This window comes from Aedes albopictus, chromosome 1, assembly GCF_035046485.1.
Source record: "Aedes albopictus strain Foshan chromosome 1, AalbF5, whole genome shotgun sequence".
Lineage (NCBI taxonomy): Eukaryota > Metazoa > Arthropoda > Insecta > Diptera > Culicidae > Aedes > Aedes albopictus.
The window spans coordinates 218,103,649-218,171,288 of NC_085136.1; the positions used below are offsets into that span (position 1 = coordinate 218,103,649).

Below are 67,640 nucleotides of genomic sequence, written 5' to 3' on the forward strand. Positions count from 1 at the left end.
GGAGACTCCTCATCTGACACATGCCAATCAGTCAGCTCATGACAAATTTTGCTCATGCAGAGTTGGGTTAGGTGCAATTCTATGTTAAGTTATCCTTGAACTGTACTACCTAAGTAATCCATCCAACTGAAGCATCTCAAATTAATGTTTGAGCTACTTCAGATGATGTAATCATCGTAGCAATACTGCCAAATGCCAGCGAAAAGATGCTGAATACAAGAGCTTGCTTGAAGGCATCCATATGGATATGTTGACTGTTAACGTTATTCTAAGATATAGCATGCTCGAGGCAAGATACTTCATTTATAATGAAAAAAAAAGCAAACTGGGTTCACAAGGTAACCTATGCAGACGGTACCCTACGAAAATGAACTTTTCGAAGTAGAGTCACTTGGGCTACGTACGCTTTTTACGCTGAAAATTGATCTGAGGTTTCCTAGCCGTAGCCACTACCCAAACTAGACAGGATTACACTCTTCACAATCACAGCACAAAAAGAAAACATCAACGACAAACCAAATCGGTGTCAATTGAAAAACGCCAATGGCGAAAACGCATTAAGCAAAACCACATAGGTAGTAATGTAAGCTAATTTACAACATTTGAATAATCCCGCCCTTATTTAGCCTCAAATTTGAGACTCAAGAAGGGCAACTGATTATCTCGGAGAGACGCAAGGTCCACTGCACTATTGCTCCGGTTAGTGCAGTAAGGGCATAATACTGTGGAGGACGCCCTAATTCACCACAGGCTCCGTTTGTGGTTAGGTTTTTATTAGACCCCCCTAACCATTCATTCCTTGGCACGGTAAGCATAAAGCCGCATAACACCATGAATTAGGGGTCACCTGTTTAGTGGACTCTTACCACTGGATCAGGCGGTCCGTAGTGTTATTCTTAGCCAATTGAGACAACCGCTACCGACACTACACAGCTATCTAGGCTGATCAGGAAAAGAAGTTAACATTGATGGTTAACTTCCAAACGAGCCCGAACAGCCCGGAACCCGCTTTAATTACTTCCACTCTTATGATAGCTGTTGCGTTTGCCAGGTCTTACCAATCAGCCTTTGTAGACAAATGACCAACGTTTTCCAGCTGCAATACCAGTCTTACCAGCTGCCTTATTGTTCTTGAGCTGTAGACTCATCGAAGTGGTGCTTCATTTCCCGAGCAAAGTCCAACAATTACAGCAAATCGAAAACATAATTTGTATTCAGCAACAAATTGATATCACATTTTTATATCATCCTATCTTAACTTAATTTGATTTCAAATTTTGCTGTCGGTTTGCTGTCATTTTAAATTAATGTAGATATTCAGTGTTACAATAATTATTAAATCTTTTAGTAAACTATGTAAAGTAATTCTAGGGATATATCATTAGTGCAATTATATTATTGCATTCATGATTTGATATCAGCCGAAAAACTCACATTTAACGATTTTTCAATTTTCTTGCGCTGATAACAAAAATAGTTATCAATTTGCTATCATCGATAGCAGAAATTGTTTTCAATTTGCTGTAACAGGAACATTTTTCTACTCTCATTTTTGATGTTTTAACCATTAAAACGACCAAAACGATAACAACCTGAGTTTTCAAAATATGCAATATCATAACATCAAAATTAGTTTTCAATTTCTATCAGACTTTGCTCGGGTTTCCAATCACCTCACACGCTAAGGTCAGTTTACCTTTTTTCCAAAAAGTGCACAACCGCAAATATGCGTAATGCGTAATACTCAAATATAGGTAAACAAGACTCAAATATGGGTAATGTGTACCTAATTGTAACCCAAATATGGGTAAATATTACCCATAAATGCGAATGTGCACTTTTGAGGAATTCCACAGAGTCATGTCAGTCGATCCTGAGCGACCATTTCAAAAATATCTGAAACTTTACCCAGTTTTTCAACTTCATCTAAATCACCATTTTTTTATATTAAACCTTCATATTCACTCACGACTAACTTTTCAAAAGGGTGTATGCGAAAATAGTTCAAAAATATTCTAAAAGCTGTACAGCAAAAACGGATTGTTCGATTGTTATGAATTTTTCAGCAAAGTTAGATAACTAAATGATGATTCCTTAGAAAATATACACTGTAAAAAATTTCTTATTTTACTTTAAAAAAATATGATCTTTGTCACTAAAACTCAAATATCTCAAAACCCTATCTTTTTACCAACGTCAATTTTTTAGGGAAAATAGCCCATTATATCAGCTATCTACCATAAAATTTTGGTGATGGTAAACTGATAAACAAAAAAGTTATGACATTTCAAATATTTCACAATTTTTACATTTACTAACAAAAAAAATTTTTTTTTCTGTGTAAATTATTTCGTGAATTATATTTTGATGCTGATTTTATTGTAAAGGCTACCGCCTGAATTAAACAAGTTGTTTTCATGATATTTTTGTTTGTTTATTCATAATTACTATAGTATCTATTTGAAAGTTAGACGCGATCCAGTGTTGTGATAAAAAATATTGAGAGTGTCATACTTTTTATTGTACGTGACTGATGAAAAAATCCCTTGATAAGCCTAGTTTGGTGTTTGAAAGGAATCGCTCAAGAAATTTCTTGACCGATTCCTGGCAGAAACTTTCCACTGTGACTGCCATTTGAACTGTCATTTCTTCGCAACTGCGTACTGTGATCGAAGAAAAACGGTTTCTTGGGCGATTCAGGCAAGGAATTTCCCATGCATCAAGATAGGCCGAAAAATTCCTTCCGAACTGCAAACAGCGCTATAGTTGTGAAAAGCTGTTGATTATAAGAAAAATGGAATTAAACTTATTTTAAGACAAAAGCTGTATAATAAAAGTTTTATATACGCGTATACGTCTAGTTTATCTGCAAAAAAAATACCTCTTAGAGAACAGACTTTATGATCGGAAGAATGCTAGTAACTTCAACAACAACAAATGCATGAGAGGTACATACCACAGACAAACAGACGAAACGCTTAGAACAATGTTCGTGAAAATCCATCGCCCAGTTCACACTACCACCACCTGGTGGAAATGTTTCACGAAACATTGCGTTGTGCAATATCGTCATCAGAAGACGCTAGTGTGAAACGTCAAACGCAAAGAAAAGCGATGGGCGCTCTTCTGGTTATGAAAGCCACAAGCAAGATTCAAAATGATCGTTAAAGGCGTGGTCAATGAAAATTTCGTCAGTGTTACGTTTGTTTGTCTGTATACATACCATGACAATGCTCACGAAAAAGCAAAAAAATACTACCGCTATGGATATTAAAAATTTTATAGTAATTTTTTTCTTCAGCCAAGCAAACAACAAACAAACTAGTCAGTTAAAACTAATAAGTGATTTTGTTTATTATAATCTAACGAACAACATGAACAGTCGCTTTCTCAAAGGTCTTCAACTCAACGCTCTCTTGTAGACCGTTTGATGAAAAAAAAAATGTTCAAAAGAGTTACGAAATCTCACCGAAAGCACCATAGATAAACTGAAAGAGACTGGTTATGCCCAAATTGAATACAAATTTACGCATTTGCACGTCCTGCCGTCTGGACTTTGACAAACGAGCCATCTGTATATCATCGGTAAAGCAGGGCGCAGGAAGTTCGTAAACGACAACAACTGAAAAATTGCCAGAAGTGCTAAGTGCAGAGAGTCATGCCACCGTATCATCAGTGATATCTGTTTAAACAATTTAATCACGCCTCTTTTCATAAATGCTTTGAAATATTCTTCAACATCTATACCCATTTCAATGATTTTAACGTTGCAAAACACGCTTTCAACATTCATCTTGAAGAAGAGAGAAAACACGTGTCCTCAAATGTAACAGCAAATTATAATGAATAAACGACTAATGCGCGGAGGGCGTGATAAAATCGGAACATTACTGTACATATAGTATACATAATACATAATAAAAACAGCTTGTTATACTCACGCAATGCCATTAACAATAAAATCAGTATCCAACTGCGATTTCCGGTCGAAATAATTTACACTAAAAAAAACATTACTAAATGTAAAAATTGTGAAATGTTTGAATTGTCATAACTTTTTTGTGTATTAGTTTATCATCACCAAATTTTTATGGTAGATTGCTAATACAATGGACCGTTTTCCCTAAAAAAATTACGTTGGTAAAAAGATAAGCTTTTGAGATATTTGAGTTTTTGTGATAAAAATTATATTTTTTAATGTTAAAAAATATTTTTTTTTTCACGGTGTATATTTTCTTAGGAATCACTATTTAGTTATCTAACTTTGCTGAACAATAAAATCAGCATCAAACTGCGATTTTTGACCGAAATAATTTACACAGAAAAAAATATTTACCAAATGTAAAAATTGTGAAATGTTTGAAATGTTATAACTTTTTTGTTTATTAGTTTACCATCACCAAATTTTTATGGCAGATTGCTAATACAATGGACCGCCTTCTCTTAAAAAATACGTTGGTAAAAAGATAGGGTTTTGAGATATTTGAGTTTTTGTAACAAAAATGTTATTTTTTAATGTTAAAAAAGATTTTTTTTCACAGTGTATATTTTCTTAGGAATCACCATTTAGTTATCTAACTTTGCTGAAAAATTCATAGCAATCGAACAAACCATTTTGGCTGTGCAGATTTTTGAATATTTTTGAACCATTTTCACATACACCCTTTTGAAAAGTTAGTCGTGATTCAAAATAAAAATTTGATATCGAAAAATGGCAATTTAGATGGAACTGAAAAACTGTGCAAAGTTTCAGTTCAATAGAAAATCATGATTTTAAAAATTTCCTTAATTTTGATGCTGTTGCTTGGAATCGCTCTTTTGCAAAATATAAGTTTTATTTACCCATATTTGCGTAAACTTTACGCAAATTTGAGTAAAATTTACCCATATTTTAGAAAAATAGGTAAACTGACCTTAGCCTGCAGTCCCGTCCATCAAGAGGGCCCCGTCCTCATCTCTGCGTTTTTCGGCTCGCAGTGACGTGGCAAGGGGATTGCGGAGAGTGCGCTCCGCACCGGATCAGGGAAATCAGGGAAGGTTTATAGCACTATTTTGAATAAAGTCCTTTTGATAGTAAAAGTTTCCTATAAGTACAAGTTTAATATTTCGCAGATCTGCTGATAGGTACGTACTCTAGGAGGGTGGCTTTCCAGTTTTGACGAAAAATACTTTCTGCAATTTTATCTTGTCTGACGTTTCGGTCCGTTTAAGATACTTGCTAGGCTTCTGGAACACGAAAGTGATTCTCCTTCAAGGTTTCTTTCAATAACTCGTCCGTGAATTCCTAAATAAAAAATCATTGAAGAATTACTTCAGAAATTTATATAAAATTTTACGCAATTCTCTCAAGAATTTCCACAGAAATTAGCTCATAAAATGTTATAGGAATTCTGTCAAAGAGTCATTAGAAAATTCTTTCAAGGATTCCTTCAAAGATTCCTTCAGTGATATCACCAAGAATTCTTCCAGATTTCCATTATAAAATATAAAAGAACTTCCTCCAACGACTTCATCAAGTATTTACATCAAGGACTTCTACAAAAAAATACTCTAATGAAGTAATCATTGAAGGAATCTGTAAATCCTTGGAATGATTATTGGAGGAATTTCTTAAGCATTCCTGGCAAACCGGATTCTCTTAAGGAATTTCTATAGAATTTTTTGGAGGAATCTGTATGAATATCCTCGGCTTGCAGGAGTAATTGTAGAAATGCATGAAAAAATCATTGCATAACAGAATTCCCGAAGGATTTTTTTTGTAGATTGTCTCACAAAATTATTGGTGAAATTACTACTAGGGTAATCATGTTTAAATTTTCCTATGAATTGCTTGAGGATTTGCTTGATGAAATCTTTTTAAGAAATTCTAAAATAATAGTCGAACAAATTCTTTTAAGAAATCGCAAGAGGTTTTATTGGATGAACTACTGAAGAAAAGTTTGTAAAAATTCCTGAAGGAATTTTGGGAGGGATTTCTAAAAGCATCTTTGAAGGAATTCCATTAGAATTTCGAATAAAATTGGTAGAGTTCCTAAAGCAACCCTTAGAAAAATTCCAAAAGGATTCCTCGGTAGAATTCTTGGAGAAAATTAAATAAATTAAACAAGACATGTTTGAATAAATGATTGATGTAACCTTTGCAGGAGTTTCTAAGAAGATCAATAATGAAATTATAAAAGGATCTATGTATAATTTTCAATAGATTTTTTGAAATAAATACTTAAGATATCCTTGATAAAATTTCGAAGAAATTCTTGATAGAATTCCTGCAGAATTCCCGATGAAATCGTAGCCTTTCATTAATTACTTAGAGGAAGCGTCAATTCATTCTTAAAACAAAAAAGTGACAAAGAACTCCTGAAGTAATCCTTTGATAAACATCTGAAGAAATTATGGTTTTTTAAGATACCAGGAATCCGCAGAGAAATCTATTAACGATGTTTTGAAAGAATTTCTGGAAAAACCATAAATAAATTCTGAAGAAATTCTTAACTGAGATGCTTGATGGAAAAGGGTTTTTCAAAAGGTTTCTCGAAATAATATTGAAAGAGTCCTTAAAAAATCGCAATAGAAATTTTCAGAAGAATTCCTGAAGGAATCTTTGGAGAAGCTCTTGGACTAGATGGCTTTAAAAGAGTTCTTTGGAGGAATTCCAGAAAGAATTTCTATAGATTTTCTTAGAAAAGCTTCTGTAGGAATCTAATGGATCCTTTGCAAAATTCCTGAAATTCTAAGATGAATCTTTTTGTAACACTTTAGAGAAACTCCTTGAAGAATCCTTGGTCAACTTTTTCGAAGATTTTCTGAAGGAATTCTTGGATAAAAATATTAAGAAATCTTGAAAAAAAAAACGCCAATAGACGAAATGATCGGGACAGGCAAAATTTTCCCTTCTTAAAAAAAATCAAATAGCTGTAACTTTTCGGAAAGTGCATCAAATATTCTCAAATTTTCACTGTAAGTTGATCAACTAGTTGTGTATCAGTGGACAAAATTTGAAAAAGATCGGACTATTCTACACGAAGTTATTAAGATTCTAGAAAAAAGTACAATTATCCGATAGCCAACTTTGAGCTGTTATATCTCCGGATTCAATGAACCGAATGCAATGAAAGTTTGACCATTTTTTACTTATATAATGAGCTTAAAAAAACTTTTGACTTAACTTAAAATTCTTAACACGGAAGTAAATTATAACGATAAGATTATTTTTCTAATAAAACACCAAATTACCTTAAATTTCAATATTTTGAAAGAAAGTAACACCATAGGCGGGAGTTCATTGAAAAAGTAATGGTACGCATATTAAAATAGATCAATATACTAAAAAATCATACAAATAATGAAATCGCTATAACTTTTTCTCTTGTTAATAATTTCAAGTTGAGTCAAAAGTTTTTCAGCGCTCATTATATAAGTCATAAATGGACAAAACTTCATTGCATTCGGTTCATTGAATCCGGAGATATAACAGCTTAAAGTTGGCTATCGGATAATTGTACCTTTTTCTAGAATCTTTATAACTTCGTGCAGAATAGTCCGATCTTTTTCAAATTTTGTCCACTGATACACAACTAGTTGATCAACTCACAGTAAAAATTGAGAATATTTGATGCACTTTTCGAAAAGTTAACCCTCTAATACCCAATCCCGCCTCTAGACGGGGTACAGTTTGATCATTTTTGTAATTTTTGTTTCGTGGAAAACCATTTTTTTTATATATTTTTGGCCGATATTTAGGACTATTCTGTAAATCTCAAAACGGTTTTTGGTGTATTTTAAAGCGTTTTTACATTTTTTAAAAATCATTGAAAAATTGATGTTTTAGTCACCTTCTGGAAGTCATTGTTTATTTTGTATTGAATCGCTGCAATTAACATATTTTAAATTTTTCCCAAATCATTCTAGCCTTGTTTAATAGTTTAAGGGAATCGAATACACTCTAAAATTATTTTCCTTAAAATTACACGTAAAATAAAATTTTCCCTGAAAAAAAATTTAAATAATAATATTTCAACAATAATCATAAAATCTCAAAATGTTTTCATCTCAAAAAATCCGTTCCCCAAATTGGCTTCCAGCAAAAATATAAAAGTGTGGGGATGTTCAAAAACAAAAATTAGAAAAATCAAATACTGAAATTCACGAAATCGAGAATTAAAAAGAATCATCTTCAGACTCTAGTTTAATTTAAAAACACTTCACTAATACTTTACTTTTGCAAAAGAAAATAAAAAATGAATAACTCTTTTAAAGAAAAACTAGAAAGGACGAGCAAATTCCTTTTAATTCTACTACTGTGCTTATCTTCGGACAGATAGGCCTATTTCGTCTGTGACTTACAGACTTCTTCAGTGTCAAGTGCTCGACTTGACACTGAAGAAGTCTGTAAGTCACAGACGAAATAGGCCTATCTGTCCGAAGATAAGCACAGTAGTAGAATTAAAAGGAATTTGCTCGTCCTTTCTAGTTTTTCTTTAAAAGAGTTATTCATTTTTTATTTTCTTTTGCAAAAGTAAAGTATTAGTGAAGTGTTTTTAAATTAAACTAGAGTCTGAAGTAACAAGTTCTACTAAAAGCTCTAAAGTAATAGTAAAGAATCATCTTCCAAAACATATTTAAATCGATTTTAGATGACGGAAAATGATATTTAGATCAAAATCAAAAATTTGGGTATTAGAGGGTTAAAACTAATTGGACATTTTTTGAAAAGTGAAAATTTTGCCTGTCCCGATCATTTTGTCTATCCCCTGTATCTAGTCTCGAAGGAACTATTGGCATTCTTGTGTAGTAATTCGTACTGGAATTTCTTAAGAATTATTTGAATGATCTTCCAGATGAGTCCTCAGAGATATCTTTGATAGAATCCTTGGTGGACTTCCTGAACAAATATTTCGAGGAATACATAATGAAGTCTTTACAAGAATCTTTTGAAGTACTCTGAAGTACTTATGAAAACATCCTCGGAGACAACACACTCCGAGAATTCCTGAAGGAGTACTTCGAGAAATACTGAATGACATCCATTACATTACATCCATGACATTAACCACTCAAAAGATCCTGAAAGGCAAATTATTTTTCAATAAAAAGTTCGTGAAGAAAACGCTACAGCATTCTTCCCAAGTAGCACTTGTAACTTAGGAAATATTTTAGAAAAATGTTAAAGATTGCATAGCCGTTTCACTTCAGACTAATGGTAACAAATCTATTTTTGCAGTACACATTGTGATTGCTCAGACATTACAATGCAACCTTAATTTTGCATAAGCTACATTAATGTCACACAGTGGCTTCCGTGAAACATGCTCTGGAACTGTCAAATTCCAAAAGTTGCATTCTTGACATCATCCTGTTACATTGAATGACCAGACCAGTTGCTGCGAAGTCAATGTTTGGTTACCATGTATCATGTTACCAAAAGTCGTTTCCAAATGACGACAGTGTAACTTTTTGTTGTTACATTGTAAACACATATAAGACGCACAAAAACGTTCGATTACTTGGTCACAAATGTGCAACTTACCAGTTACTAACAGGTTGAGTTCAACACTGCATGTCAAAAGTATCAACTAATTAGATATGTTTGTATGCTGAAACTTAAACAACAAATTCGATGTTTTCACCTTATTATATAAAAGATGCATTTAAAAATACTTACTTAAAATCCTCTAGTGTAGAGTCCTGTATAAAACAATGTATTATGTGGATAATGATATTTTCAGACATATAACCGGCAATGTAGGTTCAGCTCAGTAATCACAATGGCGATTACTTGTTTCAGTTACAAAAAAAAAACTGACATAAAATTGCTTTCAGTTATGATTTTGGAGTTTTAATCAAACAAAATAAACCACATTTGACAAAAAAGGCCTGGCAAGCCTAGTATCCTTTCTCCCGTTCAAAACCCGTATAAAATTTCAGTGAGTCAAGCAAATGCATATGCTGAAATTAATGAATTTCGCAAGCGCGCCTGTTTTCCGTTAGTAAAACTGGCAATTTCACCGGAAAAATACAATTGCCAGGCTCATTTAGGATACCGACCAAAAACATTTCCATTTTATTTGAGAGGCACTTTATTCAATCGCCATTGCCATGCATGGTAGGTCCATCATCTTCATTTTTCATAATTGTTATGTCGAAACCAACAATGTAACTTTGAGTTTATTTTTCTATCGCAGTGTAAACAAACTACATTACACATTGGTTACCATTTAATCTCTTATGCAACGAACCACATGTTGCACAAAGGCTCCACCTCCTGCGCTTTTTCGGTTGCACAGCGGTGGGAATCGATGTTGCAGTAATTTAGAATCGACTTTTGCATTTGTCGCATAGAAATTACCGTGATTTAGTTGTAACAAAGTGTGCTGCTTGGGTTGAGAGGAATTCCTAAAAAAAATGTTGGATAATTTTTCGACACAATTCTTAGGAAAATTCTTTGGACGCTCATTGATGTAACTCCGAGATGTACCTTTTTGAATTCCCCAATGCTTGCAAAAACGCCTGTATGGCTTTTTTATGATGCTGAGTCTATAAGGGTCATACAGAAGTTCATTTTCAAATGTGTGAATTTATCATCTGTTATTTTCGCAGGGCTCTACAAATTTGATTCCGCACCGGCCCCCCAAATTCTAAGCTACGCCACTTGCTCGCGACACGAAGCCGTTGCAGGATGTGAGCATCTGGTAGAACTTCTGTGTTCTTTATTTGAAACTTTTAATACTTTATTGGTCATTATCTTCTCAAAGAGCAAATAAGTAGATATTTAACCCCTTGGAGACGGATGGCTCACATTAGCCCAGCCGACAAAACTGACCTTTACAATCGTGTTCTAGACTTACATCCAGAAAGGCTTAAATGCCGTTTCAAAAGGGTTACCAGACTAGATGGGAAACACAAAATTATTACAGGTTGTAAGTTTTGTTACAATTAACCCAGCTTTGCAGGGTTGTTGTCCGGCATTCTCACAACATGCTCTGCGCTTCGTATCCTTCCAGCTTTTGCCATTGCAGTAGCAAACCCACCCTGCTCTGTCAGCTTAAGATAAATTGCATAAAATAAAGTAAATACAATCATATAGATGCCAATACAAAGTAGGTAGAAAGGATGAGCCAACGTTTGATTTCAAGATCTTCTGCAAAGAAAGCTGAGGTTGTTGCTGTTAGAACACTAAGCCTGTCTTCACACATAGAAACCCAAGATTGACAAAACATCTTCGATTGAATGAATTTAATTTTCGTACCGTTTAATTTCGCCATCTAATGCTTATCCTCTGATAGATACGCGTATTTCGACTACCACCTGCAGTCTTCCTCAGCGTCAGTTATCCACTTTGGTTCTAAAATGCATTTGCTTCTAACATAGCATCATACCATGTCACTAACGTCCGTCCGCAAACCCAAAGCGTACTGAACCGAACCAAACTCCGTTTCCATACTGTTGACCATCTCTATGTACTTCGACGGAGAAAAAATGCTACCATTCGCATCCAATGCGGTTAGCCTCTGGAGGAGAGCATCTTTTCACTGTACTCTATCTAGGTACATCCTCAAAAAGCTTTGCCATCCAGAACTAAACAGACGGCACTTGGGAAGAGTTCCAACGTACACCTACTATACACATCATGGATGGTAGCACCATCACAGCAGTCAGTGTATGAACACTTCGTTCCCAATTTTCGAGGTCTTTCCATACATTTCCAACTAACCCGTAGTCTAGCAGAATGGAAAAAAATAGAATGCTATGTGGCAGCAGTCACTTCTTCTCAGACTTCACTCGACGTTCGATCCCATCATAGCTTCCATCCAGCCCAAAGTACCTACCTACCTACATAGCAAGCGAGAAAGCGAGTTGAAGCAGCCAGAAAAACTACATCCTGCACTGCTGTCCGGAGTCTGTGTAGCTCCGAATCCTGAGGACGACGACTATGGCGAAGAACGAAAAGCAGGAAAAGCAAATGCTCATCGTTCGCCGCCGTTCCTATTCCGTTGATGTACGAGAATTCTTATCCCTGCTCCGTGGTCGTCGTCTCCGTACGGATCCAGGAGGAACGCGGAGACCTGAGGAGGGTGGTCTACGACGACGACCGATCGTGGATGGGATGGGGGTAGTCACCCCGTGTCCTATACATACTTTGTAACGTGAACATCTGACGTCTAATTTATCCTTGAACTAGCGTTGTTGGCTTCCCGACTAAAAAATTATATCAAGATTATATCATATTGTGTTATGATGTTATAATATTTTTCAATAACTTATTGTGTTATAAACTAGATGCAGGATGATGTTAAAATAACTAAAATTGTAACTAAAACCACATTGGTCTTATCAAGATAATAACCTATTTTGTTATAATCAGATCAAAATTATAACAGAATGTGATATGAATATTAGCTTTAGGATTTTTAGTTTCTATCAAAATGTGATACAATTTTGTAACATTATTGTCCAAATGTCGAAGAATCAAAACTAAATTATATTACAATGAGTTGTCAAACAACATTTATAACATAATGTGGTATAATTGAGTTATAGTATTTCAAAATCACCAAGGATGTTGAACATGGTTATATCACAATGAGTTATAAATAACATGGTTTGTTATAATTATGTTATATTTTTGTTAGAACTTTCTAGTCGGGTTTGCTGTTGTTCCTCGCTGCTCGTTGCGGACTACTAAAGTCAACCGAAACTCTTTAAGATTTTACAGGAATTCTGATATGTTTTAGATTTCATTCATTTGTTCCTACTCTAAAACAAAACTTAAATACATGCACCAAAAGCTACATAGGTTTTAAAAGCACTGCCAGAAACCTCCTTCATCGTATACAGAGCGAGAGCAGTACAAACTTTTAGAACTTTCTGAGGACAATTCATTAGAAACTATATCTAACAAATTGTGGAACTTCTTCAGGAATTATCGCAAAAGTTCTCTCAGACTGAAGACGGGCTAGGTGGTCTGTTGACTATAACGCTTTTGATTCGAATGTAGCAAGTCCGGGTTTCAATCCCAGGTCTGTCTCGTTCCGTAAATTTTTTTTCACAGACATTGGATCACTTTGCGGTCTTCGACAAAGTTGATTGGTATATAGTCACCTACAAAAATACCAAAGGGTTTGAATATTGAACGCTTACAGCGCGACCTAGCGGCAAAATTCGAAAACTGAAGATTTCTGCATACATTTAGCCACGATTTCCCATACAAACTTTAAGCTTGTTGAGCGCCCCCTTAGGCTTTATCGATTTTGCTCAAATTTTGAACGTAGCTTCTGGGAGACCAAAACAACTGATTAAGGAGGTAAGACTTGGCATTTTTTTTAAATGTTTTTCATCTAAGTGTGGGCCACCCTAATGTTGCTATTTGGGTGTCCACTGGCATACAGAAGGACCCAATGTATTTTGAAGTATGGGTCGCAAAATCTGTAAATCTTAGGATATTTTTATTGTAGCGCATGCTCGTGGAATATAATCTACGCTACTCTTAGAACCTCGGAGTGCAATTCTGATAACTTAGCCACATCCATAAGGTGATCTAGGTCATCCAAACTATTATGTAATTAAGACTTTCAAGCTCCACAAGCTCTACTCATGCATCTCTTTACTTTATCGGTGTAGATCCTTCAGGAATTCCTCCAAGACTTTCGCCACGATTTTCTCAAAGAATCTTTCCAGGTATTTCTCTAACAATTTCTGCCAACAATTCCTGGAATAATTTCTCCACGAGTTTTTCAAGAAGTTCCTCAAAAATTCTTCCAGGAGTTCCTCAAAGAATTTTACCAGCTCAAAAATGGGCTTAAAGCAGTTTTTATAAAAATTTTACAGTATCACATTTTGGTAAGAATCTTGACAGAATATCAAGTGAAATTTTCAAATGTTTTAACGAAATAACACAAAAGTTATAGCCTATGTATTTTTTGTAGTGGGTGCCCAAATGTTCTAAAATCTCATTTTATGATATCGACAATATCTGCGCCAATACTAAACCTACTAAACTAAGCTTCACATAAAATACTATTTATGGTAAAAAATTAGCTATTTTCGCTAACGCAATTACAAGTTATACAATATATGATATGCCCAAATTTCATCGAATGCAACAGTCGCTATGAGAAAAATGCAAAAAGTACATTATCCCATACAAACCCGACTAGAAAAACATATCAAGTTTATAATACATTATGTTATGATGTTATAAAATTTTTCTCTAACTTATTATGTGGTAAACTAGATGCAGGATGATGTTAAAATAACTAAAATTGTAACAAAATATACACCGGTCTAATCACAATAATATCCTATTTTGTTTTAATAAGATCAAAATCATAACACAATATGATATACATTTTAGCTTCAAGAAAACTAGTTTGTATCATATTTTGATAAAATTGTGTAAAATGATTATCTGAATGTCAAAGAATGAAAACTAAATTATTTCACAAATAGTTATTATGTTATAATAGTAATATGTTATAATTGAGTTATAACATTTTTTAACACCAATATCACAATGAGTTATCATGATTAGGTATAAGGGCCTGTCCATAAACTACGTAGACTCTTAGGGGGGACGGGGGGGTCTGGCCAAAGTCTACGCTCCATACAAATTTCAAAAATTTTGTATGAACAAAAGTCTACGATGGGGGATGGGGGGGGTGTGTCTGAGATGGCCGAAAAAATGTCTACGTAGTTTATGGACAGCGCCAAATTATGTTATATTTTTGTTGATTGATTGGTTGATTTGTCTTTATTCAAGAGACTTTCAGCCCTTGGCTGGTTCGTCTCTTTTTATTTTTGTTAGAATCTTCTAGTTGGGAATACATATTTCAATCGCTCTCAAATTCTGTACAGTTATTTTGGACGCTAAAAGGAGTCAAAAAAGCTTTGTGCCAAAAAAGTCGACCTTGCTGACCCAGTCTAATGCTCACGCTAATGCTACTCCTTATTTTTGTGAATATTTTATAAAACTATTTCTTATTTTTTCTCTCTTTTCAGGTAATGCAAAATTGGCAATCATTTATAAAACATCAATCATGGTAAGATATGATGTATTTTTAATTTATTTAGGCCGTTACAAATATTTTTTTTACTTTTTGTCCCATCAATCTTCGGCAGGTCGAGGGGGGGAAAATTAAGAAAACATTTAATCTGAAAAATATTAAAAACTTATCGGATTTGTGAAAGAATTTTCGACAAGACCCAATATTTTGATAAATATTTTTCATCTTCCTCCTCAAAATGCGAAATCCAGGAACAATTTTTGAAGGGGGGACAAAAAGTCAAAATCAAATTTAAATTCGAATGTCGATATTTTTTAGCATTTTTTTAACGTACAGTCAGGTTTTTTTTACGCGGGGGATACATACCGAGTAAAAAAAAAACCGCGTAAAAATAAACCGCGTTAATTCAAAATCCGCGTAAAAATAAACTGCGTAATTCAAAAATCCGCGTAAAAATAAACCGCGTTAATTCAAAAATCCGCGTAAATGAAAACCATGTTTTATAAATTTAACTCAATAATTTCCTTCTTAATTTTATATTAAAAAATGAACTCAACGAATTATTTTAAGACAACATTTTAAGTTTTTTGCCTGTCACTCAAACTTTCTACAAGTTACACAAACTGCCAAGCTATTGTTTAAAGGTTTAAATCTTTTACCATCATTGATGACGTCAAACCCGACATCAACCTATCATTCACCTATTTTTATTTTGGCCACCAAACCCAACATGGACCCAATACTTGGTCGATGTTGGTCCAACAGTGGCTCAACATTCGATAAAAATTGACCCAACTTTGACCCGACATTCGATATTTTTTCAGTCTGGCGGAATTTTGCAGGGTTTTCTCGTGTTTCGTGCCCAGCTACTCATTCGAGTGACAATGTATGCAATTGACAAGGATTCGCTTCTCATTTGATAGGTGTCCTGATTGAATGAAATCGTTTTGAACATAAATAGAAGGAACAATGTTTGAAAAGATTTGTTGGTTAATGTTCAAATGAATGAGATGAAGTTTTGCAACACTGGTTGTTAAGACTCCATCTCACAGTTGTCGCATAAGTGTCGGAGTACAGGCAGTAAATCATGTTCACTTAACCTTCCGTAACTCGCGCGGTTGCCCACCACCGTCAACACCACGCTAATTACTGAACACGAAAATCAAGATTATTTCAACATGTTGAACAAAATACAACAGCGCGATTGCTCGAGGGTTGATAGGTAAAAGTCACAAAGCATTCTTAGAAAAAAAAAATGGGATATTCCAGGTAATCCTAAGTGTTCTGGAACTCAGTTTTCAAAGTCTATGGCTATGACAGTAGTTTCTCAAGCTAAAAATAGTAACTATACATAATTATACAGGGTTTAAATCAATAATTATTCCAAAGTTTTAAAATATTTCAAATCAGCCAATTGAACAGCCAGAAATAGACATAATAGACATAATTATCTGATAGATAGACACAATATTAGATATAATAATAATCTCTGGGCATAATAGATTACAAATCGTAGATTTGTACAATGAAAAAAGTTCATGTAATCTCAAGAACGGTTTGGATGTCCTTAGACATCTCAACAGATCTGATGCTGTCTATTAAACTTTGAGATGTTCAGTAAGTCATGAAAGATTACAAGTCGTAGCTTTGTATTATGTTACCGGTACACCCGTAGACTTTAGGATCTAAACTCCAGAATATTTTGGATGACCTAGGATATTCCGATTGATTTGAAACTGTCTATTGAAATTTCAAAAGACTTACTGAGCATAATAGATTACAAATCGTTGATTTGTATGATGCAAGAAGCTACCGCTGCACCCGTAGACTTCAGGATCTAAACTCCAGAATAGTTTGGATGACCTAGGATATCCCGACTGATCTGAAACTGTCTATTGAACTTTCAAACGACTTACTGGGCTTAATAGATTACAAATCGTTGCTTTGTATAATGCAGGAAGTTACCGCTGCACCCGTAGAATATGGGATCCAAACTCCAGAACAGTTTGGACGACCTAGGATATCCCGACTGATCTGAAACTGTCTAGTGAACTTTTAAAAGACTTACTGGGCATAATAGATTACAAATCGTTGATTTGTATGATGCAAGAAGCTACCGCTGCACCCGTAGACTTTAGGATCTAAACTCCAGAATAGTTTGGATGACCTAGGATATCCCGACTGATCTGAAACTGTCTATTGAACTTTCAAAAGACTTACTGGGCTTAATAGATTACAAATCGTTGCTTTGTATAATGCAAGAAGTTACCGCTGCACCCGTAGAATATGGGATCTAAACTCCAGAACAGTTTGGATGACCTAGGATATCCCGACTGATCTGAAACTGTCTAGTAAACTTTTAAAAGACTTACTGGGCCTAATAGATTACAAATCGTTGCTTTGTATAATGCAAGAAGTTACCGTTACAGACGTAGACTTTAGGATCTAAACTCAGAACAGTTTGGATGTCCTTGGATATCCAGAAAATTACTCTGCATCATATTCTACCTTTTTAATGCTATTAAGCACCAAAACTACAGAAATATGTAGAAAAAACTCTATAATAATGCTTGGAAAAATTCCGGCCTAAAATTAAAAATCCACGTAAATGAAAACCGCGTTAATTCAAAAAACCGCGTAATAAAAAACCTGACTGTACTCAATTTTTCATAAGCATTATTCACCCTCAAAATGTTATTTACATTATCAATTTGTCATTCTGTTTGTGCTATTGAGAATGGAATGGTAAGATACAAAAAAAAGACACTCATCCAAAGATGGTATGCTTCATTGCGCTTCTTCGGAATATTTTCCGCAGTTTTTGTAGGTAATTCTTCAGAAGAGTACATTTCGGGTAGTCTTTTTGGAGTTCTTATGGAATTTCCTTTCAAAATTCTTTCGTATTTTTGTTCTGTACATCTTTGGAGGATGGCGTTCAAGGTTTTCCGGAAATTACTTCTAGAATTTCTGCCCAAGTTCCGGAAATTCCTTCATAAGGTTCCTCTGGTGATTCTCATAAAGTTTCTACCGACAATTTCTTCCAGAGCTCGTACAGTAGTTTCTGCCAATATTCTTCTAGGGTTCCTTTAGGAATCCTGGAGTAATCGTAGACAGAATTCTGAAGAAATTTCAAGTAGAAATCTCAGATGGAACAACTGGAGAAATTCCAGGTGGTATTCCTGCGGGATTTACACGTTCTGGTGGAATTTCTGAAAAAAATCCATGTGCAACTATTATAAAAAATATTATAAAACATTTGAGTTGGAAATTCGGGATAACTTCAATGTGGAACTCCAGGAAAAAATCCAAGTGAACCTTCTGGATGAATTCCATGTTGAACTTTAGTAGGGAGAGACGAACCAGCCAAGGGCTGAAAATCTCTATAATAAAGACAAATCAATCAATCAACTTTAGGAGGAATCCCAGGGTGAAAACTCTTGGAAAATTCCAGGTGGAACTCTTAAATTTCTGGTGAATTTCCTAGAGAAATCATGAGTAGAACTCCCGGAGTAATAAAAAGTGAAGCTGCTGAAGAAATTCCAGATAGCACTATACCGAAATGACACACAGAAAAAAAAATCTGAAAACTGCACTTGACGTAGATATTAGAAAGCTTTAATTTTCATTTAATTTCATTACATTTTTCATAAAAGAATTTCTTGCACGCAAAATTGTAAGCAACAAGATCCATACTGCAGATAACCTGTAATTTTACAATCCGATAGAGAATTGTGTTGAAAGCGATGGAGGTCATTTTGTTACAGCGAACTCGATGTAACAATTTTGAACTGTGTAGATTGAGCTACTGAGGAAAGCCATGTGGAACTACTGGAAAAATCATAGGTGAAACTTCTGAAAAAAAAAACAATCTGAATAGAATTTCTGAAGAAATTCAAGGTTACTTAAAGAATCTCGCTCTTGGATTGTCTAGAGGTATCTTAGTTGGAACTCTTAGAGAAATGCTAGGTGGAACTTCTGGAGAACTTCCTGTTTTAACACCTGGCGAAATCTAAGAACTCCCAGAGGAATTTCACTGCTATAAAAGAACCACCGATGAGAAAGATCTCACAAGCAGGGATGGCATTCCGCACTGAAAGTGTAGCTCATTTTCATAATAAACCCGTTCACACTTTTCCACAGACTGAGGATCATGCCATCCTTGCTTACAAGTTAGTTTGGAATTGAAGTTATGCAACTTTAAGTTTTTTATTTTATTGGAGATGTTTCAAACCTATTATTTCTCCAATACAGTTCCACGAGAAATTTCTCCTGGTGTTCAATTTGGTATTTCTTAGAATTGAAATCAAGAATTGTTACAAAAGTCCTACCCCTGATTACTCCAGGAGTTCCATCAGGAATTCCTCCAGGAGCTTTACCAGGGATTTCTGCAGAAGTTCCATCTTACATTTCTCTAGGAGTTTCACCAACAATTTCTTCGAGAGATTCATCTATGATTTCTCTAGGAAATCCACCCGGAATTCCTTCAGATGTTCCATTCAGTTTTGTTTTTTTTTCAGAAGTTTCACCAATGATTTCTCAAGTAACTCCATCTACAATTTCTCCTAGTGTTACACCAACTAACTGACATATTTTCAAGATTTTCACCTGAGATTCCTCCAAAATTTCCACATGAAATTAATTTAGAAGGTTGACTTGGAATTCTTTTAAGAGTTCCACATTAAATTTTCCTAAAATTTCCATCTTAGATTTTTGCAGGAGTTCTACGTAGAATTCCTGCACGAGTGTTACACCTACAATTTTTGCAGGAGGTGCACTAGAACACCCCGCAAAAGTTTCACCTGTGTTTTCTCAAGGAGTCTCATCTGGGAATTTGACGTGAGCTCCACCTGAAACCCCTCTGGTATTTTCACGTGGGATTTTTCCAGAAATGGCATCTCATATTCCACCAGGATGCCCACTTGGGGTTGCTCTAGAAGTTCCATCTTAGTTTTTTCCAAGAGTTTCATCTGGAATTTCTCCAAGTTTTCCACAAAGAATCGGGCGTTCCGTTCTCAAGTTATGCGTGGTCAAGTTGAATGGTTTGTATGCTGGTCTATAATCACGCTTAATACCTTAAGGTATCTAATAAACCACAATACAGTAGTAACGACAACTATCGTAAAATATCGATCCTTGGTTTGGTCAAATCCAATCCAGCATCAGGCCAAACCATTTTCGACAACCAAGTAAATTAGCACGGCTTCGATGTCAGTACTGGCTGCTCCCATAACAAGATCTGCCAGCCACTTGGGACGAATGGTACTCTGTGCACACTCTGTACAGCCGCCTCTGACACGGGCCTCACTCAGCTTTCCTTCCACATAGCAGCCGAAGCAATTGAGGTTACACTACCTATATGCTACCGAACAATCAAAGTTACAGCCCGCCGGCAGCTGTTTCAAATTAAAGTCTCGCCTAACTTAAACCCCTCAGAGGCGGCTTACGTAAACCTCGTCGTCGGTCGTAGAGACGTAGAGCATAAATTGCGCTTAATGGAAAGACTTGGCATTGTCAATTATAAGAGTAGAGACGGACCATGGGTGCTGACTATATGGCTCGCTACAGAGAGACAGAGGGAAAACTATGGATACGCAAATATAACGTCGTTCACTGACTGGTGCAGTAGACGATGACAGGATCAGGGCGCATAAGTAGACTCGGTGCTCTGCGTCTCGACTAGACGAGAATATCAAAATTGTAACACAGTTATAGTAACCGGTGATGATTATGGATAGCGTGGAATCCAGGTTTAGAAAATTGAAATGTGCACTAGAACTAGAAAATTATATCAAGTTGATATCATATTGTGTTATGATATTTATAACTTATTATGTTATAAACTAGATACAGGATGATGTTTAAATAACTAAAATTGTAACAAAGCACTGGTTTAATCAAAATAATAACCTTTTTTGTTATAATCAGATCAAAATTATAAAAAAGTGATATGAATTTTAACTTTAAGATTATTAGTTTCTATCAAAATTTGATACAATTTTGTTACATAATTTTCTAAGTGTCGACAATTCAAAATTAAATTGTAATACAATGAGTTATCAAACAACATTTATAACATAATGTGATATAATTGAGTTATAGTCTTTTGAATATACCAAGGATTATATGATTATATATATGATTATATCACAATGAGTTATAAATAGCATGGCTTGTTATAACTATGTTATATTTTTGTTAAAATTTTCTGATCTGGAATTTCTATCCGTGAGCAATAGTGGTTAATCGTACACGGGTAAACAAATTATGTGTTCATGTAATACATTTCTTACTAAGGACACCGAAACTGTTAAGTGACTAAACGATATTTTATGACATTTTTCCGTCCTGGTTGGATCTAGGTACATTTGTAGGTATGAATAGTGTTTTTTTTTGTTTCATTTTAGAGAGTGAAAAAAAGCGCATAAGGTGAATTTTGACTCGTATTTTCAAGAGCACGGATCTCATCACCCAAAAAACATCCCAACTTGAAAATTATATCAAGATTATATCATACTCTTTAATGATGTTGTAATATTTTTCGATAACTTATTATGTTATAAACTAGAAGCAGGATAATGTTGAAACAACTAAAGTTGTTACAAAAAGAACAAAGGTCTTGTCAAGATGGTAATTTATTTTATTATAGTCAGATCAAAATAATAACAAAATTTGATACAATTTTGTAACAATATTGTCCAAATGTAGAAAAATCAAAACTAAATTATGTTACAAACAACATTTATATATCATAACGTGATATAATTGAGCTATTGTATTTCATGTACATGTTTATATCACAATGTGCTATAAATATCATGGTTTGTTTTAATTATGTTATATTTTTGTTATAACGTTCTAGCTAGGGTAAGTGTACCAGTTATGGCCATAGTGGTTCCCTATTTGGCCATAGTGGAAATTTAAAAAGTTTTCAAGCTTTCACCTATTATGAAAGTTTAAGTAGCAAGCATTTAAATGCTTCTTGTCATTAAAACGTTTGAAATGACTCAAAATTTGGATTTATAACAAATAACCACTATAGCCAAATAGGGAACCACTATGGCGATAACTGGTACACTCAGCCTACTCAATATTATTATCTTGTTACTCTCATCTTCTCGGGACGGTTGCTAACATACCTTGCTTCTATCACGCGCCAAACGGATTTTGACACCAAAAGATGCCAAAAGCAAGACAACCTTTCACTTGAGGGTCTTTCCTAGGTTCGGCGAATAGGAAAAATACTGACGGGACGCGGTGGCCACCTAATACCTCGCTAGCTCCTAGCTCCGATGGTAAAGGCAACGGTGGCGGCGATAGCGGATCCGCATTTGGGAGGATTGCACTGCTTTCTCCTATCAACATCATCGGATCGAGGCGGCGTTCGTTGTCGTTGTCGCTCGCTCGCTAGTCGCTGGCTCATTTCGCCGTTTACATATCTCGTCTAGAGAGGTTGACGAGGCAGCTTAATCCCGCGTTCGGTGTCGGACGGAGGAAAAGAGCGGCTTTCCATTTTGTTTATGCTCTGTCTCTCATTGTCGACGACAGACAGGCATCTGGCCAGAGTACGAGGTACGAGGTGGAGGAAAGGTAGTGGCGAAATTTGCTAGAAAATTGCGCATTTTTTCCCTTGTTTGCGGCGCGCGTTGGCAATAGCAGGGTGATATTGTGTAACGCAGAAATTACTTTCAACAACGCGAACAACGACAGTGCCGGTTGTGATGGTGATGATGATGGTTGTTGAAGTAAATAAGTTTGTTGAACTGAGCTGAAAGTTTCTTTTGTATTAATTTAAGTTTATGGAAAGTACTTTTACCATTGGGGCTTATTTGTTTTGAACATTGTTTCCCGATGTTTTTTGACCAAAAACCCGACCAGCAAATTTTATGAAGCTTCCGGATCGGATAAAAAAAACAAAATTATTACTGGTTTTGTTATTTTATTTCAACTGTTTATGTAACAACGGTTGTAATGGATATTGTACCGTTGGTAGTTAAAATAGCAAAAAATGTAACAAAACTTACTCCAATTAAAACAAAACTATAGCATGAGATTTAATAATAACATAATTATATTAATCTTTGTTAGATTGAACTTGTTAAATAATTACAAAATTATAACAGGTTCTGTTATCTATATCAGAACAAATTTGTAACAAGTTTTGTTATAAATTCCTTGGATCGAGTGACCAAAATAATGTGACGATTTTCGCCAAATTCTTTGCCGCGACGAAATTCCCGAGCCGACTTTTATTTCGGATGCGATGGAACAAAGCCTACGCGACGGAAATCGGATGGTTTAGACCGAAACACACGGATCAAATTTTCAACGATCTGACCAAGTTCTTTATTCGAATTCAACTAACTCATACAACTAATACATTAGTCCAATTGCGGTTCATCCGCTAATGAGTGAAGGGTGAATCATCTATAAAATCCGTAACACCATCCCCCTCTAAAACCCTTGTCGCCCCGACAAGATTTGAAGCATCTTTATACTCAGCTAATCTATCCACGTGTACAATTTTCTTCCTGCCTCCGCTTTCATGTCTTATTTCGTACACTAGATCACTTATTTTACGTAACACTTGATAAGGTCCTTCCCAGTCACATTGGAGTTTGGGGCATCTTCCAACCTGTCGCTGAGGATTGAATAGCCATACGAGTGGGATGCTAACATAAGGCTGAATTTCAAAAGGCTGAATGCACAAAAGGCTGAACACGAAAGGCTGAAAGTAACATAAGGCTGAATTTCAAAAGGCTGAATGCACAAAAGGCTGAAATTGCAAAAATGCAGGAAATGATTTGTAGTACTTCTTTTTTTTCTGGCGTAACGTCCCAATTGAGACAAAGCCTGCTTTCAGCTTCTATACGCATTTCAACAGTTATTAATTGAGAGCCTTCTCTGCCAATAACCACTTTGCATTTGTATATCGTGTGACAGGCAGGAGGATACTTTATGCCTGCGGATGTTAAGGAATTTTCCATTACTAAAAGATTCTGGCCCAAGGCTGAATCGAATCCGTCACCTTCAGAACGACTACTCGTTCGCTAACCAGATCGGCTACATATATGAGTCCTAGTCATAGAATGTGCTTAGTGAAGAGGCTAATGATGCATACCAACTAACACAAAAATAACTGATAGTATTACAATTGGAGATTTTTCCTTCTTTGAGCATGAGCTATTCTTTCAAGTCATGCTGTTATGGAGATTGGCTGCCATTACAGCTGCTAACAATGCGATCAGATGTTTTTCCTTCTTTTAAATGTATGCTATTCTTTGGAGAAATACTGTCATAGTTATGTAGGCGATCAATAATGCATACTTTAGCGCGGAAAAACAGTCCAAACGCTTTCCGATTTCGAACATAATAACGGCAGCATGTTCGTCAACCAATAAGCGGTAGTGTGCGTCAAATATGAAACTCAAGCAAAACCAATGCAAGCGTCAGGGCTGAGTGGTTGGCCAACTAGCAAATTTTCAGAAAGATCATTATATCAGTGTACGATATAAATAATTAGAGTGTTATGTCTGTTTGTCTGTGATGTTAGTGTTGCCTTTAGGCTCGCCGTTTGAAAACTAGTCGAATCATTATTTCAGCCTTATGTTATTTCAGCCTTTTGACATTTTCAGCCTTTTGTGATTCAGCCTTTCGTAATTCAGCCTTTTGTTATTTCAGCCTTCCGTGTTTCAGCCTTTTGTACGTAACCCATACGAGTTGACCCTCTTGGTAATGTGGTTGATTTGCAGTATGATCGTAACGCCTTTTCATGGATTCCGCTGCCACAGTAATGTTGTTCCTTGCCACTTCACGAATTGACTCCATCGCGTCGATTTTCTCCCGAACATAGTGTGGTACCGACCGGACGTTGTCTGGTGGAGTGCCCCGCCACAGATCCACTGGTAGAACTAATTCGCGTCCCAAGTTCAACAATGCGGGGGAGAATTTGGTTGTTTCGTGCACTGCAGCTCGATAACTTAGTAGTGCCAGTGGTAGTAGTTTATCCCATTTATTTTGCTGACGGTTCACAAACTTAGGTACGAGGTAGTCCAGCAGAGTACGATTAAATCGCTCTGCCAAGCCGTCAGATTGTGGATGCAGTGGAGTGGTTCGCGTTTTACGTGCTCCCAACAACTGTAAAAGTTTTTGGAAAACCTCGCTTTCGAAATTACGGCCCTGATCAGAATGGATTTGCCGTGGTACACCGAAACGAGAGACGACGGCTTCTAGTAGAGCCTCGGCAACTGCTTCTGCTGTTTGAACTGGCAACGCTACAGCTTCTGGCCACTTGGTAAAATAGTCCGTCATTACCAAAACCCACCTGTTGCCGCTTTCTGTTAATGGAAACGGTCCAAGAACGTCAATACCCATCTTTTCAAATGGTTCTCCTACTAGAGTTGGAATCAGTTCGCCGCGAGATCGGGTCCTCGGTCCTTTTCTGGATGCACAAATGCTGCAGGTCAGACACCAAAGTTTGATGTCCTTCGTCATCCCAATCCAATAAAAACGCTCTTTTGCCTTGAACAGCGTTTTGGTTTGACCGTAATGTCCTCCAGTTAGGCTACCATGCACTTGTTGTAGTACTTCTTCGATCATTCCCTTCGGTACGACAGTCTGAAGATGTTGCTTCTTCGGTCCCAAGAATACCCTAGAGAGTGTTGTTCCTTGCATGCGTAAGCTGCTGAAGATGGACCAGTACGATTTGCAGATCTCGTTCATATGGGATATCACTTCAAAATCTGGTCTTCTTCCACTTTCTACCCAACCAATCACTATTTGCAAGTCTGGATCAAGTCTTTGAGAGTCTGCAATTTCGTCACCACTTACAGTCACTGCATTACAAGGCGAATTCTCACTAGCTGGCGTATGGTTGACCGATGTTTCACTCTGGTCCAATTTAGCACAATGTTTGCACCCTACAGTAGCACACGGTCGCCTCGATATCCCATCGGCATTCCTATGACGCAATCCCGGCCTGTGTTCGCAGCTATAATCGTATTGGCAAAGTTTCTCGATCCAACGTGCCATCTGTCCTTCGGGTTCTTTGAAGCTTTTGAGCCATGTAAGAGCTGCGTGATCGGTCCGTAGTCGGAAGTGTCTCCCATACAGGTAATGATGGAAATGTTGAACTGCTTTTGACACGGCGACCAGCTCTTTTCTAGTGACACAATAGTTACGTTCGGACTTCGAAAGTGTTTTGCTGTAGTATGCAATTACACGTTCTTCACCATCTTGTATTTGTGACAACACCGCACCGACACTACAGTAACTTGCATCTGTGTCCAATATGAACTCACTGTCAGCTAAAGGGTACGCCAAAACAGGAGCTTCTGTGAGATGCTGTTTCAGCAAGATGAACGCTTTTTCACATTCTTCATCCCACATGAAAGGAGTATGCAGTTCCGTCAACTTATGGAGTGGTCTAGCAATGGCCGAGAAATTTTTAATAAACTTGCGATAGTAAGCACAAATACCCAAGAAACTTCGGAGAGTAGTTTTGCTGTTCGGCTGGGGCCACTCTGTAATTGCTTTAATTTTCTCTGGGTCAGTCTGCACTCCGTCCGCCGACACAACGTGTCCAAGGAACACTACTTGTCGTTGCATAAAACAGCATTTCTTCGGATTAACTTTCAAATTTGCCCTTCGTAGCCTTGAAAACACTTCAGTCAAATGCACAAGATGATCTTCAAAGTTTTCCGAATGCACAATCACGTCATCCATGTAGATTAGACAGTACCGCCAGGATAACCCATTCAACACTAATTCCATCAAGCGCTGAAATGTTGCCGGACTATTGCATAGCCCGAACGGCATCACTGAAAATTGCCATAACTCCTTGCCTGCAGAGAAGGCAGTCTTCTCACGATCTTTAGCATCCATCTCTACTTGCCAGAACCCGCTTTGTAAGTCTATTGTGGTGAACCATTTCGATCCTCCGAGGGCATCCAGCGTTAAATCAATTCTGGGAAGGGGATAGGAATCCTTTTTAGTCACGTCATTTAATTTACGGTAATCTATGCAAAACCTTTGAGTGCCATCTTTTTTGTTCACCAGTACTACGGGAGCACACCATGGACTTTTGGAAGGTTCGATGATACCGTTGTTATGCATTTGCTGGATCATTTCATCCACACACTCTCTTTTGGCTAATGGGATCTTCCTGGGGGGAATCTTGATAGGTCTATGATGTCCGGTATCTATTCGACGCATGGCGAGATTTGTTCGTCCAGTTACACCAGACTCGGGACTGAAAACGTCGCTATTTTCTATCAAAAACTTCGCAAACGCGTTCTTCTCGTCTTCAGTAAGCTCTTGGGAGACATTGCTGAAGACATGCTCCAAATGAGAAGGAATTTCTCGAGTTGAAGCTTGAAACGTAGGTCTGGTTACAGATGTGTCAGCCAGCTTCACAACATGACCGAGCGCGATAGTTGTTCCAGCCGGAATAACACATGTCTCTTCCGCAGTATTCATAATGCGAACTGGTACGCATGATTGCTGGTGATCGACTAAGGTTCTGGCAGTCAGCAAGTCGTTTTGGTGCAGGGCTCCCTCGAGTAACAAAAGGCCTTCGGGATTACCTTCGCATTTACCGTACACGATCGTTTCCGTCCTGCTATCAATTTCTATCTGCTTCGTTGCACACACTTTGAACGTTTCACGTATCGGTTCACTTTCGTTCCGAATCCGAACAACTTTGTCCCGAGACACTCGCAGCTTATTGTTCACAAAATCTATTACACATCCATGCTCTTTCAAAAAGTCGTTTCCAATTATACAGTCTTCGGCAATGTCCACTATCCACACTTCGTGTCGAACCCGATGTTTTCCAAAATTAAACACAACATCTGTTTCGGAAATCACAGGTAGAAGTTCACCCGAAACAGTTTTCACGAACTTTGATCGAAGCGGTTTTACAGAGTCTTCATCCATTAGATCCCACAGTTTACGACCGATGATAGTGATCGCAGCACCGCAGTCTACTATTGCTTCGCACGCCGTTCCGTTCACTAGAACATCTACCAGGTAGCTTCCACGATGCCGACTCAACGAATGGACGAATAAGATATTCGCTGGAGCATGTTCAGTTACCACCCTCCGCTCCTTTAGGATGGCATCCGTCCGTTTCCCGAATTCTTCGCTTGATTACGATATTTGCTCCGTCGACGACTCTGCGTTTGAGTGCCAGCACAACGCAAACCATATACGGGTTCCTCATTTCTCGAAGAGTCTTCAGATTCAGAACCGGCACTTGTTTCTGTGTCCTGAACCAAACGCACTGGCTTGAATGTGGTCCGCGTGGCGTTGCGCGAAATGTGAAACTGCAGAGCAGACTGCAAAGCTCCGTTTAGGGTTTTTGGTACTCCAAATCTAACCAAGTCCTGGATTGACGGATCATTCAACCCATCGAGGAAATGATTCATTGCAATTTTATCCTGAGCATCAGGCGTGCAGTCATGATAAGCTGATGCCACCAAGCGGCGAATGTCATCAGCAAAGCTGGTTAGATCTTCCCCTTTCTGGCTCGAAGCTGTGCATGGTGAAGAGCTTGATGAAACTGTTCACCAAATCTTTTGTCCATGGCGAGTTTGAGTTGAGTGTAGGAGAGTCGCTCGATAGCTGACAGAGAGCGGTACACTTCTAAAGCAGGACCTCTCAGCATTGCTGCTAGATACTTCGCTTTTAGAGCACCATCCCAGTTATTGATTTCGGCAGTTAACTCAAACGTCAGCAAATAATCACTCCAGCGTTTACTGCCATCGTATATCTCGGGATTTAGCTTAACTCTTGCAACGTTTTCTCCCTCTGGCAAAGCAGCTATGTGTGCGTTGTTGGTTGAAGTATTTGATCGTGTTGGCCTGCCGATGTCTTCACCAGGGCGTTCATCCATGAATCCACTGGAGCCGCCATCTTCATTAGCGTTCGCTGGGTTGCGGCGAAATCAGCTCTCCAACGGAGTTCTGGGAGAGCTCTGATCCACGATATTCGATGAAAATTGGAGGCCATTGATTGCAGCACTGAACTCCCGCAAATTTTGCAAGTGGCTAACTTGGCTTTTTATACGGTCTAGCTCAGCTCCGAAATTGGTCATTTCGGTCTCAATTTTCCGAATGCCATCGGTCATTTGTCCGTTCAGCTCCCGAAATTTGGATGTCACCGTCAAGTTTAGCTCAGAGATCATGGTGGCAAGTCCTTCTGGGGTGATGGAATTGGCGCCATCTTGGGTATCACCTTGCGGTGACGCGGTAGATGTATCCGTACTCATCATAAACCCCACTTCTGACACCAGTGTGACGATTTTCGCCAAATTCTTTGCCGCGACGAAATTCCCGAGCCGACTTTTATTTCGGATGCGATGGAACAAAGCCTACGCGACGGAAATCGGATGGTTTAGACCGAAACACACGGATCAAATTTTCAACGATCTGACCGAGTTCTTTATTCGAATTCAACTAACTCATACAACTAATACATTAGTCCAATTGCGGTTCATCCGCTAATGAGTGAAGGGTGAATCATCTATAAAATCCGTAACAATAACAAAAATTACCAAACGTTTTCGTGACCATACAAAAAATTTAACAAATTTTAAAATGATTTTGTTGCAACAAATATGACAACTATTACAATAAATCGGTTACGAAATTATTGGCGTTTATCTCAATATACATGAAATAACAAGCTACACATCTGTTTGGTTATTATTTTGATACTATAATAATGTTAAATTTAATTGTAATTTAATCTGACATTATATCAACTTCGTTTTTTTTTTCTAACTGCAGTTGTTTTAATCATGTGATAACATGATTCTGGTCGACTGTGTTTATCCTATTCCTGTGCCAATCATTCGTGTTGGTATCGAATAGTTTACTCTTATTTCGAATCGATTTCGTGTTGCATAACGATTGCACCAGCAACAGAGTGAAATCTCTTTATATGCTTTGCACTATCCTGCATTGACACGTGTGTAGTGCACCGCGAACGGCACTCGTTAGTTACTAATAGTTTGTTTTATTTATTTATTTATTTATTTATTTATTGTTTCTCTTCATCTGATCTACTTGGATCTCAATGAAGTGTGGCTGGGAAAAGCCTTAACCAGGCATAAAAACCCGCATCTTTTGAAGTAGTACATGACAAACCATTACAATTAATTACATATACGGCACAACTTATCTAACTAATGCTAACATTATAAAAGAACAAAAAAAAAAAAAAATCTAACGAAACACATCAATGAAAGTCGAACTGTTCAAATACATTGTTAAAATTTAAAATCATAAACCTAATGGGATCATGTTGTCCGTATCGACTATTACGTGGATCCAAATGCAGGAAATTGCGGCGCCGTAGTGGTCGTTCTGGAACATATATTCGGAGCTCTGACAGTAAAGAAGGAGCATCAATCTCACCGTTCAAAAGTTTCCCAATGAAATTGGATTGCATTGACGATCTCCTACTCGCTAAAGTTTCCAAGCCTAACAGCATACACCGGTGCTCATACGGCGGAAGATGAACAGCGTCACGCCAGGGTAGACTCCGGAGCGCTAATCGCACAAATTTTCGTTGCACAGCCTCGAAACGGTCGATCCAATTCTGACTATATGGGCACCAAACTAGTCATCTACTGCTGTCATTTCTCCTCTCGTTCGGTTCGTAACATGAGCACATTAGTAATGCCGCTTCGACGAATACGACGGAGAACTGGGTACATTGCTATAAACACGTCGCCAATCCGTGGGCTTTTTATTCTTTCTGTTCCTTGAGGCAACCCAACTAGGAAATTATATCATACTTCTAGCATGTTGTGTAGTGTTGTTATAACAATTGCCTATAACTCATTATGTTATGAACAAGATGCTGGATGATGTTAAAATAACTAAAATTGTATCAAGAGTTAACAGATTTTATCAAGAAAATAACTTATTGTGTTATGATCATATCATCATTTTAACAAAACATGATATGAATCATTATTTTATGAATGTCCAAAAATCAAAGCTTAACTATTTACTAAAACCTCCATTTAGGTAATGCTTGAATTCAGTTTATAACCTAAATGAATTTTTACGTTTTTAATAGTGTCTTCCAGGCTAGATGATTATCTCAGGTTGTGCTATTTTGTTATAATGATTTTTTGTAACAACGGTTGTTATAAAACATGTACCGTTAGCAGTCAAAAGAACAAAAATTCTAACAAAACTCGTTCCAATTGAAACAAAACTATAACAAGTTGAGAAATAACTATAACTAGATGATATCAACTTTTATTAGACTAAACTTGCGTAATCATAACAAAATTATAACATGTTCTGTTTTATATTTCAGAACAGATTAAGTTTTGTTATAAATCTCTTGGCTCGAGTGACCAAAATAACAAAAATTATCAATCTTTTACGCGGCAATACGAAAAATCTTATAAATTCTGAAATTAGTTTGCTACAAAAAATATATCAAACTAGCTGTCCCCGGCAAACTTTGTCTTGCCTACTGCGTTTTTTGACGTTTCAAGTCCTCTAGCCAAGCCCAAGTCCCCGTTCAAAATGTATGAAAATCCGATTTTCTGAAACTTTCAATTTTCCCATGTTTTTTGCCTCATAAACCTTCCTTGGGTGAAAACTAACAGAACAAAACTTAGACGACCCAAATCGGACCATCCGTTCGCAAGTTATGCGCGGTCCCACGTATGCCACTGCATTTTTATATAAATTCTGAAATTAGTTTGCTACAAAAAATATATCAAAGATTGCAATAAACGTGATACAAAATTATGTCAGAGGCAATTATATTACAATGCATAATATAACAAATGTTGTTATACCACCGACGAATCGACGTGACAGTGGTGATTCAAAATTGTCCCCCCTCAATTTAACGGTCGACCAGCAAAGCGAGCGAACCCTTCTGTCAAATCAGCGCAGACGCGAACCTCTTCCTATATCAACACACGGGGGTTTGGGATCAAGCTAGCAAACCAACGCGAACCGTTATAGAGGTGGCGATAGTGTTCGGCTGTTTTTCATCATGACATCATTTAAATTTGTTTGTTCTAGCTGTCACGTCGGTTCGTCGGTGGTTATACCTCTGTTTCAATAAATGAAACAAGTTTTGTTATAATTTTGTTACTAAAATTATAACAAATGTTAATATAATTTTGTTATGGATATTCACATGGAAAATCCTTACAACAGAATTATATCAATTATTGTTATTTCTAACAACAGTTGTCACAATTTTGTTACGATCTTGTTATGTGCTTCTGGTCGGGTTACTAACATTTCCTTCCATCCTCGATGACCGTGAGGACGTGGCCAGAACTGTGCACATTGGGAATGGTAAGCTAGTCCCAAGCCCTATTCATTGGTTCTTTGTACAATTTCAATTGCTCTGGTCAATCACGGAGTAGCAACTACGAATTGTGCGGTCATCTATGCTCATGCCGACTAGAAAGTTGTAACATAAATATAACATAATTATAACAAACCATGATATTTATAACTTATTGTGATATAATCATGTTCAACATCCTGAGTGGTTTCAAAATACTATCACATTATGTTATACATGTTGTTTGATAACTCATTTTTTTTTTTAATTTAGTTTCGGTTCTTGGACATTTAGAAAATAATATTAGAAAATGGTATCAAATTTTGATAGCAATTATCAATCTTGAGGCTAATATGTATATCTTATTTTGTTATAGGTGTGATCTTATTATAACAAAATAAGTTTTTATGATTAGACCAGTGTACTTTTTGTTACAGTTTTAGTTATTATCACATCATCTTGCATCTAATTTATAACATAATAAGTTTTAGAAAAATATTAGAACATCATAGCACAATATGATCTAAACTTGATATAATTTCCTAGTCGGGAATGGATTTCTACGTTGCAACGAAGTTTAAGAAGTGCGAGTAGCTAGGAGATTTAAAGGTGGATCATGCGAGGTTTCACAGAGCTTTCAAAAGAGTTTCAGTTCAGAGGCGTTACAAGTGGCTTCAGAGGCGTTTTCGGATGGGTGCCCGACTAGAAAATTATATCAAGTTTATATCATATTGTGTTATGATGTTACAATATTATTCTATAACTAATTATGTTTTAAACTAGATGCAGGATGATGTTAAAATAACTAAAATTGTAACAAAAAGTACACTAGTCTAATCAAGATTATAACCTGTTTTGTTATAATCATATCAATATTATAACAAAATGTGATATGAATCTTAGCTTCAGAATAACTAGTTTCTATCAAAATTTGATACAATTTTGTAACATAACATTTCAAATGTCGAAGACTTAAAACTAAATTATAATACAATGAGTTATAAAACAACATTTGTAACATAATGTGATATAATTGAGTTATAGTATTTTGAAAACACCAAGGATGTTGAACATGATTATATCACAATGAGTTATGAATATCATAGTTTGTTAGGATTATGTTTTATTTTTGTTACAATTTTCTAGTCGGGTGTCTCACTTGCTTTACAGGGAGCCCGAGAGGGTTTCAGGGCTTTTTCGGAAGCATTTTCAGGAAGTTATTACAGGCGCGGTGTTGAAGGCTTAGGATGTTCTAGGGTGCGTTACATGGAGTTCCAGGGGGATTCGAAGGCTTTGCAGGGAGTTTTAGAGGATTTTCAAAAGGTTTCGAAGAGTCGTAGGTGTGTCACATGGGGTCTCATAGGGTTTCAGGGGGTTTTCGGAGGTATTTCTGAGAATTTTCAGGAGGCTCCGAACAGGGGAGTTACATTACATAAAATTCGAAATGGATTTAGGGGGTTTTCGGTAACATTTCAGGAAGCTTCAGTGGATTTCAGGAGATTCGGGAGACGTTACAGGGGCGTTTTTGGAGATTAAGAAGGGTCGCTGTTGTGTTCCATGGAGTCCGAGAGGGTTTTCGAAGGCATTTCAGAAAGACTGAGGGGATTATCAGGGGGTTCCGGTGACGTTACAAGAGTGTTTTTGGGTGTTTCGGAGGGTGTCTGCTGCGTTACGGGGTTCAGGGTGCTTCAGGAGCTTCTTGGAGGCATTTCAGAAAGTTTCAGAGGATTTTCAAAAGGCTCCGGAGGTGATACAGGGGCGTTTCGGAGGGCCGCAAGTGCGTTACATTGTGTCCCAAGTGGTTTCAGAGAAATGGAAATTTCAGAGAATTTTCAGGAGGTTCCAGAGGCATTACAGGGGAGTTTCCGGGGGTTTAGGAGGGTCAAAGCCTTAGATACGCTACATGAGGTTTTCGATGGCATTTTCGGAAGCTTTAGAAGATTTTCAGAAGGTTCTGGGGGCCTTACAGAGGCGTTTAGGGAGTCGCAGGTGTGTTACATGACCCCCGAGGAAAATCAGGGGTTTTCGGAGGCATTTCAGGAAGATTCAGAATATTTCCATGGGGTTCTGATGGCGTTACGGGAGTGCTTTTGGATGTTTCGGAGGGTCTCAGGAGCATTACAGGGGGTTCGAGTGGGCCTCAGGGGCTTTTCGGTGGCATCTCAGGAAGTTTCATAGAATTTTCTGGGGTTTACAGGGGTGATCTCGGGGGTTTATGAGGATCTCAGACGTGTTACATGGAGTCCGAGAGGGTTTCAGGGGCTTCTCAGAGGCATTTCAAGAAGTTTCTGAGGTTTTCCCGGAGGCGCTACAAGGTTTAGGATGGTCTCAGGTGCGTTACATGGGGTCCGAGGATTTTCAGCGGATTTTGGAGGTGTTCCAAAAGCGTTTTCGGAGGATTTAGAGGTTTCCCAACGAGAAAATTATATCAAGGTTATGTCATATTGTGTTATGATGTTAAAATATTTTTCTATAACTTGTTATGTTATAAACTAGATTCAGGATGATGTTAAAATAACTGAATTTATAACAAAAAGTGCACTGGTCTAAACATGATAATAACCTATTTTGTCATAATCAAATCAAAATTATAACAAAATGTGATATGAATCTTAGCTTTAATATAACTAGCTTCTATCAGTATTACTAGTTTCTAGTTTTAGATACAATTTTTTAAGATTATTTTTTACATGTCGAGGAATCAAAACTTTATTATACAGGGTGTTAGGTTCCTGAGTGCAAACTTTTTAAAGGGTGATAGAGGACCATAAATGATGAAAAAAATTGTTCTACGCATATGGTCAAATCTCAACCGTTACGTAGTTATTGAACTCCCCATGTTTTTGACTCTTATTGCCTCAACTGAACCGATTGGTTAAGTTAAATAATTAAGTTTTCTAGGGCAAATAGCTCAAAAGTAGTGTGTTTCAATTTGTTTTTGTCAATTATCTTTAAAAATGCGTAATAATTTTTGAAATTCTTTCTTTGGCAAAGTTGTGACCCCTGTTCCACTCTACAATTCGTTCTTTGACATCAAGCTTCTATGTCTTATCGTTTTCTTGCAATTTCGATTTAAACGTCGCATTTTAGATCATAAATTTGCAATCGTCATGGTAAGCACTTTTTTGCGCACTGTGCCGCACATTTAAATGAAAATTACAAGAAAACGATTAGAGTTAGAAGTTTTGCGTCAAAGAACGAATTGTAGAGTGGAACAGGGACCACAACTTTGCCAAAGAAAGAATTTTAAATTATTACGCATTTTTCAAAGATAATTGACAAAAAAACAATTAAAACACACTACTTATGAGCTATTTGCCCTAGAAAACTTAGTTATTTAACTGAACCAATCGGTTCAAAGATGCCATTTGATAGAAAATTCAATAATCTTTCGAATAAGGGTAAAAAAATTGCGAAAAGTTTGACCATTTTAAAGTTATAGCCAGATAAGGCAATAAGCGTCAAAAACATGGGGAATTCAATAACTACGTAACGGTTGGGATTTGACCATATGCGTAGAACAATTTTTTTCACCATTTATGGTCCTCTATCACCCCTTAAAAAGTTTGCACTCATGAACCTAACACCCTGTATTACAATGAGTTATTAATCATCGTTTATAACAGTGGTCACCAAACTGCGGCCCGCGGGCCGCATGCGGCCCTCGAGAAGGTTTAGTGCGGCCCGTGATCTGATTATGAAATATATTAGAAAGGTTGCAAAAACTTAGAGCAAACATTTTTATCAAAGCCCTTTTAAGAAGTATTCCCAAGCAAAGGATACCAATAAATAAAAAGCTAATTTTAATCAGTTTAAGGTACACCGGGGCAAGTTGAAACGGGTGGGGCAAGATGAAACAGCGGATTAACATGATGTTTTGTAATGATGATAAACAGTTTGATCGCCATAACACATAGTTTTTTATTCAAACAATCTTTTAGCGAAGGACAAATTTCCAAATTGTATTGAAATCTATTTCAAAACTTCGTGTTTCATCTTACCCCACCCGTTTCAACTTGCCCCGGTGTACCTTAGTAAACATAACATTTTCATCTGCAAAATAATTATGCCCAAAAAATTATGTCTGTTTCATTTTGACTCTGAAACATTATTCTGTAGCATACAGAGGATGACTTGTATGTCGAAGTTAAATCCTGAAACTCTATTAAAATTTAATCAGAATAAATTCTTAAATGCCTTGCGCCCCGCAGCCTTCTTGTGAAATTCAATTGTGGCCCGCATAGACAGTAAGCCTGAGGACCACTGGTTTATAACATAATGTGATGTAATTGAGCTACAGTATTTTAAAAACACCAAGGATGTTGAACATGAATAGATCACAATGAGTTATAAATATCATGGTTTGTTATAATTATGTTATATTTTTGTTACAATTTTCTAGTCGGGGGAATTCCAAATGTTAACGTTACCTACACAAAGATATCCAAATAGATTTTATATACAGTCAGGTTTTTTTTACGCGGGGGATACGTACCGCGTAAAAAAAAAACTCAAGTTCAAAATTCGAAAAACCGCGTAAAAAAAGTCTCACCATTTCTCGACGAATCATGCAAAAATAAGACGATGAATTTTTTTTTTGTATGGAGTTTTCATTTACGCGGCCGCGTAAATCAAAACCGCGTAAAAAAAAACCTGACTGTAAATGGATTCTACCTAAAAGGAGGTTTGGGTGTATTTGAATTTGTTATGATTGCTGTCTTAACATAATGCTAATACTCCAAAAACACCAAAGATATCAAACTTTATTGTATCTCAACGAGTTATAAATATCATGGTTTGTTATTATTTTGAAATACTTTCAATTTCGTCTGGCTGATTAATGGTTTCAAATGACCATCTAGAGAAATTTCCGGTTGAACTTTTCGGTTATTCTCAGTGAAACTTCTAAAGAAATTTACTAGTTGAAATAATTAAAGAGATTTGATTAATTTTATGCAACTCTAGAAATAGTTTTTTTTTCTGAGTTCCTGAATTCTGAGTTCTTTTTTTTTCTGAATTCCAAAAAATCGAAACTTGAGTACAATAAAATTACATATTCAAAACATATTTATATTACCATGAATTGTAAACATCGGAATTTGTTATAATTATGTTATATTTGTGTTAGAATCTTCTAGTCGGGATTTCCGGTAGAATTCCTAGAACAATTGCGCTGGAACCTCTGGTGGTTCCGAATGATCATCTAGAGTAATTGGCGGTGGAATTTTTTGGAGGATATCCCGATGGTGCACCTAAAACCTGGTCGAAATCCTACAGGAATTTCCGATGGAACACCCTAGACGTTGACCCGTTGGATCTTCTAGAAGAATTCTGAGAAATATGTCAGGCGAACACCATCGAATTCATTTCAGAAGAGAAAAAAATGCTTACAATTGGAATTGAGAGGAATTTTTAGCGTTCTAATTTTTTAAAACTGTTATAAATTTGGACCAAAAAAGTTGAGAACCGCTGAATTCGATCTAATTTGTTTCATTTTCAATAATATAATAAAAAAGATATTTATTGAGAGAATAGTATATCAATTATATCAAATTTTGTTATAAATGCTGTCTGATAACGCAGCGCAACATTTATTTGTCTCAAGAGCAAACTTATGTTTTTCCGACAGATTTTGATGGGCTGCTGAATCCGAATCCGAGCTCAGATTTACTCCAGCATGTCACAATTTTGAGCTATACCTTGATTTATAGGGCAAAATATGCGATTTAGGGTTTTTTTATTGTCAGTCATTAAGTATGAAGATATTTTTTCTAAGCAATCAAAGAATAATTGGCCAAAAAACATCTAAATTAACGACTCATGCAAAATATTTCGTCTTACCAAATTAAATTAGATAGACTATTTAAAACTTAAATTGTTACTTGGGCAATAATTAAATTTTGTTTCACTGTGTTATTTCCTAATTTGTTGTATTTTTGTTTTGATTGGAAGAAGTTTTGTATGATTTTTTGTTGTTTTTACCAGAGAAAGTAGGTAGAGAAGCGAAGAGTGATCTACCGTCTGAATGGCAACACTTTTTCTGTTTTGATTTCATCACTTGGATGTTGGCAACTTCCGGAAAACAGATTAATCCACCTATCGAGGGCAGTGTCTTTCTTGTATACTCCATTAGAAAATGATTTATGGTGTTTATTTAACACTTATTAACAGGGAATCATCTCAATTGTATCCCAAAATGAAACAATTTTCATCAATTTAAGGAGTCAATGTTATTTACAGTGATATTCTTGATATTTAAACATTTTGGTGAAAAAATGTCCTTAATTATGCGACAATCGTCAAGGTTTGTTGATTTTGTTCGATAGGATACCAGTTTGACGGTTCGATAAGGTATTTTTGGCTTCACACTCTTCGCTTGTCTGCCTATTTTCTCTGGTTTTTACCACTAACGGTCCAAGTTGCATAACAACCGTTTTTTTATGTCTTTATTTATGAGATTTTCAGCCCGAGGCTGGTTCATCTCAGAACAACCGTTGTTACAAAATCGTTGCAACAAAATAACACAATCCGTAATAATTTTGTTTTTCCCATCTGGTCGGGTTGTTTTTAAATCACTTCAATCAAAAGGTTTATAACAATACTTATGACATATTTGTTCTTCAGTTAATAACAGTACTTGTTATAATTGTGTTATTCGGTGTAGTTCAACTAATTAAGCATGAGCGATTTATTGAATCCCCTTGCAGCAACCAGCCAGCTGATGGAGTGCACTTTCTTTTATCGTTGCTTTTCCAGCTGCACAAATGCAGCTGCATTTTCACCCTTCACTTTGATATTTGGCGTCAATAATGTAGGCAGATTTGTTGTGGTGCACTCGCTGCAAACTGGTCGATCGACTTCGTCCGCAATATACACGTCGTGATTGAGCAACAATGCGATGCAGTTTCACGAAATTGCGGGGGTGTGATGAAAGCTAAAATGAGAGTTTTCCTGCTTTTCTGAGATTTCTGAGTACATTCGACTAGAAAATTATATCAAGTTTATATCATATTGTGTTAGGATGTTATAATATTTTTCTATAACTTATTATGTTTTAAACTAGATTCAGGATGGTGTTAAAATAACTAAAATTGTAACAAAAAGTACACTGGACTAATAATAACTAATATAATAAGTTATTTTATTATAACAAGATCAAAATTATACCAAAATGTGATATGGGTTTGGGATTACTCGTTTCTATCAACATTTGATACAATTTGGTAATTGTTCAAATGACGAAGAATCAAAAATAAATTATATAGTTGTTAAACAATATTTATAACACATTGTGATATAATTGAGTTATAGTATTTTAATACCACCAATGATGTTGAACATGATTATATCACAATGAGTTGTAAATATAATTGTGTTATATTTTTGTTACAATTTTCTAGTCGGGTTTCTACCACTATTAGTATTATGTCATGTTCGTATCATATTGTGTTCTGCAAAATACTATAAACCTCATGTGTGCTATCAAGAAAATAACTAATTTTGTTATAATCAGATCACAATTATAACAAAACGTGATATTAACTAGCTGCAAAATAACTGGTTTATATGATTAATTGAATAAGTTGATGCAGTTTGTAAGGAAAAGTATTCAGTAGGCCGTCCCTTATTTTGCAAAAATTGGAAATGTTATAAGTTCGTTAGTGGCAAATGATCGTTTCAGCTAAAAAATGATCGTGTCAAAATTTGAAGTCCGTATCTCAAGGCTAAGTGGTCCCTCAAGGGGCCTAAAGTTGTCAAAAATTGTATGGGACCAAAAAAACATGAATTTTTTTTTCGACGAAAAAATATGCTATTCTACTAAAACCGGTGATTTTAGGGCCCTAAAGGGCCAAAAATGTGCTTAGAATTGCGATATCTCTACTCGTTTTTGAGTTATTGAACAAAATAGGGTAGGTTTCCTTCGGAATCTAAAAAAATGGTCAAAAATGCTGATTTTTCGGTTGTTTTTTTGTCAATATCTCGGAAACGAGTAGAGATATCGCAAAACTAAGCACATTTTTGGCCCTTTAGGGTCCTAAAATCACCGGTTTTAGTAGAATAGCGTATTTTTTCGTCGAAAAAAAATTCATGATTTTTTGGTCCCATACAATTTTTGACAACTTTAGGCCCCTTGAGGGACCACTTAGCCTTGAGATACGGACTTCAAATTTTGACACGATCATTTTTTAGCTGAAACGATCATTTGCCACTAACGAACTTATAACATTTCCAATTTTTGCAAAATAAGGGACGGCCTAGTATTCAGCTGAGTACGTTTTAAAATTACAAAAAAAAATATCAACATATATTACGTTACAATAGAGGTTTTGTTCTGATATCGCTATTCAGTTCCATGTGGCTAAAGCGAGATGAACTTATCTAAGACACGCGCCCACTTCTAAAGATTGCATCTCCCGATTTTGGACCGAGCAGTTGCAGCTACAAATCTGTCATTGCCAATCAAGCTGGCCAACAGTAGTATAGGTAGTGGTCTCGGTCGATCGATATAAGAAAACCTCCAAGCTCAGTATTTATTTGATGGTGGAATACATTTTATCTTCCGGTTTCGGTTTGGTCTCTGGTCTGACGGATGTTTTGAGGTTAGATAAATATCAAATAGAAGCCGTCGGTCGTCTGTTTGTGCATGGACTATGGACTGGACATAGCTACGTTATTGGCCCGAGTCCGAGAGTTACAGTGTGATAATCAATGTGGTTTTCTTATACTATATGGTGGTATGAGCAAAAACCTAGTTTACGGTGCTCGCTTCGCATCGAATAAAACCCCGATAATTGATTGAACTCGCGCGCGAAACCGATACGGTTATGATTAATTGATGGCGCGCAGAGCGCTGATAAGTGGCAGTCGAACGTCGATCGTTGATTAATTTTCCGTAACCTGGTTAATTTGTTCAAAGTAGTGTTGACTGAGGGTTGAGGTGGGGGCCTCCGTCCGTCGAGTCAGCTGTTTGTTCGTTAGTTGCAATGGCTTCTCTCGACGAGAAGGGGATATACCGCAGCAGAGCCGCGTGACAAATCAACCTTTGGGAGTAGATTGAGTGCAACTATTTATTTCCTCGAGCCAAAAGTGGGAAGTCACATTGCGCACTCGAGAAGCACACGGATCGGTATTTTATATTTTATGAACAGGCGAGTCAGCGTGCTGCATTTGTTCGTTTTAGCAATGGGTTAGAAATGAAAATGTTGCGTTAAAATAACTGTCGCAAGCTTTATTTATTTGATCTACATCACATTTAAGATAAGCCATAATCAACAATAAAACGCCGTAATACTCAGTACATGCTGCATTTGGTGCGGGGGTAATTTTTTAAGACCACAGCTTCTTATGGATCCCAGAGTAGGCACGACATCCACTGATGATCTTCTTATTCTTCATGGCTCTACGTTCCCACTGGAACTTGGCCTTCCTCGCTTCAACTTAGTGTTTATTGAGCAACAACTGTGGAGCATGAATTTGTATATTGTGAGGCAAATACAATGATACACTATGCCCAGGGAGTCGAGAAAACTTTTCTGACCGGAACGGGAATCGAACCCGCCGTCTCCAGATTGGCGATCCATAAACTTAACCACTAGTCTAACTGGAGACCCCACGGCGTTGCGCCTCTATCGGTCAAATTGCCAACTAATTTGCCAAAGAAAGTATGATCTTGGAATACACCTGAGATATATGCTTACACCCCCAAATAGGCGAAATCCCATAAGCTATTAGATTTCTACAACAAGGATTCCTGCTGCACCTCCGAACCAACAAAACGTGTAGCAGGAGTCTAGACTGTATAATATAAGTCGCTACTACTTTTATAGCGGTTCAAAAATAGCTACCAGAAAATAATAGAATTTCCTAGAATTTAATTCAAATAGCTACCAGATAATAATAGAATTTACTAGAATCGCTCTAACTGAATGTAAAATAGCCCAACATTGCCCAAAATTGGACAGTGAAATTTTAAAATTTTCGATACAATTTACGAAAAGTTACATCTAACTGAGAATTATTTGAAAAGTGATTTTGTCTATCCCCTGTAAATTTATGACAATCTTAAGATTATTTTGAATCAGCTATGAATCACGATTTCTTCATTGTCGGCGTTTCTGGATCAACGATTTGTTGGAAAATGCGAATTTTATTGTATTGTTTAGGCGCATTTAGGAGAGTGATCCATTTTTCTTTTTGAAAATTCATGTGACTTATTTAGCATGTTTATTACGTGGCAGTTTACAAATCACAAAGATGCAAGAAAAATAAATGGTTTTGCTAAATCTAGCTCATATAAATCCAGAATTTGTCAGAAGAAATTTTGGATTAAAATTTTGGAATGGAATTTTCTTTTGCTAAAATTGTTGCAAAAAGGGGCATTTTTGGCGAAAGTTTAGGAATAATTTAAAGCAAATATTTGGTACAAATCCTGATAAAAGCCAGCAGTAAACCTCAAGAGATGTTTTGGTAGAATTCATGAAGAGAGTTTTAGGAAGTGGTTGAAATTTCCATTGAAATTTGTGAAAAAAATGTCCTCAATGTGAGGATTTCGGAAACTTTAACGATTATTCAAAAATTCTGAAAAAACAAATCCGAAAAGAGATTTGATCAAAATTATGCTGTTGTTAGTGATCAGTCATTCTCCTGTATGAAGGGCCAAAAAGGGTTGTGCGAACCCGCAAGCATTGACACTTTTTTTTTTTACTATTTCTTTATTTGACAGGCCCATACGCCCGAAGGCTTTACGGGGCCAATAGAACCTTTTTTCATAATGAATTAGACAAACTAACAGAATCACAGGCACTCTGTGACTCTTGAATCCCACACAACTTCTTTTTTTCCTTCCCGCGCGAAACCCGTATCAGGGCATTGCACTTGCGAGCGAGCTCAACGAGTATGATCCTAACATGATCGCTGTGTCCGGGTTCTGTGAGCGAACTGTTATGCTCAACTCGTTCATAATCAGCGATCATGATGGCTCACTTGTGGAATAAACAATGAGCTGGAGTTTTGCTTGACGACGCCTTTCTACACTGGGAAAAAAATCTTCATTCCTTCTATGTGTCCGGGACATGGATTTTTGCAATGAGGGTAGACAAATGTTTTCCATTAGTGCGACTCATACTTTTGATGAGGCACCTGTGGGGTATGAACAAAGCTGAGTAGCATTTCCCATGCGTGTATTTCCCCTAGCAAGAATCAGTGACAGCCAGCACCATGACGGGGTCGTCGTCAGTGTGATGCTGCCTCATTGACGAGTGCACTGTTGGCGGAGCAAGTTGCCATCACCGTGAGGTTCCGTATTATGCCAAGTGATTCTACTGCAGTTTGCTAAGATGGCTGGGAACGGATTGTTCCAGGGAGTTGCCCGGCATTCACATTGGCGATCCTGCCAGGAGTGCTTCATAATCAATAACAAGTTAATCATAAAATAGGTAGAATCACTTGGCATAAAAACAGTGAGAGAAAACAAATCGTTTTGGTGTGTGAAGTGTGTGGTGGTGCTACAAACACAGTGAAGTGGGTGTTGCAATTCTGCGGTTCCTGGAGAAAGCTAGAGCGCGGAAAGTTTTTGTTTTTCCAACCGCGTTCTGTTTTAGCCTTGGTTCTAGCACAAACACATGAACGAAGGCGCGGTGACGTGGTTGATTTTTGTTGTCGACTGGTAGCACGCTGTGGATAGGTGGTCGGTCGATGATTGCATGCATGTTTCTTCATGTTCTTGCTCGGCATGGATGGTCGCGCTTTCGTTGATTCCTCGGATCGTACATGCTCGTGTTGTCGCTCGGTTGAACGGTAAATGCAAACAGGTTGATGTGCATGATGGTAGAGGTGTTTGGCTATTGTGAATGTTGCCGTAAAATACTCGCGGCATTGGTTGGTTGGGTTGGTTTTTTGCTCGGGTTTTTTGGTTGGGCAAATTAATGGCGTGTCGAACCGCCGAAAATTTTTCTGCATAAGGAAAATGCAGGGACGTGTAATGAAAACCGTCCAAGGAAACGGCATTTTTTGGATAACCGCCAAAAATTATTCTGCATAAAGAAAATGCAGGGACGTGTAGTGAAAACCGTCCAAGGTAAAGGCGTCGTTGGATAACCGCCGACAATTTTTCTGCATAAGGAAAATGCAGGGACGTGTAATGAAAACCGTCCAAGGAAACGGCATTTTTTGGATAACCGCCGAAAATTATTCTGCATAAAGAAAATGCAGGGACGTGTAGTGAAAACCGTCCAAGGTAAAGGCGTTGTTGGATAACCGCCGACAATTTTTCTGCATAAGGAAAATGCAGGGACGTGTAATGAAAACCGTCCAAGGAAACGGCATTTTTAGATAACCGCCGAAAATTATTCTGCATAAAGAAAATGCAGGGACGTGTAGTGAAAACCGTCCAAGGTAAAGGCGTCGTTGGATAACCGCCGACAATTTTTCTGCATAAGGAAAATGCAGGGACGTGTAATGAAAACCGTCCAAGGAAACGGCATTTTTGGATAACCGCCGAAAATTATTCTGCATAAAGAAAATGCAGGGACGTGTAGTGAAAACCGTCCAAGGTAAAGGCGTTGTTGGATAACCGCCGAAATTTTTTTCTGCATAAGGAAAATGCAGGGACGTGTAATGAAAACCGTCCAAGGAAACGGCATTTTTGGATAACCGCCGAAAATTATTCTGCATAAAGGAAATGCAGGGACGTGTAGTGAAAACCGTCCAAGATAAAGGCGTTGTTGGATAACCGCCGAAAATTTTTCTGCATAAGGAAAATACAGGGACGTGAAATGAAATCCGTCCAAGGAAATGGCGTTATTGAAAAACTGCCGAAAATTGGCTTCTTAAACGGTGTTGAGGTAATTCAATATTCTGAATCTGCATGCAAAACTGAGCCGAAATCCAAATTTGCATGAATTTTAATGCCCGGGAACCTATTTTAAAATCAATTTGAAGTTTGTATGGGAGCGATTTGTCGAATCACCCCTCGTCGCATTTTGTACTGGGCGGAGCTGTCAAGCAGTTGCCCAGCTGTCAAAAGGTGATTTCAAAAAATCTGATTTTGGGTACCAAAATGAAGCTCAAAAAATCTGAAAAAAATCACAGTGGCTCAGAAAAAGGTGCTCTTTCGAATAAAATCAAAAAATCAATACATTTTTCAAAATTTAAAAACCCAATTGTTTGCATCAGGAAAATGCAGCGATGTGTAAAGAAACCCGTCTGAGGAAATGGCGTTGCATGATAACTGCCGAAAGCTGTGCGTGAGGAAAATGCAGGGACGTGTAATGAAAACCGCCCATAAAAATTGCATATCGTAAAACAGTTTAAAATTCAAGTACGCAATGAAAACATATCTACTGAAAATATGTTGTAGAACCTCTTTCGAACTCGTTTGGTAGAATCTATTTTCGTATAATGAAGGATATTTGTGTGTTATATATGGTCCATCTGTACCATCACATTGAAGCATTGAAAGTGGAGTTGTATGATATACGGAATCTTTGGTCTGATAAATATCAAATTCGTTAATCTCTTGTTTTTTTTTCTTTTTTTTTTTACAAATAATTCTTACAAAATATGTTCGTTTTCGTTGAATGCGTCGAATTTTCGCAATCGTGAATAACGATTGATTTGAGTGAGAGAAAAACAGGGCCGGATACATAACGAGACGTGCGCTTGAAGGAGAGAAGACGCATCACCCAACTGCGTGTGTTGTAGTTATTTTTATTGGAGCTCGGCAAAACCCCATAGATGATCGGTTAGCATTGCAAGTTATCAATCAAATGATATAGGTTCGATATTAACAAAAGTGCGTTTACTAAACAAAAAGTAAATGTGGCCATTCGTCTTAATTCTTGTATCTTGAAGTGTATTGACCGTCCAGTTCCAAACTGTTCACGACCATTTGAAACAGTCGACGTTTCAAACGGTCGGTGAACGGTTGCTGACGGATTTGACAGCAAAAATGAGCGGGAAAGATTTCGCGCGCATACGCGTATTGTCTATCCGGTTGGAATCAAGACCGACATTCAATCTAAAATTGTCATTTTCTTTGTCCACAAGTGTCGCAACTGTTTCGCATCTAGTGCGCTGTGTTGCTGACAGCAACGGGAAGCATGCGCGCTACCTTTGACATGATTGAAAAACGTCGCGAGTTGGGTCGCGTCGCGACTTGATTGCGCGAAGTCCGGTTTGGTGGCGGCCCGACAATATTTAAAAACATTCAATTGGTGAAACAAGGACAGCTGACCGGGCGCCAACTGATTCCTTGATCAGCTGTTGCCGGCAGCCAAGCCGCCAGCTTTTTGGCGCGGACGTCAGGGGTGTTCAGATGCAATGTTTATCAATTAATAAATTTATGAGGATATTTTTTCCGCGATAAATGTTTTGCATTTTCTAAAATAAGGTGTAATAAAGGCAATTTACATAAGAACCAAGATAATTACCTATGTTTGAAGTTCTTGAAGACCTGAATGTTTGAAATAATGATGTGCTCGAAACTAACGAGCCTGGATAAAACAAAGAGGAGAAACGTCAAAATTGGAACAGTCGATCTAGTGTCATCCCCATAGTTCCAATCGAGCAGGAGACCTGTCAAAACGACAAGGATTCTCCACTTTGGTATACTCGAGACACTTTACTCGAAACCAATTTGCTGATTGATCGATTTCTATAGAATACATCGAGAACCCCCTCGATATTCGACGACTGTTCTGAACAGTTTCACAAACAGTCGGGATAATCCAACTTTGAACTGAATACACAATATCTTGTTGCATTGGTCTAGGGGCAAGACACTGTGCAAACGAAAGCAACTCTGAGAAATTCTGAGTTACTCCTTTTATCGATGATCGACGAAATTTGTTGAAAGACATCCCTAAAACTGCAATTTTCATTCAGCACACGCAACACTTTGGCAGTTTGACATTGGTGCCTGATCACACTTTGGCATAAATGGGAGAAATTCTGAGGAACTGTGAGGAATTCTCAGCAACACCTCGAGCACAGATTTGCTCTCGTTAGATCTGTCTCGCCCCTAGGCATTGGTGCCATAAGGATGAAGAGAACGAAATTGAGGGTTTGAGCGTAAAAATAACAAGCCTGCTAGTAAGAAAACTTTTTTTTTCGGAGAAGAGGGAGAATGTGGGGTATGAACAAAGCTGAGTAGCATTTCCCATGCGTGTATTTCCCCTAGCAAGAATCAGTGACAGCCAGCACCATGACGGGGTCGTCGTCAGTGTGATGCTGCCTCATTGACGAGTGCACTGTTGGCGGAGCAAGTTGCCATCACCGTGAGGTTCCGTATTATGCCAAGTGATTCTACTGCAGTTTGCTAAGATGGCTGGGAACGGATTGTTCCAGGGAGTTGCCCGGCATTCACAGCACCATACAGCAGCGACTCATACTATTCATGCGCTAATTTGCCTGCGTAATCGGGTATTGGTTGCATATACTTTGGATGTGGTTTGGCACATGGATATTTGCCATTAAGTATGAGGCAATTTTCCTGAGTGTACTTGGATCCTTTTGTACCAGTCGAAAATCAACGTAAACCATAATTATTTTCATTTATCGAACAGTCACTTCTGTCATAACCGGCGCAGGAGGGCTACGCGGAAAAACTAATGCAAAAACGTTTGAGTTTTCATAGATTTGTGAGTTGGTGGAAAGAAAGTGGTTTACAAAGTCTATGGAATTTATTGAAATTTTGACTATTGAAATTCGGTTCCAGGTCTTTTCACTTCGGCCTATTATTGCTAATATGGGCTAATTGGTGGTAATGATCTTTGCTCCGATACGTAACAGGGCGTTATTGCTAGGTACAATATGTATGATTGATGGTGAATTAAAAGACGACGACTTGATGGCTTGGTCCTCATACACCTCACTGCCGCTTCATTAGGCCAAAAGCAATAGCGGATTTCTAAGAAAGTAGCCAGAGGGACTACGGCGTTCCCGTTATTGACACATTCGATAGGACACGGACACGGGCGGGACGGAACAGGGACGAGGCCGCGCCGAAAAGGGTATTTTAAGGATTAGGACTTCATGGTCCTAGGAATCTCTCTACGGTGGTTACGGAGCCTGAATGGTCCCTGTCAGTTAGACCAATACCAACGAAATTGTTGGTATGTTCGATCGTGAATAGTTAACGGAAGTAATCTGCGACTTTTCCATCCATGTAAAAGTCCTGAAGACCATGGCAAGTTCAACATTTGGCCTAGGTACTTGTTTCGGGGCATATATACATATGCGGTTTTTAAAAACTTAAGGTTGAAGGATTCGTCATTGACACAATCGTCATCATTGAAAATTCGAAAGCAGTTTTCTCGTTCAAAGCTGAAAATTCCGCAAAATGTATTCACTGCATTGCGGATGCAGAATGGAGTACAGTGAACACATTTTCAATGTAAAAATTCATGTTTTGAGCGAGAAAACTGCTTTTGAATTTTCAATGATGACGATTATCTCAATGACGAATCCTTCAACCTTAAGATGAGTTTTTTCCTAAAATACTCACCCACGAAAAAACAGGTGTAGAGCCCTTTGGAGAAGTCAAGCGTTATTGGTCACATCCGGCCGAACCATAGGCTGTACAAAATATCTCAGGGAAAGGGGCACATCAAAATAAAACTGCTGTTTATATTGGTAAACGTTTCGTACACAAAACAATTAATCGAAAATGTGATATTTTTTTCCAAAACACATCCAAGCTCAGCTAGTTTTGATACAGTGAGCTGCGGTGCTCATAGCTCACTTAACTGCGCCCAAGATCAATGAGCCTGAACGTTCATGGCCTATCTTTCTGTTGAGCATCAAGTTACCATAAAATTAGCTGAGTTTTGCTCGTGAGCTGAGCTTTTTCAATGCCTGATCAGGGGTAAAGAATCTCCTTCCAAAGGATTTTTTTCACAAACTACTGCAAAATCAAGCTCTTGATTGACAGAACACTCCCATCCCAATAGGTCGAAGAGCCCGCCCTCAATCCCCGAAATTTTGACAACAAGGAGGAGGCAGTTCCAGGCTCCTGTTCGAATCGTTTCATTCGGGTTATCAGCGCACCCGAATGAAACGATTCGCTCCCTATATGATATGATATATGTTTGCTTTGCTTTGCTTTACTAAACTTCGATCTTGAAAGGTTTGTCTGATTACTTTAGACAGTACAATACGTAGCAAGATCTAAATATGGTGTGGCAGATCTGAAACCGCAACGCATTATTGTAAGGTGATCTACGCACGTTACGGGCATTAGGCCGAATGTTGTGTTACGCCGAAACGGTCGTTAGGCTGAATGGGTCATTATGCTAAATGAGTCGTTTTACCGTATGGGTAGTAGCCTGGGACACAGTTATATGGGGAAAAATATAAAAATGGGAAAACTCTCGTTCCTGTATACTTTTTGAGTTCCATTTCGCTCCCATTTCAACTGTGCAAAATTCCAGCTTGTTCGAGGAAACTATATTTTAGCGCCTACCTTTTTAAATTTTCATACGATTTAGTATGGGGAAAATTTACTTCTTCAGAGAAAAATCGCTAGGGGTCACCTCTTGTTCTCTAAAAAAAAGTTTTCTGTAGAAAACTTCAAGAGGAATCAGACCTCCGAAGACCGCAAAGCGATGCGACGTTCGTGTAAAAAGTTATTAAGCCTTACCCGATCGATAAAATGACGAGATTTCATCATAACTACACTAAAACTTGACGAGAAAAAAATCTTTTTAAACAAATTGGAATAGGGGAAATTGTGTATTTTCGGAAGATTTGTTCTCTTCGTCATGGTGTGTTTTTGAAGCTGTCGAGTTGGTTATTTGGCCTCAAATCCTTCCCAACCAAGCTGAATTATACGGCCAAGTTTCAGGAAATTTGGTTATCGTGCTGAAAAAATTATTTCTCGTCAAGTTGTAGTGCAGTTATGATTTTTTTTTTTATTTTTTTAATTAATCCACCTAGCGATGATGACGCCTTTCTCGTGCCTTCGAAAACCTAATTCAATAAAACTCATGTAACATGTTGATGAATATCGCACTTTCATCCGGTAAACAAAAACCCATTATATGGTTTATATATGCTAGCATTATATGCTAGCTTTTGATTTTAAAGCCTTTATTACTATAAAACAGCCCACATCCTGAATTTTAGACCGCCATCTTAGATATTCTATTGACCATTTTTGGACTCCAGACTCTAGATATTCCCAATACCAAATATACCCGTATTTCGTGGTTTTAGAGACTAAAACTCCATACAACAGGTGCCATCTTAACCATCAGATCGCCATTTTGATTATTCTGGTTGCCATTTTTGGATTCCGGAAATCTTCCTCATCATGTTTTAGTCTAAAACTCTATTGAACAGTCGCCATCTTAAATTTTGGGACGCCATCTTGGATTTTAGGCCGTTATAGTGAATGACACAAGTGGGCCCATATAGCCGAGGCGGTAAACGCACGGGTATTCAGCATGACCATGCTGAGGGTTCGATTCCCGGTCGGTCCAGGATCTTTTCGTAAAGGAAATTTTCTTGACTTCCTTGGGCATAGAGTATCTTCGTGCCTGCCACACGATATACGCATGCAAAATGGTCATTGGCAGAGGAAGCTCTCAGTTAATAACTGTGGAAGTGCTCATAGAACACTAAGCTGAGAAGCAGGCTTTGTCCCATTGAGGACGTTACGCCAAGAATGACACAAATCCATTTCATGACATCACAAATCATATCTTATTTTGCTTTTGATTTTTGAGCCCTAATTTCTATAAAACAGCCGCCATCTTGAATTTTGAACCGCCATCTTGTATTTTATTGTCGCCATTTTCGAACTCCAGACATCTTCCCATATCAAATATACCCATATTGCACGAGCCTCATTAAAAAGCCGCCATATTGAATATTTGAACTCATCATTTCAACACAATTTTTGAACTCAAGATATCTTGCCGTACCAAGCTTACCCATGTTGCATAATTTTAAAATCTAGAAGTTCATTGATTAAACAGACGCCTTCTTATATTTTATACCGCCATCTTGGATATTATGCTCGCCATTTATGGACATCATCCTCATATCAAATATACCTCGCTTCTTCAGACGCTCTAGTTTGTCCCGATACCGATGAATGGGGATTTGAGGACAATGGCGGTTTTCGGTGGGCTGGAATAGCGGTCTTCAGCGAAGAGTTGGTTCGGATGAACAGGCACTTTCTTCGGTTGACGATGACAAGGCCGCCCTATTGTCGAACCGTGAAATGGGGGTGGAGGACTTGAAAATCAAAAAAAAAAATTAAAAGTGGACAGGTCTATTTAATGCTCATTATATACATTTCAGTTATTAATTAAGGTGGATACAAATTTTATTTTGACTTTGTGAATTTTTGGCAAAATTTTGTATTTTGAGGGGGCAAATGAAAAAATATTTATCAAAATATTGGGTTTCGCTAAAAATTCGTTAACAAATCCGATGAGTTCTCATTAGGGGGATTCACTAAACAGCGTAAACTGATTAAACTGATTAAACGTCGCGATCACCAAGGCAATCTTTGATTATTTTATTCGCAAAATCATGAAACATTTCAAATAAGCAGAAAATCATGGCTTACGCAGCAATTTAATCTGTTTAGTGTTTTTCTGATGAATGCTTTATTATTTTTATCCCCCTCCCCCTCGACCAGTCAAAGAGTGGTGGGACAAAAAGTGAAAAAAATATTTGTAACGGCCTAGTTATCAATACCGTAATTAAATATTAATCATTTAAAGGCAATCAAAATTCCAGGCTTGAAGACCTCTGTTTCTTACCATCCATGTATATGCCCTAACACATTGTTCAACATAACAACCAATTCGACCTACTGGCCTATTCGGCCTATCAACCCGTTCAGTCTAAGCACCCTTTCTACTTAACGGAACTTGGTCTAACGGGATAGCATCGCATCTTCAGTGCCGATCTCCTAAGAATGACGTTTGCCGCTTCTCATTGCAGGTCATCAAGTGGGAAAGCTAGAAAGTGATGGTGTAGAGCGGACCTGGTGTGATGGTTGAAGCCTTTGGCTATCACGCAGAGGAGCTGGGATCGAATCCCACTCCAGTTATACTCACAAAATGTGAGCTCTTCTTTCGGAATGCAAGCGAAGCCGTGGATTCCGAGATGAACTAGCCCCGGTCTGAAAACCTCGTCAATACGAATATAAAATGAAGTGATGATGCAATCGCTCGTCCATGCCAGACGAAATGGTTGTTTGACAAAGGTTCACGTTGGTGCGTGGATTGCCGTGGTAGACAGATGATAGAAGGTTTGTTAAAATTATTGTAACGCGGTACAGATCACGGATTGCTGATTTGTAGCCGCAACATAATAGAATGTTTATAAATACAGTGCTCTGAAGTTGGAATGGGACAGGGATTGAACCCAGCTCCTCCTGCGTGTGACTCAGAAGCATTAGCCATTAGACTACCAAACCCAATTTATAATCACCTTCAATCACAAACTTAACCATTCTGCAAACGCTCGTTTAGTTCGCCTCGCTATTGAGTCATAAATTGCATACTCACTGCTGCAGCTCGCTTCTTGCTCCCATCGTCATCATCGCCCCCCGACCTCCCCCAGGCTTCATCATCGTCGTCATGAACTTGAGCGATTTGTTTGCCTGTTTCTATATAGTGTAGGTATTGTGTACTAAAACCATAACTACTAAGCTACACAAAAACAGCTGAGAGTACATACAGTAGAACCGGGAGGTGCAACAGTGCGCTTCAACTGGCATGCAGTTCAAGCTGCTTCTGACGATGACGATGATGGTGATGATGGTGCTGTGGTACGCGAGCGCGACGTGTTCGTTCACGGCCTAGCGATGCGAGCGGCGCGGCGATGGGTTGGTTACATAGGAGGAACACACGAATAAATATTTGAACTTGAATTGCACTGCAAGGTTAGCCCTATAATGATGGCCCTCGTCGTCGTAGGGCCATCACCAAGCCCAACCTCTTCCCGTGACCTCGAAAGCTGAGCGCTGGAAACGTTCTGGGGTTCTATAGCGGTGCATACAGCACTTGCATTGAGGGGGATCAGTTCAAATCGATAGGAAAACTTGCAATTTTTAGACACATTGTAGATTTATGGCGTAGAAGGGGCGTATTTTGTCAAACGACATTTCACAACTGCGATTAGATTACTCCAATCAACTTTTGACCCCATGGGAGTTTCGACAAGCTCGAATGCTTGTGGCTTTCCATACACAACGAATACAACCCATTGACTCGGGGGGCTTATCGCTCTCAGCCTCAACTACGCCATATCAACAGCCGTGCATCAGTCGACGTCGACGACCGTTCTCATTGTACTTTTCCGTGGCAATTGACTTCACACGGTCTGTCAATGTCCGCGTCTATCAGCGATTGGCAAACACTCACGGAATTGTTCCAAATTTTCAAATAAAAAAAGGGGGACCGATGTGTGTTCTTGCGAACAATTGTAAGAGTTGCTATGATGCTTTTTATTAAAAAGAAACTAAAATAGATCGGCTACAGCTTACCCAAGTAACACAGAAAACATCTTTCATAATCGAAATTTCAAAAAATGTTGTATAATTGTAATATAAGCGCATCAGAAGACTTCTTGTGTTATTCTCAAGTTATAATTATGTTGGCAAAATACAAACATCGTAAATATTATTTTTTTCTCGTATCGTCTAAGCCATGTCGAAAAAATGTTCATTTTGCAAATATGCAACATTAGTAGAGCATCAAACGTACAAGTGAATAATGACACATTCTCTGATAACGTTTCCACAACTCAAAATTTAATTACTTTGCATTAAAACTTCTTACTTGTCATTTGTCTTACAGAATTTGTGGCACCAGAGTTATTCAAGGATGAACCAAAGACAATTTATCTCTGGATCAACATTCGCAATAACCGGTGCACTGAGCGCTTTACTTTATTGCCAAGACCAAACATCCAGAGCCCTACACTATTGCCCTCTTAGCCTTAAAACTAGATTTATTTACCTTTAAATTGAGCTGACCGGCATGCATTATAGGTCACTGCTTGTTTACCAACTTTCTACTGTCGTCTAAACCAATTTCCCGGACATTCTTACAGCTGATGGAGGTAGATCGTAGCTCCTAATCAATTCCCGATAAATAATTCTGCCTCACATAATAACATACAATTGTCATAATCAACAACACCACCTAATTTTATTAAAATTGATACCCGTGAACTCTTCGCGTATTGTTCCGGATACGTTCACGAATACTTATTCACGAAATTTAATAAAAAACCGAAATTCTCCGACGATAATCTGAACTGCACAGCAAGCGCAGCTAATCAAAACAAATAATTTGACGTTTTGACAGATTCGGCTCCTCCGAAAGATGATGTTATAATTTAGTTTTTTTGGCGTTACTTTTATGTTGTAAAATAAAAATATAACTTATGCGTCAGTAAGTTGGATAGATGTTTTTTGAACGTTATTTATAAGTAATTCTGATAAGGAAATTGTAGAAATGATTGCTTTCTAGAAAAACTGTCAAGGTTACAGTACCGAATAAAACTTTTAATACAATAATAAAAAAAATATGACAATGACAATATTATTTCTTCTACATCGTTGTAACCATTCTGAAAAAATAAAATAAAATTTCAGTTCAGATGAAATGTTCCTAAACTGCTATTTTTTACCCCTTGAGGAAGAATTATTAAAGAGCGATAGATTCAATTATATCTATGCATATATCTATGCATAAATTTCAGTTTTCTTGATATTTTCTAACAGCGCTGTAAAATTCACAATGCATCTGCCATATTGCTTTTACGTGTGGATTAAGAAAAAAATATTCAAGGGAGACAATTTTTGGTAGATTATGTTGCAATATTTATTCACCTCTGAGGCGCTTGAAATACGAGTAAGCAAAAACCAAAGTTTCACCAAAAATCTCGAACCGCAGGTACATCATGTCTATCCTTGTGCCTACCATGTCACCCAGAAAGGGCCATCTCATAATTTTTATATCGAGAAGTTTACAATTCACTTAATGCCTAGGAAATTCATTTTTATGTAGTACCGGCCGAGTGTGATTATAAACACATTATTTTTATTTATTTATTTTGTTTTGACAGTTCTCTTGTTCGCGTAATGGGCCTCTCATTTGTTTGTTATAATTGTGAATTCTGTAATGATTATCCTTCTTATATAACTCAATTCCAACCAATGCTTATACTGTGTATTATTTGTGTTTTCTATGAGTTATACCATTTTGAAATTGCTTTATTACAACCAATGATTTGGATCACATTATAAAAGTATTTTGCAAGATGTTATGGTTGTTTAATAACATCCCGATCAGATGATTCTAACAAAAATATAACATAATTATAACAAACCATGATATTTGTAACTCATCATGATATAATTATGTTTAACATTTTTGGTGTCTAAAAATATTATAACTCAATTGTATCATACTATGTTATAAATGTTGTTTAATAACTCATTGTGAAATAATTTAGTTTTGATTCTTTGACATTTAGAACATCATTTTACACAATTGTATCAAAATATGAAAGAAACTAGTTTTCTTGAAGCTAGCATTTATATCATATTGTGTTATAATTTTGTTTTTATTATAACAAAATAGGTTATTATTTTGATTAGGCCGGTGTACTTTTTGTTACAATTTTAGTTATTTTAACATCATCCTGCATCTAGTTTATAACCTATTAAGTTATAGAAATTTTTTGTAACATCATAACACAATGTGTTATAAACTTGATATATTTTTCTAGTCGGGATGATTAGAGCTAATGGACAGCAATGTCTAAAATTATTGGCACTACAAGTGTATTATAATACATCTTATACAACCTGCAAGATGTTTTATAAGCCGCCATTTTTTGCGCTGTTTTGAGTTTATAGGTGTACATTTTTGTATCAAAATTACAAGAAAAATACAACCAGTTATGTATGAAAACTGAATTTTAAACTCTTATATAACAAGCTGTGTTACTTGGGATATCTAGATCAAAGTTGTCATCATGCATTACTAATTAACACTAGTTTACAAAATAAAACGAAAGTTGTGAACTTCCGTCAAAGACCCAAATTTTTGAAGCACAATTTAGCGCTGATTTCGAAACCGTGCTTCAAAAAAATTAAAGTAGAACAGTTTTTGAGTTTTAGCTCAATACAGTGGCGTTTCGGTTTTATCAGTAGTCGTTTTAATCACTACTCGATCAAATTCACGGTTTTCTATTCGATTTCATCACGATTTTCATTTCGTTTTTATCACACTTGTTCGAAAACATTCCGAAATCAATATTAAATCAATTCAGCATTGCCCAGTCCACTAAAACTGGTAAAAAATGTGAACTACGACTCATATATTTTGCAGCTGAACGATTTAGAATTAAAAAATTACATTTATTTCTCGTTTCGTCAAATTCACGGTTTCGTTTATTTCACGATAAAATTTTTTTTGACCGTGATAAAACCGAAAAACCACTGTATCAACTTTTTAAAATATGGAATTTAATAAAATTCAAAAATCTTGCGTTTTGTTCAACCAAATTTATTTTTTGTTCCATAAATTAAAAGCTGAATATAATACAATTCGATCATCTGAATGCAGGTTTTGCGTCAGGCTGATGAAATTCAAGATATTGGCGAGTTTTGGAGACGATCTCCCTAAATTTTGAGCAAATTTTCCAAAAATATATGAAGAAATGTATTTTTTCAATAAGAAAAAAAAAACAATTCAAAAATTCTTATTTGACATATCATATATAGGCGAGTTACAGTAAAAAATTCAGCTCAATCGGAGCATTGATTACGGAGAACGAAATGTGTGAAGTGAGCGACTTTGCTTAAAAATAGAACAAAAATCGATTTCAAATCATCAACCTTGTATGGAAAGTCGAAAAAAAATCCGCTCTACTGTAATTTTTTTTCTTCGCGTTTTCGAACTCAGGGCATAATTCTACACCAAAAACGATCATCAGCTTACCGAGTTCAAAAATGCTGTAAACTAGTGTAATCCAAAATACTGTGCTGGAGACTGAAAACCTCCAGGTTGCATATTCAGAGTATCTAAGAGTTACTAAAAATATATTACTGATCTATGTAGATCAACTCCGAACATGTAAGAACTGAGTCTGGTGTAGTGTAGCCTTAAACTACAAAAAAATAATCATTTATTAGCTTTCTCTCAAATTTCAAGTAACATACACATTAGGGTGGCCCACATTTATATGAAAAACAAAAAATTTGAAAAATGTCAAGTCTTACCTCCTCAATCGGTTGTTTCGGACCCCAGAAACTATGTTCAAAATTTGAGCGAAATCGGTTAAGCCCAAGGGGGCGCTCAAAGTGCTTGAAGTTTGTATGGGGAAACATGGCCAAATAAATGCAGAAATTTAAGGTTTTCGCTTTTTGACGCTAGGCAGCGCTGTAAGCGTTTAATGATTAAACCCTTTGGTATTATTGTAGGCTATATACCAAAGAACTTTGTCGAAGACCGCAAAGCAATCCGACGGCTGTTAAAAAAGTTGTACCCTAGGCAAACTGGGGCGAAGATTTCGTTATTGATATTATTCCTTTACATGTACTGGAAAAACAACCATAATGTCTCGCCTCACTTTACCTAGGGTATAACTTTTTAACAGACATCGTATCACTTTGCGGTCTTCGACAAAGTTGTTTGGCATATAGTCACCTACAATAAAACCGAATGGTTTTATCATTAAACGCTTACAGCGCCAGCTAGCGGCAAAAATCGAAAACTTAAAATGTCTGCATACATTTGGCCACGTTTTCCCCTACAAACTTCAAGCACATTGAGCGCCCCTTAGGCTTAATCGATTTTGCTCATATTTTGAACATAGCTTCTGACTTGGCATTTTTCAATTTTTTTGTTTTTCATATAAGTGTGGGAAGTTTGGGAACACTGGACTGGACACCCCTATAGGGCACTGCATTGTTTTGATTTTGTATGGGATTTTGACGTTTCTTGGCCTTGTTGATTACAAAATTTATGTAAGAGCAAAAGAGAAGGAATTTCATGAAGTGCCCTATTATCAACGACCTGGACTGTACAACTCACTAGTCGTTTTGAATTTCCCAGACTGAGAAAGCCAATTAAAATAATCTTGATATTTGCTGTAATACCGTAGTCCACTTCTGCCAACGTTCCCAGTGCTCGCCTTCCACTTCTTGATCCCACTCGATTCCAGCCCACCAAATACTCTGCAGCAATATTTTGCCATGACTAGAAGAAACTCTAGCAATCCAAATGGATAAAAAATACTCATCAAGCACTTCAAGATTTGCCTTTTTGTTGGACTTGGCTCGCTGTCTATGATTTGTTGGCTATCGGCTGTAAGTTGCATAAGTCACCATCTGTGAGCCAGAGCATACCCAAAATTCGTTCAAAACCCTGTGTTTTGTTCAGGAACAAGTGCTTTCTGTTTATTTCCTCCGATTCTCCGAGGTTTTGGATTACGAAGTCACCGTTGGATTGCCAATTTCGCAGCAAGAAGCCACCTTCGTGTTGAATAGCTTTCACCTGTCCAGTGGTCTCTGCCTAATTTTGAACAATGAAAAATGATATTTAGATCAAAATCAAAAATTTGGGTTAAACTAAGACGGAATTGAGTAGAATAGAATATAGTGGAGTTTAAGTTAGATATGCAATTCGTTTTTTTTTCAACATTTTCTTATAACTTTTTTTCTCTCTCGTTTCAGGTTGGTAACATTTGATAACCATGATCACAGTTTTTATTGATTGAAAATCATGTTGACATTGTAAAAAACTGCATTAGGTAAATTTTGAGATTCATTCGATGGCATGCTTCTGCTACTTATATGCTGCACTTCAACCAAATACTGTCAAAATCCGTCTTCACCTTCCTCTTCGATCGACCATCATCAGTCAGTACATAAATCAACCTCAACAGAAACAGAAACAAACAAGAATATACCCATAAGTCCCAGCAGTAGTACCTACTGGTGCGCGTCCTTATCTCTTCAAATGTCGACATCATCCGGTATAAACGAACAGCGAAGAACGTAAAAAAATTGACAAGTCAAGATAAATTTAAACGCAGATTAATGACCTCCCGAAACCGAACCCGACTAGAAAAATATATCAAGTTTATAACACATTGTGTTATGATGTTATGAAATTTTTCCATAACTCATTATGTTATAAACTAGATGCAGGATGATGTTAAAATAACTAAAATCGTAACAAAAAGTACACCGGTCTAATCAAAATAATAACCTATTTTGTTATAATCAGATCAAAATTCTAACACAATATAATATAAATTTTAGCTTCATGAAAACTAGTTTCTATCATATTTTGATACAATTGTGTAAAATGATGTTCTGAATGTCAAGGAATCAAAACTAAATTATTTCACAATGAGTTATTGAACAACATTTATAACACAATATGATACAATTGAGTTATAATTTTTTTAAACACCAAAGATGTTAAACATGATTATATCACAATGAGTTATACATATCATGGTTTGTTATAATTATGTTATATTTTTGTTATAATCTTCTAGTCGGGCCCGACTAGAAAATTATATCAAGATTATATCATATTGTGTTATGATGTTATAATATTTTTCAATAACTTATTGTGTTATAAACTAGATGCAGGATGATGTTAAAATAACTAAAATTGTAACTAAAACCACATTGGTCTTATCAAGATAATAACCTATTTTGTTATAATCAGATCAAAATTATAACAGAATGTGATATGAATATTAGCTTTAGGATTTTTAGTTTCTATCAAAATGTGATACAATTTTGTAACATTATTGTCCAAATGTCGAAGAATCAAAACTAAATTATATTACAATGAGTTGTCAAACAACATTTATAACATAATGTGGTATAATTGAGTTATAGTATTTCAAAATCACCAAGGATGTTGAACATGGTAATATCACAATGAGTTATAAATAACATGGTTTGTTATAATTATGTTATATTTTTGTTAGAACTTTCTAGTCGGGGATGCTTTGAGGCTTTTTGAGTACCGTAGACTACGCTCTGTGATCATTCATCGTATATAAAATTCGGTTCAGAATGTTGGATTTGTGACACAAGCTTCGGAGTACTTTGGAGGCCTTAGAATGGCTCTGGCATCAAAACTTCAATAGACTATGATAGGTAATAATAGATTGCATGTCAAGGATCAGTGAAAACTATTGATTATTAGCAAAACGATGGAATTTGAACAAAAACATGTACAATTTATAAAAATTACAAAAAAGCAACGTATTTTCGGCTACCAGCAAAAGGGGAGAGGGTGCAAAGGGGGTAGGTACCATGCATTTCTTAACATAACTATTCCCCTTGACTATAAAAAAACTCCAGGGTAAAATGTTTTGAAACAAAGAAGATATTGCATTTCTGCCAAAAGATGATCGTTCCGGGTGTTTACGGGTTAAAGGCTTTTTAGGTAAATGGTGAACATTTCTGCTTACATTGGTCACATTTCAGGACTTATTAGACAAATTCATCAAGGATTATTCAGAGCATTTTTGGTCCCACTGGTTTTATTTCGGGACCTGGCTCCCCCTGGGAAAGTGGCCAGTTTCTGATCAGCGATGAATCCAGCCTTGCGACATGTCAAACTTCTTGAATTCACGAGACAAATTTATTGAATATGATTCAGAACATTTCTGATCACATCGCAAATCTTCCGATCACCTGATTTTCCCGGCAGAGTGGCCAGTTTTGAATACTGTTTCGCGACATGTCAAATTGCATGAATTTACGAAACATAATCATTTCATCCCGACTAGAAAATTATATCAAGATTATATCATATTGTGTTATGTTGGTATAATATTTTTCAATAACTTATTGTGTTATAAACTAGATGTAATGTAAAAATAGCTAGAATTGTAATTAAAACCACACTGGCCTTATCAAGCTAATAACCTATTTTGCTATTTTCAGATCAAAATTATAACAGAATTGGATATGAATATTAGCTTCATGATTATCTAGTTTCTATCAAAATGTGATACAATTTTGTAACATTATTGTCCAAATGTCGAAGAATCAAAACTAAAGTATATTACAATAAGTTGTCAAACAACATTTATAACATAATGTGCTATAATTGAGTTCTAGTATTTCAAAATCATCAAGGATGTTGAACATAATTTTATCACAATGAGTTATAAATATCATGGTTTGTTATAATTATGTTATTATGTTTGATAGAACTTTCTAGTCGGGTACTTTCTATCAAAATCATGATTTGATAAGATTCTGTTATATTTTTGTTACAATTTTCTAGTCGGGATGATGTTATTTTATTTTTTACTATAATTTCATGATATTCATTTTTTGTTGATTTGGATTCCATCAGTTTCCATCTTGCAGCTTTCATGAAGTTTAACATGAGTTTAGTTCTCCTGGCATCGTTCTGGAAATCTTCCAATAGCTTCTTCTGGAACTCTTCTAGATATTTCTGCAAGATGGTATTCTTGAGGGATTTCCTTTAGAGATTTCTCCTCGAGATCTGGCATTCCTCCAGTTGTTCTTTCTTGGTTTTGCTCTTCAGTTATCCTTCTGGGATTTTTCAAGGAATGTCTGCTGACTGCTGGAACTTACCAAGAAGGTCCTTCTGAGATTCCTCATGAATTTCTATGCTGCACTGTCTTAGTTTTCCTAACGTTTCCCGACCTTAAACCATTTCTCATTAACTTGATTAAATTGTTGTTTTGCTGTACAATTGTTCCAAATATTTCTCTTATTATTATTACTGGAGTACCTCCTGAGAGTTTTTCAAGAGTGAAACGATTTGGTTCCATTTTCAATTTCATGTTTTATTTAACAATTACAGAGGTTTACAATATTCAGTACAAACTGTAGAGTGCTTAAAAAGGCGACCGGATAAGCTGCGGATCGTTCGATTCTCATCAGTTGCGATGCTCGGTTTGTCTCGTTACAAGAGTTTTAGTTCTTCTTCTTCTTCTTTTTCTTCTTCTTTTTCTTCTTATTCTTATTCTTATTCTTCTTCTGTATGGCTCTGCGTTCCCACTGGAACTTGGCCTGCCTATCTCCAACTTACTGTTCTTTGAGCACTTCCATAGTTATTAATTGAAGGGCTTTCTTTGTCTGCCATCGCATGAATTTGTATATTGTGAGGCAAGCACAATGATGCACTATGCCCAGGGAGTCGAGATAATTTCCCCGATCGGAACGGGAATATAACCAGCCCAGAGTTTTAGTTAAAAAAAAGATTGTTTTAATTCTTTAAGGAGTTCTGGGATCAACCAAGAAGTTGTTTTCAGGATCCTGTAGTTTCTTGTAGGAATCTTGAAAAATATGCTTCTGAACGGATCGTAGAAGATTTCTGGTGAAATTCCACATGGGCTTAAAAAAACGGATATTTTGGAAAGAAAGAATCAACTCCATTACTAATAACAGAAGAACAACGAGGAGAAATCATAAAACAGAAATACTTGAGAGATCTAATACGGATTCTCTAGAAGAATCGCAGAAGAAGCTCAAAACTTTTCAGAAGATACAACTTCTGGAGATCCTTCGGATGTTCCTCCAGTAGTTCTTCATGGTTTCTGGTATGCCTCCAATTTTGGCATTCTTAAATTTATTTTGAGATCATCGAGAAGTTCCTCCACGGATATTTCAAAGAATTCCTTCTGCAATTCTTCAACAAGTTTCTTCGGAGATTTCTTCTGAAGATCCTTCTGAAAATCCTTCAGTAGTGTTCCTTCAGTAGTACCTCCTGTTATTTCTCAAGAAGTTACTTTTAGAATCTTAGAAAGATCTGTAGGTTGTACGCACGTAGGTTGTAGTGTAGAAATCCTAGAATAAAGTTCATTAATTCTAGAAATTCCAGAAGGAAATCCTGTAGATAGCTCAAAACGATCTTCTTAACAATTAAACTTGTTCAGAGGGTAAAACTTTCTGGAGGAATCCCACACGAAATGTGTGAAGTTATTGCTAAAGTACTAGTATATACCAAAAAATATCTGATTGAGAAATATCAGAATAAAACTTTTGGAGAATTTCCTGAATAAATATCCGTGGGAATCTCAGAAAGAGTATCTGAAGAAAGAAAAAAATGAGAACCAAGATTATTCTGCCAAAAATCTTACTGGAAGTATTTTAGACGGATCTCCGTAGAAGAATCTCCCTGAATAAACTTCTTAAGGGATCCCAGAAGATACGCTTTAGAGATTCGGAGGAGGACCTTTTACAGAGATTTCAGAAGAAATATCTGGCGGTATTCCTGAAGGAATTTCTAGAAAACAATTCCAAGAAGAATTCCGACAGTAAATCTAGTTTAAATTCCAAAGAGAACTCCCTGAGGAGTTTCAGACAGATCATCTGTTGGACTCCCAGAAAGCATTGTGGAAAAAAATAACAAAAGGAACTTCAGGAGTAATACTAGCCGACACTACTGTACTAGAAGCTCATATCAAGTTTGTATCATAATGTGTTACGATGTTATAATATTTCCTTATAACTTATTATGTTTTAAACTAGATGTAAGATTAAAGTAACTAAAATATGAACAAAAAGTACACTGGTGTAATCAAGAAAATAACTTATTGTGCTATAAACAGACCAAAATCATAACAAACCGTTTTATGAATCATGGCTTCAAAACAACTAACTTCTATCATAATTTGATACAACTGTGTAACAATATTATCTAAATACCGAAGAATTGAAACTTAAGCACATGAGATAGACAAAATGATCGGGACAGGCAAATAATGAATGGACAACTACCCGACTAGAAAATTATATCAAGTTTGTATCATATTGTGTTATGATGGTTTGTCATTTTTTTTCTTGTGCTATAAACTAGATGCAGGGTGATGTTAAAACAAACAAAATTGTTACAAAAAGGAAACTGGTTTAATTAAGATCATAACCTGTTTTGTTACAATCAGATTAAAATTATAACAAAATGTGACATGAGTTTTACTAGTTTCTATCAAAATTTGATACTATTTTGTAGCATTAGTCGGGAAGGCATTCAAATCCCGGTTGGCCGTAATCTGTAATCACGATTAGTAGAGCAAGCCATCTTTCAAACTGCCTCGTCTTCCGCAGATACGAAAACATTCGATATAAATTTTCGCACAGCCCATCATCGGCTAACCTCAAAAAGCCCCTGCAGCAATATCTTTCACACGGATTGCGAAATAATGCGCTTCTAAACAGTAGACCGTCTTCGTTAGGCGTCGGTTCATAACAAGAGAAAGATGATGATGATCCGACCAAGTGAGAATAACAAAATAATAACAGGCTCTGTTATTTTGTTACGATTGTTTTTGTAGTAACGGTTGTTATAAAATATGTATTGTTTGTACTACAATTAACAAAAATGTGACGAAATTTCTTTTAATAAAAAACAGAAATGTAATAAGATTGCAACAAACTATATTTTAATAAACATGCTATAAAATGTTCATGACCGTCGTTAAAAAAATCTTGATTAACCCGTTTTGATATAATGTTGTTATGTATGTGTTGAAATAAACAAAACAAATATTATCATATTTATATTTTGAAAATTCCCTCAACAATATTCTTTGAATAAAATCAAACCAGCTTATGTTATTTCTAACATCAGTTGTTATGATTTGGTTATAATCTTGTTATATGACTTTAGTCGGCAATAATGATGATGATGAGCGAGCCTGAGAGCCGACCGTCCGACCTAACCGTCGTGCATATTGGCCTGATTTTTATTGAAACGAAACAACTGGGGTCTGGGGGGCTACATCTAAACATGGCATGCAGAGCTGTGTGGTTGTTCTCGAAGCTGTCATCGTTGTTCAGCAGCCGACCGGCCGGCCGACCGGTCGGTCGATGCTTATGACTATAAATTGAATCAAGTCAGGCAGAAGCTGCCATCAGCCAGGCAGTTAAATTACGCCCCAAAATAGGTCATCTATTTTTGATCGCTTCTTCCTCATCCCACTGTAGTAGACATATTTCGATATGAACACCCAGAAGAGCGCCGGCCCAGAGATTCTTTCGCTGATGGTTCAGATGGGAATGACACAATTTGAAAATTTCGTTATTCTGCATGTTTAGAAATCCTACATATTTTTAGATGATTTTCTTTTTCTTTGTTTTTCCTCGTCCAGAATCTCATAACAGGATCATAACAAAATTTTTAAAACTGCAGCTGGAAATAGTTGAAAAAATGTTCTTATGATTCTCCTATGAAAATATTTAAAACAGGAATCTAACAACAAATTTATTTCATTTATTAATTTATTCAAACCCGACTAGAAAGTTATATCAAGATTATATCATATTGTGTTATGATGTTAGAATTGTTTTCTATAACTTATTATGTTATGAACAAGATACAGGATGATTTTAAAATAATTAAAGCTGTAGCAAAAAGTACACTGATTTAATCAAGATAAAAACTTATTCGATTATAACTAGATCAAAATTACAACAAAATTAGATATGAATTAGATAGAAAACTAGTTTCTATGAAAATAAGATACAATTTTGTGACATTGTTGTTAAAATGTAGAAGAATCAAAACTAAATAACAATGAATTATCAAACAATATTTATAACAGAATGCGATAGAATTGAGCCAAGGATGTTGAACATGAATATATCACAATGAGTTTTAAATATCATGGTTTGTTATAATCTTGATTATAATTAATAATTTTGTTAAATATATTTACATACAGAAATCCTTCCAACAAAATTATTTTTACTTCCAATATTTCTAACAACAGTTGTCATAATTTGTTACAATCTTGTAAAACGCTTCTAGTCGGATAATCATAGACATCTCCTATTGAAAGGCGAAGGAGTGTGTTCTGAGAAATTATCCCTATATCTACGAATCTACGGCTGATGCAGCCTAATCCATTATGAATCGCCTATTATGAACCCTATTTCTCCACAGCTCAATATGGTTTCACTTCTGAGAACAACCGCACGGTAATCTTCGGATCGGTCACGTATTTTTCCACTTTCGTGAGAATCGATTCGGCATCTTCTCTGCGCCTGTCATAGCCGAAATAACCTTTCGGAGAAATCGCTCCGAGTAGGACTCAATTCCCCGGAGGGTTCCAATATTCAGAGCGTAACTGTGTTACCGACCGACGAAATCGTAATCGAAAACATTCCACCCTTGGAGCCAGAACAGAACATGTTAACAAAATTATAACAAACCGACTAGAACATTATAGCAAGTCTGTATCATATTGTGTTATGATGTTATAATATATTTCTAGAATTAATTATGTTACAAACTAGATGCAGGATGGTCTTAAAATATCTAAATAACAATAAAAGCAGTGGTCTATTCAATATAATAACCTATTTTGTTATAATCATGTCAAAATTATAACAAAATTTGATATGAATTTTATCCTCAAGATTATAAGTTTCTACCAAAATTTGATACAGTTTTGTAAGACTATTTTCTAAATGTCGAAGACTCGAATCTAAGTTCAATGAATAATGATTTATGAAACTACATTTATTACAAAACAAGTAATAAGTATTTTGATGAGGGATGTTAAACATGATTATATCACAATGATTTATGAATATCATGGTTAGTTATGATTATGTTATGTTTTTGTTACAATTTTCTAGTCGGGCATTATCTAGTCGGATACTCCTAATAATGTTATAAAAATTTCAACATTATGTCAACTGCCACTGGAGTTGTTATATTTTTTATACTATTTTGTTACGAGATTCTAATCGAACAGTATCGAACAGTATGACTTCGATTGAACCTTGGATTCGACCAAAAATGATCGAGATGACGATGACGAAGTACGCCGCACCGCCGCCACGGTCATCAGCTCTGCCTAGCCAGCCACCGCAGCAGCATTGGCAAGTGTTTTTGTACTGGGTCAAACAGGCAGTCAGTCTAGAGGTCATCTTGGAGCAACGAAACGAAAAGAAGCCGAAAAAAACAGTCGACTGCACGCGAAATGAGAATGATTCTCGAAGACACGCGAAAAAAAAGGCAACCACCCGACGGCGACTGCTGAAGTACCGGTCGGTATCAAATGATATTTGGGGGGCAACTGTTGTGTGTGCACAAGACGGGCGAAAAAATTGCCACCATCATAATGCTCTCCGCCGGCCGACGAAATACGGTGTTTCGTTTTGATATTCGAACAGGTTGCGGAGACTTCATATCAGAAGAATAATTCCAATAGCTAAATAAACTTTTTCGTAATTTAACTCGACTTGAGTTTTTTTATAAAGTTTGTATCAAATTGTGTTAATTTCCTATTACTTGTTATCTTATAAACTAG

The 67,640-nt window shown here is 36.7% G+C and overlaps 1 long non-coding RNA gene across 1 annotated transcript; it reads right to left on the reverse strand.

The window, feature by feature from the left end:
* Positions 1-39,062: 39,062 nt before the first annotated feature.
* LOC134285475 (uncharacterized) lies at positions 39,063-48,608 on the reverse strand. Its single transcript, XR_009996403.1, has 2 exons — positions 47,700-48,608; positions 39,063-43,469 (listed from the first exon to the last, which is right to left on the reverse strand). It is a non-coding gene; the product is annotated as an uncharacterized LOC134285475 (long non-coding RNA).
* Between the last annotated feature and the right edge of the window lie 19,032 nt (positions 48,609-67,640).